General features: G+C 31.0%; 6 protein-coding genes and 1 long non-coding RNA gene across 8 annotated transcripts; 4 read left to right on the top strand and 3 right to left on the bottom strand.

The window, feature by feature from the left end:
• Window positions 1-12,287: 12,287 nt before the first annotated feature.
• On the top strand, window positions 12,288-14,094 carry LOC126680101 (uncharacterized). Its single transcript, XM_050375149.2, has 2 exons — window positions 12,288-12,505; window positions 13,670-14,094. The coding sequence occupies exons 1-2, from the start codon at window positions 12,413-12,415 to the stop codon at window positions 13,982-13,984; spliced, it is 408 nt and encodes a 135-aa protein (XP_050231106.1). The 5' UTR covers window positions 12,288-12,412; the 3' UTR covers window positions 13,985-14,094.
• Window positions 14,095-15,534: 1,440 nt separating this feature from the next.
• LOC126683187 (uncharacterized) lies at window positions 15,535-16,697 on the bottom strand. Its single transcript, XM_050379027.2, has one exon. It carries the CDS (start codon window positions 16,635-16,637, stop codon window positions 15,543-15,545), a length of 1,095 nt encoding a protein of 364 aa, XP_050234984.1. The 5' UTR covers window positions 16,638-16,697; the 3' UTR covers window positions 15,535-15,542.
• Window positions 16,698-21,269: 4,572 nt separating this feature from the next.
• Window positions 21,270-23,395, top strand: LOC126680338 (uncharacterized). The gene is made up of 5 exons (XM_050375460.2): window positions 21,270-21,653; window positions 21,742-21,829; window positions 21,926-22,002; window positions 22,116-22,172; window positions 22,912-23,395. Exons 1-5 carry the CDS (start codon window positions 21,540-21,542, stop codon window positions 23,119-23,121), a joined length of 546 nt encoding a protein of 181 aa, XP_050231417.1. The 5' UTR covers window positions 21,270-21,539; the 3' UTR covers window positions 23,122-23,395.
• Window positions 23,396-30,259: 6,864 nt separating this feature from the next.
• Window positions 30,260-31,217, top strand: LOC126680211 (leucine-rich repeat extensin-like protein 6). Its single transcript, XM_050375270.2, has one exon. It carries the CDS (start codon window positions 30,546-30,548, stop codon window positions 30,978-30,980), a length of 435 nt encoding a protein of 144 aa, XP_050231227.1. The 5' UTR covers window positions 30,260-30,545; the 3' UTR covers window positions 30,981-31,217.
• Window positions 31,218-57,475: 26,258 nt separating this feature from the next.
• LOC126682857 (uncharacterized) lies at window positions 57,476-58,926 on the bottom strand. The gene is made up of 3 exons (XR_007641533.2): window positions 58,652-58,926; window positions 58,209-58,269; window positions 57,476-57,977 (listed from the first exon to the last, which is right to left on the bottom strand). It is a non-coding gene; the product is annotated as an uncharacterized LOC126682857 (long non-coding RNA).
• A 3,376-nt stretch (window positions 58,927-62,302) lies between these two features.
• Window positions 62,303-63,016, top strand: LOC126682272 (extensin). The gene has a single exon (XM_050377881.2). It carries the CDS (start codon window positions 62,545-62,547, stop codon window positions 62,962-62,964), a length of 420 nt encoding a protein of 139 aa, XP_050233838.1. The 5' UTR covers window positions 62,303-62,544; the 3' UTR covers window positions 62,965-63,016.
• A 1,819-nt stretch (window positions 63,017-64,835) lies between these two features.
• On the bottom strand, window positions 64,836-69,683 carry LOC126682338 (protein WVD2-like 7). 2 transcript variants are annotated; one of them, XM_050377984.1, is made up of 10 exons: window positions 69,437-69,683; window positions 69,212-69,356; window positions 67,886-68,635; window positions 67,478-67,699; window positions 67,347-67,390; window positions 67,175-67,264; window positions 66,997-67,093; window positions 66,838-66,909; window positions 66,080-66,190; window positions 64,836-65,635 (listed from the first exon to the last, which is right to left on the bottom strand). In XM_050377984.1, exons 2-10 carry the CDS (start codon window positions 69,251-69,253, stop codon window positions 65,246-65,248), a joined length of 1,818 nt encoding a protein of 605 aa, XP_050233941.1. In that variant the 5' UTR covers window positions 69,254-69,356; window positions 69,437-69,683; the 3' UTR covers window positions 64,836-65,245. The 2 variants fall into 2 exon arrangements, with proteins under 2 accessions (XP_050233941.1, XP_050233940.1); XM_050377983.2 differs by having other exon boundaries at window positions 69,212-69,299.
• Window positions 69,684-72,089: the final 2,406 nt, after the last annotated feature.

The following is a 72,089-nucleotide window of genomic DNA, read 5'->3' as shown; positions in this document are numbered from 1 at the left end:
AAAATTTAGAATTAAACTAATAATTAATCAGTGAAATCAATACCATATAATCAATAATAATTTAAAATATATAAAATATACCAATTAATTTGTTAATTACATTTTTAAAACCTTTAATAATAATCGAATTATAATTCCTACCGATCAAATCAAATTAATATTATTTTTTAACCATATTTTAATCTGATTAATTCGGTTTAACTTAAGACATGATCATCCCTACCTTGGTAGGTAGATCAAATGGTTCAAAACTTCAAAGCTTAAGAAAAAGGCGATTGTACTTTTTCTAGAGCAACGATGGAGGAATAATGGGGTAGCTAAGTGCAAATATTGGGTTGATGGGAGCTGCGGTTGAGATTTCAAGGGGTTGTTAGTCTCACAAGCAATCTCTTCATATCAACTACAAATTCACATTATTCATTAAATTTTTTTACAAATTCACATACAACAACTCCAAGTAGTTAAAAACTCATAAACAAAATCTCGAAATTAATTTCTGCAAATAAAAAAATATATGTTAAAATAATTTTAATTTTCAGTAAGTTCGTCCGATCAACTTGATTTAAAATTAATTAAAACAATATTAATTTATGATAATTCATATACAAAAAATAAAGAATCACATATCTATGAATTTATACCACCTCCTTGAAAGTTTTTGGACCATCAATTAGGTTGTAGCTTTTATTTTTACATTTCTATGTATGTTTACAACTCATCGATATTAAGTCCATCAAATAAATTTTTAAAAAGTATTTATTGGTTATTTATTCTTGAAATATTTATTAGTTGTTTATTTCTAAAATATTTACTAGTTTTATAAAATATTTGTTAGTTAGTAATTTTTATAATAATATATATTATTTATATATCAATGAAGGATTGATAATAAATTTTAATTTTTCAAGAAAACATATAATATATTTCTTTAATATAATGATGTTAAAAAGAGCTGGAATTTCGATTTCATAGAAATAAAATATGATAAATTTGATCAGATATTAATTATTTGTATTGGAGTTTATATTCGATCAATGTACTAAATTATTTTCATAAAAATGTTAGAATCTAATTAACTAAAGTAAGGAAATAATACAATTCTGTAGGAATATAATATTCAAGGACAATATTAGATACTTTTTTTTAGTTTGATTAAGAGTTAAATATGTTTATCGTTATCCAACTATACTATTTTTACGTAGCAGTTACTGAATTCAATTAGTTACATATTTGATAAACTAGCGTTCTTTTCAAATAACGGAAGGTTATCCTCAATTAATGCCCGATTTTATCAATGGGATAATACATTGCTCAAGTAACATATTGACAGTATGTTGGCCATATTAGATAAAATTAGATCTGAATTGATCGAAAGACCTTCCAATTATTTTTTTCAAAATAAAAATTAAATTATTAAAATAAAACAAATTGATATCAATAATCTATCTATATATAAAAGTAGTACGATAAAAATATTTAGCACGTCTGGTTACCTTTCAAGAAAGAATTTTTTTTAATAAAAATATAAGTGCAGAGAATCTATTTTAATAAATAAAAATATAAGAACTTAATATAAGAATATTGCACAAGTAGGATTCACATATGTCTTATTGCCAATAAATAAATGAAAAACGGGTACGGCTTTCAAACTTGTATTTCGGAATCAAATATTTTATTTTTAATTTTTTTAGTCAGATAATTTTAAAATTTGTGTTTCGGAATCAAATAAATCATTTTTTATTTTTATTTTTCAATTAGATTCAAAAATTTGTATCTTAAAATCAAATAAGTCATACATTTAAAATATACAATATCCGACATTTTTTCCATTACCAACTTTTACCCGACATTTTTTCCATTACCAACTTTACTTTTTGGATTGTAATTAACATTTAAAAGTAATGCTATATAACAATCCTATTTAACTCACCTTATTTAACCCACTTGACGTGACATTAAAATATTACTCTAGACTAGATGTCTTAATTTTAATTTTTGAAAAATACAGTTTTGAAGTTAAACGAATGAAATACAATACTCTCCCATAAGGAACTTATAGAAAGTGGGTTAAAATGTTGGGTTATAAAGCATTATCCAACGTTTAATTCGTTCTTCTTCAATTATCGAATTGATCTTCAGCTGCTTGTACAGTATTGATTGTCGGCAGAGGTACTGTCTTAGCTTCTTAAATAGTTTGTAGAGCATCAAATATATCACGGAACTTCTTTGCATATATTCACATCATAAAAATTGTACGGTGTAATCTAAAAGGATATAGTACTAATCAAAACGAGTTTCAGGTTTTCAAAATTATATGTCATTTTCCTGAAACAGAAGTTATATGTTAAGACCAGATTAAGAGATTAAAACTTGACCACAATGGAAACCGAATTCCGACACAACTATAGTGAAGAATCTCAGTTTTCGCCCGAAGTATGAAAATCCAATAATATTAGTGTCCGAATTCATGAGATTCGCCGAATATGAAGATCAAAAGATGAATCAACCGAATCTCCAGAAGAACCGATATCCCTATCCTTGAGTACTCGGAGAAAACGCGAGTACTAAAATACTAGCCCTATTATTATGTGTCATTTTCTTGAAACAGAAGTTATATTTTAAGACCAAATTAAGAGATTAAAACTTGACCACATATACTAAAGTACTAGCCATATGCCAACACTAAGTAATTAATTTGTTGCTTTTTTGACAGTTCTTTTAATTTTGCACACATTGGGTAGGTGTACTTGTGCATTATTTACATATATTCATCAAGTCTAATCCTGTAGATCACATTGAAAGATGGTGGTTAAGGACATAATTGAGCACATGCACGATGCACCAGTTAGTCAAACCATTCTGATCTCCATTAATACTTGCATTGCTCCTAAATTAATCCATGGCCTTTTGTTTTTGAATAATTAGGAAAGAAGAGTACGCATAAGAAGAATTGAATCCACAATTTTAATAATTTACTATTCAACGTTCATACTATTTGAACTACAGCTCCTTGATTAATCCAATGCTTTCTTTAGGACAACCCTCAATTGAAAAAAATGAACAGTTAAATTAGTTATTATAAACCAAATCAATTTTTAAGGGCTTATCTTTTATTTTTTTAGCGATTTAAGCATGTTTTTTAAAGTTTGGCATTTTGTCGTAATTCAACTTTCTATTTTTTGGCATTTCGGTCTAAATGTATTATTTATTCATCAAATGATGTCGGATTTAGCAGTTTTTATAAATGAAATATCATCGGATAATTAATAGCATGGGTTATTTAAATGATAAAAAATAAAATGTTGGATGCATACTGATAAATATTAAAAAAATGTTTTTTAATCCCTGAAATGTTAAAAGTGCTTTATTAATGTGTGCAACTAGCCCATTTTTTATCCAAATTTTTCACTATAAAAGAAAGTGAAATCTTGCCAAAGAAAAACATCAGTATGGCTTGAGCTCAAAAGTTTCCTCTCCTTCAAGGGTACTTTCTCTTCCCCTGATCAGCTTTTTCGTCATTTATTTTTTTCAATGGATACGTTTAGTACAATTAGGCCAATTTCTCTGTAAATTCAATTTTGTATATTATAGTTATATTCATCTTCTTTGATTGATTTCAGGTCAGAATTAAGTTATGAAATGAACCATCGATCGGATACCGAAACTCGCGGCCTTGGTGAGTGAGTTCCATGCTATACTTGTCAAGAGATCAGTCTTTTGTGCTTACTAATCTTTTTCTCGTTGTCTGTTCGACCTTGAATAGTTTGTTTAGGTTTTAGACCTGCTACAAAACCCTAACTATATAATTAAGTACTAATTAATCATTTTTTTTAATCTCTTAAGTTTTGATCTTGATCGTATTACCATATATATATATATATATATATATATATATATATATATATATATATATCACTTAAGTTTTGATCTTGATCGTATTACCATATATATATATATATACTAATTTTTCAATTATATAGTTTGAACAAAGCTCCAACTTAAAGATTCATGATATATTATTGACAAAAGAAGAAGCTATATTCTTTCAGTTTCTTGTTAATATTGTAATTAAGTTTAGATGATTAGGATTTTTTTGTTAGAAATAGTTGTGTTTTTCTTGAGTGCAATAGACCTATTGCTTATAATTATCGTATAATATAAAATGATTAATCAAATGAGATCAGTTCATATATGTGGTTTAGTATATATAGTAAAAAAAGCATTTTCTTTACATTTTCAGTTTTCAGTTTTTCACAAATTCTAGAGGAGATTATCATTGTAATTGTTCCAATGTGAAATTGAAGAAAATATCCAAGACATATATACATATAAATATTAGAAAATGAAGCCGTAAATGGCATTAAGGTCGGACAGGCAGCGAAACTGAGGTATAAGCTAAGAGACTGGTCGTTTGACGAGGTTGTTTGCATGGAATTCGACATCTTTTTCTGCGAAAAACGTTCCGCGGTCGGCCTAAACCTATTACGGACAGAAGGTAACTAACCTCTCACACACTCCCTCACAAAAAATGGCAGAATAAAGAGTGCTCTTGTACAGTTTTATGCACATGTTTACAGAACATAAAGAAAAGGGTTAATTACATATAAAATCACCACCTTTACACGAATTTTTAAAAATAACACAACCTTTAAAACGTGTCAATTCAGGGCATCACCTTTCATTTCTTTTCAAAAATAACATGAGCACGTTTTTAGATAAAATTTTGCTGACTTGGACACCCAATGGGAGTGCCACGTGTCATGCCACGTCAGCAAAAACACCACTAAAAATGTGCCCATGTTGTTTTTGAAAAGAAATGAAAGGTGGTGCCCTGAATTGCCACGTTTTAAAGGTCGTGTTATTTTTGCAATTTCGTTTAAAGGTGGTGATTTTATATGTAATTAACCCTAAAGAAAAATATTTTTAAAATTTTATGTCAATGGTTTGAATTCATTGTTTTGTCTCTAATTTTTTTTTCTTTTATGAAAATAATTTTACTTTTTAAAAACATATATCTTCTCATCTGTGTGTTTTAATCTATTTTCTGGTTAATAAGACTAAAATAAATCTTAACTTTACTTGTGTAATTTGTAAATTTAAGTTTCATATATGCATGTAGTTTAATTGCACTTATCACCGTCTTTTTTTTTTTATCAATGGCAACAACAATTAAATCTCCAGTACAATACTATATTTAACATAAAATTCAAACACCCCTTAGGACAGCTTTTCCATTAAATTTTGCTAAATTTTTCATGAAATTGTTAATAAGATAAAATTTACTTTCTATATTCACATATATGTATCTATAGATCAGGGAACCAATGTCAATGTACATGCACTTTTGTCTTCATTTTTAGCTACCATAGGGACGTGGGATCTTACTTTATCAGTACTGAATGTCTATGAATAATGCTTTCACATAATTGTGAGATTAACTTATAATTTTCTAATAGATAGATGATATTTTTTTTATAACTTTAAATCTATATGCCATAATAGATAGGTGAGTGTAATTTTGTTAATTTTCAAAAATCTGACGAATTGGGACGTGGCCGAGATTAAGCTTTAAATTTTTATAAAATATGACTTCTAAACTAGCGATTGTAAGACCTTGAAAATCCAAAAGTACTTGAATGAACTACATATATATTCCGACAAAAAAAAACTACATATATAGAAAATTTAAACTTAAAAATGAATGGCTATTTCATTGGATTTGAACCAACAATAAATATACGAGAAAAAAGATTGATATTTATATTGTGGTCATTGTTGTTTTTTCTTTACTTCTGATATACATGATTTTTCATTTTTTTTTGAGAATGTCATTTTTATTTTTTCAATAGTTCCAAATAGTTATCTCAAAGAACTCTTTGTTACTTTAATTACTTTTTATTGTATTAATTTAAATTGATTAATGTAATATGAGAAGACTTTCCACAGTAGTTTATTTTTAAATTTATTTACTACTCTATCAAGATTTTACATCCTTTTTCATTGCACATTTTTTTATTTATCAAAATGATCCTTTTTAGTTTTTTTATTTCAAAAAATACCTTTTTTTACTTTTCATGTTTTATGTCTTTTTTTATAATTTTATATTTGTAATTCCACTGGTGTTTTTATAAAAAGTCACATCCCAGAGGGACATCTGTTGGAATATGCCTAGAATTCTAATTACTATTTGTATTAGTACTCTATTAATGAAGTGTTTGGGAGAAGGATAACTTTGTTATCATTGGCTAACTAGGAAGTATAAATCCAATTAGGATTAATATTCCTAATGCCATATAGACTATTTATTCACTATATATACACTACCTTATTCACCTTTTAGAAGACACCAAAACCGAACACACAATGTAGACATTGATGTGAATAAGGGGAAAAGGGGGTGTGTGTGATGTGAGGAATATAAGTTAATTCTTACCCTTTTTGGGTACTTCTTGTAAAAAGAGAAACATTTTGTGGGTTTTTCTTCTAGGGGCATATTTACTAGAGATGTTCTCTATTTGGTGATTCTCCACCAATTTTGTACTCCTTTTGATGATTAGTGGATGGCTCGAATCTTTCGCCCGTGGATGTACGCTTTAATGCAGAACCACGTAAATCTCTTGTGTTATTTATTATTTTGCTATATTATTGTTTGTTGCAAATCCATAATTAAATACCTACCAATGGTTTCGATTCCGCTGCGCATACCAATCCGGTCACGAACCGGTCACGACAATTGGTACCAAAGATTCAACAATCGGTATCAATGTTACAACAATTGGTATCAAAGCCAATTTGGTTTTCAGATTTATTATGGATTATGATTATTATGGCAAAATTATTATTTGGAGGATTTCGCAAGGCGCAATTACTTGACACAAAGAAGATTATTTGGAGATAGAGAAGCCACCAAATTTGGAAGTGCCGAAAGTCGTCAATTGAAGACAGATTTGGGTATTCAAATTCTTAAGGAAATTTTTGTGATGGAGATCAATATGCTACTTTAAACTACAAAGAAAAAAGGTATGACTTTTCTAAACACACAACTATTTGAGGATTTTATAGAGCCTTTGTAAGATGAATGATTGGGGTGATCTCTTTATACACTCATGAAATTCTATTAGTGATTTGAATCTAAAAAATTGCTTTTAAGAGTTTATTAAATGAAGAGTTTGTTTGGGCATAGTCATATTTTGATAAAATCATGACATTGCAAAAGAGATTTTGTTTTGATTAAGTAGCAATCTTAGACACAAGATGGATTACAACGTTTGTAATTTGAAACGGCGTCACTATTGAATCGCTCATAAGCCAATTTGTTTGGAGATAGGCAGAATATTTTTTATCCAAAATTTATGCAGATTCAGGTTGTTCATATCACATATGTGCCAATTTCGATTGGTTTTCCGTCTACAACTGAGTTGATAGTGGAGTGTAGTTATGGGTAACGGTCAATACATGCAGAATTTTGGGATATTGGTTCAGTCAAAGGCAAGATGCATAATGAGACGGTTAGAGCAATAATGAATGTTCAACATGATTTCTATATGCACATGTCTGGTATCTCAATATATAAAACTACGAGTTTTATGGGTTATTTGGCGATGAAGTGAGATTGGATGCTGCACTTGTGATGTATGCTCATTGGGTTGGTCGACTTATGAAGATTAAGGGATATGCTACGACCTCAACATTTGTTTTTTGATTTAATCATTATAGGCTACTAATGACGTTTGTTTTTGGTATCAGTTTTAAGACCAACAAAATTCGAAGCTTCGTGAAATTTTGATTGATACACCCGAAGATAGTAAATCTTCAGTCATTTTGGTTTCAGCAAGTTCAAGACGTTCTTGAAGCTTGTATGGTCCTCCTCAAAGAACCTCTTTTGGAATAAGTTCAGTTTGGACTTAAATGGAGAAGGTGGAGCACAACAGTAATCACAGTTTATTGGAGAATTCAAGTCAAGGTGGAGATTGTTGGAATATGCCTAGAATTCTAATTACTATTTGTATTAGTACTCTATTAATGAAGTGTTTGGGAGAAGGATAACTTTGTTATCATTGGCTAACTAGGAAGTATAAATCCAATTAGGATTAATATTCCTAATGCCATATAGACTATTTATTCACTATATATACACTACCTTATTCACCTTTTAGAAGACACCAAAACCGAACACACAATGTAGACATTGATGTGAATAAGGGGAAAAGGGGGTGTGTGTGATGTGAGGAATATAAGTTAATTCTTACCCTTTTTGGGTACTTCTTGTAGAGAGAGAAACATTTTGTGGGTTTTTCTTCTAGGGGCATATTTACTAGAGATGTTCTCTATTTGGTGATTCTCCACCAATTTTGTACTCCTTTTGATGATTAGTGGATGGCTCGAATCTTTCGCCCGTGGATGTACGCTTTAATGCAGAACCACGTAAATCTCTTGTGTTATTTATTATTTTGCTATATTATTGTTTGTTGATCAAATCCATAATTAAATACCTACCAATGGTTTCGATTCCGCTGCGCATACCAATCCGGTCACGAACCGGTCACGACAATTAGTACCAAAGATTCAACAATCGGTATCAATGTTACAACAACATCCCTCCACAAGGAGGGACATCCCCGAGGGACGTCCCTCCATATGGAGGGACTTGGAGGGACGAGGGACTTCCCATATCTTTCCATGAGGACCTCCGGAACGTTCTCGGAATAATTTTTTTTAAAAAAATAGAACGTTTTTTTTTTTGGAAAAGTCGGAAAAATTTATTTCCGAACGTCGATAATTATTATCCGACGAGTTGTAATCGTTGTCCATCATTTTAATCAACTTTTTATGTATTTGTTCGAATGAGTTGAGAGAATTTTTTGATTTTGATTTTGCTAGAAGGAAAATGTCTTTTGTAGGGGCGGTATTAAATAAAAAGGGGCGGCGAATAGTAAAATTCTTTCATAATTATGCTGAATAATAAGTACAGGTAGAGAGACATGATATTTCTGTATGTAGATTACTATTAGACCTAATTACTTAATAAAATCCCACTTTAAATTTTTTTTCGTTTATATTCTGACTTTATAAAAAAGTCATTTGTATCCAATTTTGGGTTTTTAGATTTCATCTCTACCCAATAAAAAAATATACTAATTGACAATTTAATGAATTAAAGGATGAATAAGTTAAAAACAATTAAATTACATCATACATCTAAGTAGTATATAAACATAAATTAGAGGATTATTTTAAACTTTTTTTCAAGTGAAAAGAGATAAATTTAATATTTTTGGATAGAGATGAAATCTAAAAATTCAAAATAGTGTACAAATGATTTTTTTTACAAAGTTAAAATATAAACGAAAAAAAAGTTTAAGGTGGAAGTTTTTTAAGTAATTAAACTTTACTATTATGGGCATATGTTTCAAGTAACAACAGAAATTATAAAAGTAGACATGCACTTGTTTGTCCTTTACGGGTTCTTATGAAAATTGTTGTAAGAAGTGGAATTGTTTAGTAATTTGAACCCAAAACACCGTTTAATGTACGGTATTTTGGATTCTAGTTTATGCTATTTATATACGTTTTTGGTAAATAAGTTCAACATAGGGGTGTTTGTTTCAAGTAACAAAGGAAACTATAAAAATAGACATATATAATTATTATCTTTAGCTGGTTATTATGAAGATTATTGTAAAAAATGGAGGTTTTTAGTAATTTGAACACAAACGCTATTCAATGTATAATGTTTTGAGCTCTCTTTTAAACTACATATATAGATTTAGACAAATGAGAATAAAAATAAAGTAATTTGATATAGTCCCCAAATTAGTAATTGTTAACAATTTTTTGATTATAAATAAAAATAAAAGTAATTTCTTTAATGTAGGTTTATTCAACTTCTAGAGTGAATTTAGTGAAAATGCATCAAATTAGTAAGAATTTTTTTGAAAATACCTATAAATATTTAAAAAAAAATCTCAAAAATACAATTTGACCAACTTGATTTGATTAATACAGTTTGACTTTTTAAAGTTAAAAAATAAACCTTTCTATTGCAAGATTACGGTAACAGGTAAAAACGAGAAATTGTAGTTTGCTCGTCGAGAAGACATTGTGCTCGGCGAGCATACCCTTTCAAACAACGCCTACTCGCCGTGCAGGTGGGTTGCTCAGCAAGCAGATCCTCAAGACAGTGGTTATTTGACAATTTTAATGCAGCAGTTCGAACCGAAATACGTTGAAGCAAATCGAAAGCTGACCAAACAATACGGATATAGAAAAAGGAAGCTAGAGATAGGTTAAATATATAGCTCGTGTTCGAATTCTTGTTCAAATTTAGGAGATACTTTTTTTTAGTTTACTATCGGTTTACTCAAAAATTAAATTTATTGTTAGTTTACTCTTATTTTAATAAAAGATAAGTTCACTATTAATTTACATTCAGTTTATTAAAATATAAGTTTACTATTAATTTTGATTTGTTTTTTTTAATTTACTAAAAAAAACAAGTCTACTGCTAATTTATTTTCTAAATAAGTAAACTGTTTTTCTTAGCTTACTATTAATATTACAAAACATATACGAAATTATTTTCAATTTATTTACTTTTGCTATTATTTTACTATTAGTTGTTATATTCAAAAATAAAGCATGAGAAATAAAAATGGTTTGCTCATTGAACATGCATTATGCCCGGCGAGTAGTCACTTTGAATACAACATCTCATTAAATAGGTCCTCAAAAATAGAGGTGGCCATAGCCGGGTCAGCCCATAAATCGGCCCAGAACCGGACTAAAATTGGCTCGAAACCGTATAAAGGGCGGTTCTGGATCGGTTCCAAATTTGTTGAACCGTGAACCGACGGTTTCGGGTCGAAACCGACGGTTTAAGGGTTGAACCCGTTGATAAAAAATATATATTATATCTTTATCATATAATATGTTTACTTTTACAATAAAATATATGTTATATTTGTTTTAGTTAAATTTTTGGTTAATATTTTAAATTTTTTTAATTTTTTTTTTATTTTCTTGTAATGCTATCTGCGTGAGTTATTTTATTGTTAAATTAAATTTTTTAGTAATTAAATTTTATTTTTAATTTTAGTTTTTTTTTAAACCGTCCTAAACCGGAACCGGAACCGTCCGGTTCCAAACCGTCATGGAACCGTCTCTTAGGCGGTTCTGGACCGGTTCCACTTTTTCTTGAACCGTGACACGGCGGTTTTGAATCGGAACCGCCGAATTATAAACTGTGGCCACCTCTACTCAAAAAAGAAATGTATCAATAATTTTACAATTGAAAAATATATTTTTACAAAATTAAATTGTACACGAACAAATTTATTTGCAACCAGTTCATCCTGACAGTATTCTTTATAATATTTTATTCTTTTTTAGTGCCGCGTCTAATTTTCTTAGGAATCTTTTTATGGTTATTTTGTTTTTTTAACTAAATCTTACTTTATTAATTTATCACCGTTTAAAGAGTTTTCATCACATTTATTCGATGATCAAATAACATAAAAACAAAACAACTGTAATTTTCTTTTTCCGAGTATTTATTTCACACAACGAATATGCCACATTATTTTTACAACAAGTTAATAAACATTTGCAATAAAAAAAATTTATTTATTACTTTTTTTTATTAAACATTTATATATAACTAACACCCCATAAATTTGTTGCACGAATGACGTGGCACAACCGTTGCGGTGTATAATTATTATTTTTTCCCCTCAATTAGTGATTGCTGACAAAGTTTTAGGCCTCGCTTGGTTCGTTTTATAGCAATTCCCGGGAAGTTAACTTTCCGAGAAGTATAATTTCTGGGAAGTTAACTTCTCAGCAAGTTGATAAATATTACGTGTTTTGATTTTTACTTTTCGGGAAGTACGGAATTAATTTTTAATTAAAAGACAAAAATATCCTATGATAATTTTTATATAAATTTAAAAAGGAAAAAAAGAAGAAAAAGTTAAGGTTAAATTAGGAAAATACAACAAAAGTGTTAGGAAAGTTCTACTTCCTTGAATTTTTCTAGGGAAGTTACTTCCCTAGTGAAAGGAAAGTCAAACATCCAACTTCTCGGGAAGTAGAATGTATAAATTGAACCAAATAAAAAATATTTACTACTTTTCGGGAAGTACAACTTTTCTAACCTATTTACCCCCAACCAAGCCAGCCAGCCAGCCCTTAGTCATGACCATTAGAGAAGGCCTAAGGCCACAAGTTTCCAAAAGGATGAAGAAATTTGCAGGCTGACAAGTAAAGGCCCATATTTTGCCATTAAGATCCATTTTCATTTTTCATTTTTGATTTGGGTGGACACTTCCTTGCCACCGTCCTCTCCCTCTTTCACAGCCATAATTCACGCAATCAACTCCAGTTCCGGTGGCGATCTTGTCGGAGAACGCAACACATGGCACTCCTTAATTCGTTGCTTACTTCGAACCTGTTTCACCATTCAACGGGAGGAGCAGACTTTCCGGTCTTCAAGCGACCGTTGATTCAGGTTTTGTTTTTTCAATTCTCTTCACTTAAAACCTACTTCTGTTAAGTTGCTCTTGCTATGACTGAACTGCTATATTTTGATTTTTAATTTGGGTTTGATTTAGGAAAGAAAATTTATTAGCATTTTTAATTAAACAGATATTTGAGTTCGAGCTCAGAGGATATCTGAGCTATTCGAGTTCGAGACTGGAGTTTAATAATTTAAAATTATTATATTTGATGTTATTTTAATATTTGTTACTGTTTAATATGGAATTTAACCAAGTAAGATGATACATATTTAAAATTTAGAGATATAAAATGTCTATACACTGAAAAAGAAAATTGTCTTTTATGTGTAAGAGGTGAGCTAGTTTCACTAGCCTCTTTAGTTGATACTCAGAGTTCGGTTCGAGCTGGACTCGAAAAATACCGAGTCAATCTCAAGTAACTCGCGAATAGCTCAACTTGCTTATACCAACATAGTCTTTAGTTCGAAGCCTATACCTAAGCAACAGACTTCGCACCTGCCCTGCCCTGCCCGTTGAGTTTAAGGTTGAATACTAATATTTTTATAATAAATTTGGTCTATGAATCCGACTCAGTATGAGATCTATTTTTATATATAAAATTGAAGATTTAGTTTTAGTTAAAAATGCAGGTTCAAAAGTTTAAACCGAATCTGTGTAAATTGGATTTAAATATTCATTTCAAGGCATGGGCTCTTTGGTTCGAGGCTATACCTGTGCAAATAGGTACCCTCCTGGCCTGCCAAGTCCCAACTTGCTTGGTCGGGATCTGGAAACTTAACATTTTACACTATGCCATGGCGGAGTCCAAATATTATTTAGACCAGCTTTTAGTTATTGTATCTTTAGATTTTCATTATTAGGTAAAATTTTATAGAGGACTAAAACAATTTAAACCGAGTTTGCGTTAATTTAACATACGTATCGGTCTTGGATAATGAATATTAAGTCCGAATCGGATATGAACTATGTTTGTATGTAAAAGATTGGAGCTCAGTTAGATCAGGTCGGAATCCGCTCAAATCTGGCTATGATTACATTGATTAGTACTTCTAGCCCAATTTGTCGCCAATGAATTGCAGAAAAAATGTAAATTCCTTGTAGGCTAGAGGCAAGAGTAAAATGAGGAGCTCAATTTGTTTTGCCATTTATGGTAGGTAGTAAGACTGAAAGAGAAGAAACCAAATGCTCCGAAAGCCATTAATGTTTCAAGGAGAGATGCATTGCTATATTTGTCTGCAGGCTCTCTTGCTGGATTCACCATTTTCACGGCAGAACCTGCTGAAGCTCGCATTGGAAGGCAGGAGATGAAGAAAAAGGTTTTGGAGAAGCTCCGGGAGAAGGCGAGGATGTCGAAGACTGAGAATGGGAAGACAGAATCTCCGTCAAGTCAATCGTCTTCTAAGCAGGAATCTGTTCTACCATTGCTACCACCATTACCATTTCCAAATCTACAAGCAGCTACAATTTGAAACCTTATTGAAACAAGTGTTCCCATATAATTCAAATTCTGAAATCGAAATTATTGATAGAATTTGTAAATGAATTTTACAAACTTTAGAGAATAAATTTTCTTGACTAATTGTCCCTTATCTTTTTTATTAATATTTTATGTCTTTCAAATAGAACAAAATAGTATAGTTCAAGGACCAAATAGAATAAAATAGTACTCCCTCCGTCCACAATTGATAGACTGATTTCCTTTTTTAGATGTCCCAAATTATAAGCTGATTTCTTTAATTAGAAGGTGGTAAATCAAGTATTTGTCTAAAATACCCTTATTTAAATTATTACTTAGTCAACTCAAATAAATTCGGCTTAAAATGATGGCAATCTTATAAATTCGTTTATTACTTATTTACACTTTTGAATAGTAATATTACAAGATTGCCATCATTTTAATAACGTGTCATTATGTCATAGGTTTAGTCCACGGATGACGTGGTGGACTGAGTCTACCTAAGAATTTCTCCATCTGGAGAGATTCTTAGGTAGACTCAGTCTACCACGTCATCCGTGGACTAAGCCTATTATATAATGATACGTCATTAAAATGATGACAATCTTATAAATTCGTTTATTACTTATTTACACTTTTGAATAGTAATATTACAAGATTGCCATCATTTTAATGACGTGTCATTATGTCATAGGCTTAGTCCACGGATGACGTGATGGACTGAGTCTACTTCTCTAAACATCTGATAGTTCCAAGACTTGCATAATGTTGTAGGAGAGTGTCAACTGTTAAGAGAAAATCTAAAAGATTTTGCACTAATTTTGAGTATACATTGATTAGGTTTCTATATTTGTGTTCTAAATTTAAACCGTGACTTAATGTATTTTACTAGTATTTCAAGAATAGAGTGTTAATTATAATACAAAAATATAAACTTTAATACATTTATTGAATAAGGGTAATATAGGCAATTAGTGTAATTTTAACTAAAAAAACTATATCTTTAAATACGCGTGTAAATCCAAATCAGCCTATCAATTGTGGACGGGAGGAGTATAATTTAGGGGTTAAATAGAACAATTTATGCATTTTAATTATCCTTCATGCACTTTAAAACATTTGAAAACACGCGCTTTTATTATATTAAACGAAAAGGGTCAGATTGACAAAAAAGTTATAGTTGGTGGGTTAAATAGAATAAAAAAAGCTAAGAGATTTAATAAAATACAAAAATAGTTTAAAGATCTGAGAGAATAAAAGCGTATATTTTAAAGGTCAAATGATGTATTAAACCTTTTTTTTTGGTTTCATACTCTCTTCTTCATCTTTGTTCAAATAGTGATTTAAAATTATTCATAAAATGCATATAAATTTCCTTTTAATTTTACAATTATCAACAATTGATTATTATTATTATCGTTATCATATAATCTAAATTAGACTATGAGATCATTATAAAAATAAAAACCTTTTATTAGAAAAAGAAAAAACTACAAAATCTCTATTTAATTATCTCTAAAAATAAAAATAAGTACAATTTAAACATTAAAATTTAAACCCCCCTCAACAAATTAACCATTCTTTTTATCCAAGTTAGTAACAAGTTGTTTCATTTGAAACCTCCAAAAACAAAAATAAGCAAAACCCAAACCAATCAAAACAAATATCCAAATATTCTCCTCTTTACTCTCCTTAACCGAATTAACTTCCTCAATATCAAACCACTCCCTTTTTCCATTTCCCATCATACCCTCAAAAACACTCCCATATAACACATAAGCCCTGTCCTCTCTCCCTATAGTGACTGAAGTAGGAAATCTCTCGATATCGAGGTCAGTTTGGTCATAAACCACACCCTCACTCCAACTGTCATCACTTTTTATATACCACAGTTTATTTGGGGAAACAACCAAAACGACGCCGTCTTTACGAAGAGATATTCCGTCCGCTAACGGTAGATCCTCCGTTAACAAAACCGGCCTGGCTCGACCGTCATCTTCGTTAACCTTAAACATCTTGCCTGTGTTGGATTGCACTACGAGGAGATAACCTTTGCTGACGTAAGCAATTCCGTTTAGACCACAGTCACTAAATGATGAGTTTTGGTCAACGGCAATAGGATACTCCGTGAATGACGGAGATCTGGAGAAAATTGAGGCTTCTCCGTGACTGTTAACTTTCCAGATTAGGTTTTGACCGGAGTTAGTGACGTAAGCGTTTCCTTTGAAATCAACGGCGACATCGTTAGCGACGGAGAGTTTGTCGGCGACGTCGTTGGATTCAGGGAGGAGAGAGAGGAAGAGGCGGCTGCGGGAGGTGAGGTCGTAGGCGGCGAGAGCATTGAACGGAGAGAGAGGAGGGGCGGAGTGGATGACGGCGAGGAGACGGTTATAGCGAGAATCAACGGCGAGGCCTAAAACGGTGGAGTTTGGAGGAAGGGAGGGATCTGAGATTAGGGTTTCGACGATGCCGGCGTCGGAAACGGAGTGGATAGTGCGGTGGTAAAGAGAGCCGACGATGAAGTGTTGTGCGGCGGGATCGTAGGTGAGGCCTTCTGGATAGAGATTTGGTGAGTGGAAATTAATTATGTGGGGTTTTGCGGTGGTTGAGGATATGAAGGTCGTCGCTAAAAGTAACAGAAGGAAGGAGATTGTAGACGACGACATTGTTTTGCTGTGAAAAGAAATATTGGGACGGCTATTAAAAGCTAAAAAAAAAAAAACTTGGCCAGGGGGTTTTCTTTGTAATATTATATACTCCCTCCGTCCCACTTTATAAGTCCCATTTGACTTTACACACAGATTAAGAAAACATTAATTATTCTTGTCTTTTCATGTTTTTTCATGTTTTGCCCCTATTAATGATAGTGGAATTTTACATAGAACTCTTTTAAGATAACTAAAATAAGGGTAAAATGGAGTATTCAATGGAAAAGTATTCTAAAAATAGTAATGGAACTCTTTTAAGATAGAACTCTTTTACATAGAAATCTTTTATAAAAGTTTCATAAAAGTCCTGATCTTTCAATTTTGTCAATTTTGGCAAAAAACAAATTATTTGGTTTCAGTTGTGGCCAACTCTCAATTTGATTTCAATTTGCCTATGTGGCGTCTATGTGACGCCTATGTGGTATGTCAAATATTGAAAGTTCAGGAATTTTGTGAAACCAAATAATCCATTTTTGGCCAAAATTGATAAAATTGAAAGGTCATGACTTTTGTGAAACCAAATAATCAGTTTTTGACCAAAATCGACAAAATTAAAAGGTCAGAATTTTTGTGAAACTTTTATGAAAGATTTGACCTTTTTATGACATATGGCCTTTATATTTCTGTCAAAAGCTTTTAAAATGTAGTTTAGTTTTGGTTTAAATACGAACCAGTAATTAACTATTAAGCCGTCTCATCAGTCAGTGACGAAGCCAGCCCCAAAATTGAGATGGGGCACAAATTTAACTTTTTTAAAAAATAAAATATCATACCTCAAAAAAATACATCAAATAAATAAGTTTTTTTCTGATTAACTAAACAATATCATGAAAAATCAATTCGACTTTTTATTTTATTTTATTTTACATGTAATGAATTTGTCTTAATGGAAATAAAAAGTAAAAAGACGCATCAAATTTACTATATTTGAAAAATATTAAAAAAAAAGGTATGTTTTTGAATAGAAATACATTGAAAAATTAAAATGAGAGTTTAATTCCAATAGGGCTTATGCAATATGAAAAAAAATTATGTTAATTTATATGATAATTAGGCTTCGATATACACTTCCTAATTTTAATATTTTTTTATATTGATCTAAATTGCATATTAGACTTTATTATATAATATTTTGCTACAAAATCTAATGATTTTTCTATCAAATCCAAGTAATGTATTAAATGGTATGTTGCTTTTTACTATTGTGCACAATGATAAAGTGTAATTAACCCATAAATTTAGATTATTAGGCTATGAAATATTTTTCTTTTAATGTGAGGTAGGGCCCAGGCACAGCCTGGCCCTACCTTACCTCCGTCTCTGTCATCAGTCATCAGTCCTTATTGTCCTAATCCTTTCCTTTTCATATAAAGTTTAAGGATCTCTCGAGTTGATTTCAACTTTAAAGATTATATTCACAATTTATACTGTTTATTGTAAATTAAAGGCCAAACGTCTTAAAAATATCAAACCTTTCATAAAAGTTTCACAAAAGTCCTGACTTTTCAATTTTGTCGATTTTGGCCAAAAATAAAATATTTGGTTTCAATTGTGGCCAACTCTCAGATTGATTTCAATTTACCTATGTGGCTCCTATGTGACGCCTATGTGGCATGCTAAATATTGAAAGGTCAGGACTTTTGTGAAACTAAATAATCCACTTTTGGACAAAATCGACAAAATTGAAAGTCAGGACTTTTGTGAAACTTTTGTGAAAGGTTTGACCTTTTTACAACATTTGGCCTAAATTAAATGATATATATCAATTTAATTAAAATTATACTTTTTTTTAATGTACACCATTCATTTTAAATAAACGGTGTAAATTAGCATAAATCGTATTTTGAACATGACCTCTTAAGTTGAAATGAATTTGAGATATTTTAATCCACCGTTTAAATATATTTATTATAATTTCAATTTTGAAAATTAGTGTAGGAAATTTCAATTGTCACCATGTAGCACAATCTTTCGCTTTTGAATGATTGTCATCCTTGTGGGTTTTATCCCTGTTTTGTCCATCTCTATCTCCCCCATTCTTATTCAAGTTCGGCTGCTTGCTTTTGAATTGAGAAGAGTAGTCAATTAGAGATTTCGCCGTAGCGATAGCATCATCGAGAGACTGAACACCACGTTGGTTTAGCTCAACTCTTGCCTAATCTTTCAACTCGTCTTTGAAGTAGAAGAGGGAGTCCTTGTCAAACAAATCCTTGATTTCAAACATGAGAGTAGTGAATTCTTTAATATATCAGAAACAGTACCTGATTGTCTTAACCGTCACAACTTTCTCCTTGCTTCACTGTCAGCATTATGCAGCATAAAATGCTTGCATAAAATCCACCTCCATTCTTAGTCCGCAGAGCTAGGGGTGAGCAACGGTCGGTTCGGTCATCGAACCGCCCAAAAATTCAAAACCGTTTGGTTTTTTAAAAATTTCGGTCACCGAACCGTATTAACCAAATTATATCAAAACCGTATTAACCAAACCGAAATATTACGGTTCGGTTCTGTTCGGTTCGGTCGAAAACCGTAATATTTTTTGTATGGTTTTTAGAAAGAAAAAAAACAGTTTTTTAAAAAATAAATAAAAAAAATGGAAAAATTTAACCTAGAGAGTACATGTTCTTTAAATTAAATCTATATTTATCGTTTTTTATTATAAAACTATAAAATTAAACAAGTTTAATATATAAATGTGAGTATATGAAAGTTTAAAACAACGTAATTTTTACATACGGTCGGTTCGGTTAGTACGGTTATTTTTTTGTAAAAACCGTAAACCGAACCGAATAGTCAAAATTTTAAAAATTCGGACCGTAACCGAACCATATTTTCAAATTATATTTCGGTTTGATTAATTCGGTTCGGTTCGGTTCGGTTATTCTGTTTTGACCGTTTAATGCTCACCCCTACGCAGAGCTGTCCCTCAACAAATCCCCGAATATTTGTGAGTTCTCTTGCAAAAGATTGTATTTCACCCTTTAGGGTCTTACCAAGTTCATTCATCATGGATTTTGCAGTTATAGTAATTTATGCATTCTCTTCGATCAAGTTTTCAAGGTCATCCGAGATATTGCCAACAACATGTTGAACATCCTCAACATGTTTCTCCAACATAACAATTATAGGCTCAAGGGTCAACCTGATTGCATCACCCGTTTGAACCTTAGATTTGCTACGTTTGGTGTTGGTACGTTGAGTAGGTTGTCCACGAACGTCAGATTGCCCATTAGTTTGCTCTTGTTGCACATCCACACTAACATTAATAGTTTCCTCACTTGCCATGTTTTCATAGTTTGCAAAACAGGAGTACCTAGGATAACGAAGTTAGGAATTTCACACGTTAACCCGTGCGGCACCTAGGCGATCTTACTTGTGGAGATGTTAAGTAAGCCTTGAATTTTAGTATGAAAGTAACTTAGTAGCAAATAGGGACAATAAGAGATTGACTAATACAAATTTGTATTGATAGTAAGTAAAGAGCTTTATAATGATTCGTATATGTTTACAAATGAGGGGGTTTGCGTATTTATAGAGTTTCCATCTCCTCAATGAATGGTTAAGATCTATTTGATCCAATGATTTCTATTCTACAGTCTAGAACTATCAACATTATTTTATATAATGTAAAAAGCTACTATATCTAGTACTCCCTCCGTCCCACTCTAATTGACAAAGTAACTAAATTACAATAACCTATACAAACTAATAAATGACATAGATCGTTATTTCTATACCCTTCTATTGATAATGGAGCTAATTAATACTATTTATATATATATTGTTCAAATTCTCATTAAATATTCACCATTTTCCATAAAAAGTTTAATTTAAATGAGGGTAAAGATGGAAAATTAAATGATACAATTGTAGTTAAGTTAGTTTTGTCAATTAGAATGGGACATCAAAAATCTCATATTTTGTCAATTAGAGTGAGATGGAGAGAGTACCTTCCAAAGAGTTCTAGAGTATTTCGGATTAATTTAGAAGATTTTAGATAATTTCGGAATAGTCTCGTGAAGAAATTTTTAAAATGTTCAGGAAAAGTCTAGAGTATTTTAGATGATTGTAAAATGTTCTAAAAATTCTAGAATTTTTCAGAGAATTCTATAATATAAAGTTTCTAGATTGTTCTGGAGAGTTCCATAACATGAGATCCAAGACTGTTTTGGAGAGGTTTGAGACATAAAATCCATCACGTGCCAAGAATTGTATGACACATAACAATTTGCTGCAAATTGTAAGCGTATTATAAATTTAATATTAAGTACTAGGAAAAAATGAGATTTTCAGAAATTTACTTTAATGTGAGGGTTAAGTTTAACGATGTATATTTTTTTAATAAAAATAAATAATATAAATTAAATTAAATTTATATATATAGTAAAATATATAAATTAAACTAAATTATTTTTATAAGAAATGACGTAGACTCCTTGAATTTATCCGGCAAATTAAATGGATTTGATGGTATCCAACAAATATCTACCTTTTGATTAGCAATTTGGAACCTTGAAAGCCACGTGCCGCAATCTGAAAACCAAAAGAACAGATCCATCAACATTGAGGGTCCCCCACATTCAAACCCATCAAAATATCTAGCTTTCCTCTTCCAGAAACAACAGTTCGGGAAGTTTCTGGATCATAAAACACACACGACACATCGTCTTCTTAAACCTCTCCTTACATATTTCTCCACTCTATAAAAACAACTTCAACTCCTTTCAACAATGTCTATCATTTCCTTGTCTTGCATGTTCTTCCTGTCTTTCTAACGTAAGACTTTGTTTTTCAACGTAAGACTTTGTTTTTCAACGTTTCTTGTAAGTATATAAACGTGAGTTTTGCCATACGGTGGAGATGGAGGATAGTGGGGTTTCGACCGGTTCATGTTCATCTTATTATAGTGTTCTTGGTGTGAGTTCGGACTCTTCCATTGAAGAGATTAAACGTGCTTATCATAGACTTGCTATGGTGAGTTTTTTGAAGTGTTTCTTGATTTGGTTTTTGGTTCTTTGTTCTTGTAATTTGTTTTACTGAGTTGTGAATTTGTATGGTGCAGCAATGGCATCCTGATAAATGGGCGAGGACGCCTTCTTTGTTAGCTGAAGCTAAACGTAAGTTCCAGCAAATTCAAGAGGCGTATTCAGGTAAAATTTCATAATGTCAGTGTTGATTTTAGGTTTCTTGACAGTGAAATTGGATGTACTAATTCTTATTCGTCGTGGTTGTTCTGTTTATGACAGTGTTATCTGACCATAAAAAGAGGGCCTTATATGATATTGGCATGTATGATCCTCAAGATAATGAAGAAGAAGAAGATGTAAGAGATTGTTTTGCCCTTAGTAATATTATCTGCAGTTCAAAAAAATTATGGTGATTTCTTTTGAAGTCTCTGTTTTTTACGGCTTATTAATATGGTGTTGTTCGTTTCAGGGATTCTCTGATTTTGCTCAAGAAATGGTATCTCTAATGGCACAGGAGAAGAGAAAAGTAAGTGATCATTATTGTATTAAGAATTAAGTTGCATTTCAAGTGACATTATGGGATTTGCCAAATGTTTTATGCTTAATATTCGGTTATAATGATGTTCTTTCATATAAATCTACAATTTAAGTTCTGAGGATCTTTAATTAGTTCTTTCAATGAAATTTTTGAATATATAGACAAAGTATAGAAGCTCTGTTTTATGTTATATTTGCACATAAATTTGAAAATGTGAGTTTAAAAGGTGTGAGATGAAATAAACACTAAGCTAAAGTAACATTTGGATAGGGCTTGGAATTAGATATTTATAAATGTTGTATGGTTTAAATGGCAGCATGTGTCAAATGGGTGATTTTCCACTTCATGTGGTGGACCCTCAGTGCCCTGAATACTATGAGTTGTGCAATTTCATAAGATGTTTTAAAATATTTTAAAATATCTAGCTAGATGATACTAAGGACTATCTGCTTTATACAACCAAGCATGGCCAATCTTATTTTCCGGGGGCAAAGTTTGATTTAGAGGCTTTATTTAATAAAAGATAAATATTTTAATTATTTAGTAATAATTTAGAAATAGTTACCACATACATATAAGGAATGCATAATAAATAAGAAATCATTCAGCTGTTAAATTTCATTTAATACTTTCAATTAGTTTATAAGCCTTGTTAAACAACATAACTTAGCTGAATTTTGTTCAATTTGTGCTATTTCTAACCATGCACCTTTGCTAATTACTGCAGAATAAGAATTACAGCATGGAGGAGTTGCAAACAATGTTAATGGATATGGTACAAGGATTCGAATCTTCGTTTTCATACACCGAATTTTCCGGCCATGACAGCTCGAAAAGGGCGCGGTATGATTCCAACGCAACGATGAATGACAGAGGTTCACATTTTGGCATACCAAGCTGGGGCATATACGGAACTACAAGCAGTTTTTGTAACTGAAAATTGCAATTTTGCTCGTTCTGAAGGCCTTTTGATTGTCAAGATTGCAAGACATGTAAACAAAATAAAAAAATGTTTGTCTTTTCAATCTTGTTGACGGACATGAGTTGTGACTTATGATGTGTTGTGACTTGTGATCTGAGTCATTGTACATATGTTTTTAGATAGATGATGATGACAAATTAATGTGTAGGAAGTTTCCTGATGAAATGCTTAAGCATGACACTTTTTTTTTGGAGGAATTAAGCATGACTTCAGTTGCATGTGTTTATGATGATTTTGGTAAAATTTTAGTGGGAAGAAGATACAAGATGCTTCAAGAAAATGGGCCAGTGGCCTCGAATATTTTTTATGAAGCATGAGCTGGCCAGGGCAAGAAAAAAAATCAAGGTCCTATGCTCAGCAGCTCATGCAAGGCAAGGAAACCCCAACGATAATGAAGCCCGTGACGTCCTCTGGCACGACGCTAAAGAAGCCATAACGGTTACCTTTTGGGATGACAAATGCTAATTTGGCAGTTTCTCTTCATGAGATTTCCGATTGTTGACAAAAACTTGTGTTCGCATTATAGTAATTCTACCCCTGAGGAGAGCTTTAATGGCCACCAGGCTGAGCCGGGCTTGGGCTGAGCCTACTTAAATTTCAAGTCCAATGAGAGCCTGGTCTGGTTTTTATTTGAGAAAATTACATAAATGGGCTAAACACGGGCTGTTATTACAAAATTGCTAGGCCTCTAAAATTCTTTCACATGTGCTAACTTTTTGTTTAAATTAGATAGCTATTAGCGGGACTATTTTACATACTTACTTGAATCATCCATACTTTACACGTGTCATTTAGATTTAATTTTTATTTTCATAGATCAACACATGTTGCTTTTCTTCTTTCTTTTTACTCTTTCTATTTTTTTTATTTCTTTCTTTAAAGGCCATGATTATCCTTTTCATGTTGCAGTAACAACTTATTTTGATTCTTCTTGATTCTCCATTTATTTATTTATTTCATTTTTTTGATTCCTCACTCCTTAAATCAAATTCTAATCTTCCTCTTTCAATCTCCGTTTTTTTTCTTTCATTTTGATGAAAATCGAAGAAGAGTTGCAAACTAATGTGAGATTTTCGGTACGTTTCCTTTCTCACGCGCCTCCTCGATTCCTATACTCGATCTTCCATTGATAGAAGATGAGCCAAGCGATTCTTCATCTGATGGGCGCGGCTCTGGTTTTGATTACAGTGAGGTATTTTAAGAATTCAATGGACATGATTTTGCAATTTTTTATGAGGAGATGGTGATAATGGAGCAACCAAACAACCATACTGATTCCTAAGATGATGACAAGACTTCGTAATATTTTTAGTATTTAGTTTTCTTTTGCTTAAAGTGAAATTAAAATATGGAATTTTTTTATTTTATTTTAATAGATATGTATGAACTCATAATTTAAGATATATAAATAATACGTATTTTATGTATGTGTTTTGTATTAAATATGTACCATTTATTTATTGTCATATTAAACTTGGTTTTACTTTTAACTTGTAATATTGGAATTATTGGATAGCAATAATTAAATTTGTCTCTTCAGGATATTTTTGTTTGTTTCATTGTATTTAAGCAATGATTTTCATCTTTTTTATGAATTATTATATCGCTTTTGATCTAAGGTTCTTACTTAATTTTATTCATGTTCTTAGTTTTCGATCAATCCAAGTCATGGAATTAGAGTTTTAAAAATTAAACAAAATATTATTGTACTTACCAATTGAACATGGAACAAGTTAGTAAGAGTGGTGGATTAATGTACCAATGGCTGGATCAAAAGTTTACTTTTCTTTCTTTTTTAAATCAAACTGTTAATTTGTACTATAGATTATAGTATGTTCTATGTGTAATCTGATGTAAAGATTATTTACTATAGATTATAGTATGTTCTATGTGTAATCTGTTAATTTGTAACGAATCTCAATTTTGATTATTAGAATTGTATATAATACATATTATTTATGTATCGAGAATATATCATATTTTAATAGTATTTAAAAGATGTATCATGTCTATATTAGGTGATATATATTTGTATGTTACTATTTGTGTATTTTTTTTCTATGTTTATTCATTTTCTTTGTAGTAGATAAGTGTTTTAGTTATAAGAAGTTTAATGTACCATTTTTAGAATGTATCTGAGATATTTTTTAGATGTGTTTGAGATGTATTATTTATATATTTAAGATGTGAATATATCGTTTTTTATACTTTTATTGTAAATAATTCTAAGATTATGTATCATTTGTGTTGTATAGATGTATCTGAAATATATTTTTTCAATAAGTTTCATTAGTAGTATGTGACTGTTTTCGATATACATCTTTGATACATATCAGATAGATATGTTATATATATTAGATACATGTCAGAAACAGTTTAAATATATTTACTTTTAAATATATATTAATTCATCAAACGTGTTTGATATGTTTCTTAAATGTATTTATTAGATAAATTTTTAATATACAATTTATACATGATAAATATATCCTTAATATGCGTCTTCTCGTCAATGGTGGTACCTCAATACCTTCGGGATACATTTTCAGTACATCTCCTATACATTTTTGATACATCTCGAATACACCATCAATACATATCAAAAACAGTTCAAAGAATATCTAAATATATATTATATAAATATATATGTTTTTTAGATGTATTTTTAGATACATCTTTCATATACATTTAAAACATGATAAATAGATCCTTAATACGTATCATTGATATATAATTTATACAATTTACAAAGCATGTGACATACTTTTTATTTCAATACATGTTATACATACATGTCAACTTATCAGATTATTAGAGCTGGAAAATGAAAAGAGTCGTGAAGTAAATTGTGTCTGTTTGAATAGTTTTTGAGATACATTAATAATATAGTTTTGAGACACACACATATATATATATATATATATATATATATATATATATATATAGTATTTTTATCAATGGCGACAAATTTGGTGAAGGGGATAAATATCGTTACTAGTTCTTTTTTTTATATATCACATGTATATAAAGACGTTTATATTGATAAAAGTTGAGTTGAAAAAATTATAACTTATTATTTTTATGCATCAATTTATAGTGAATAGTAACATATCAAAATATTATTGATATTATTTAATGCTTGAATTTTAATTAAAACACGTAATACATATATCTTTTAATTTAAAATATATAATACATACACTTCAGAGACACATAAATAATATATACTAATAATATATTTATTTATTTATTTATTCTTGTGTTAGAAATATGAAAAAAAATCAGACATATCCTTGATACGTATCTAATACATAACCGATATATAAATGATACATGTTTGAATAGTTTGACAAAATGACGCGTGACTAACGCACGGTAGTTAGAACTTTTTAGCATCACTTTTTTCTTGGCAACTGAGTTAAAAAAATAATGCATACAAAATACACTTAAGTGTTAGGCAATTGAGTTAAAAAATGCAACAAAAAAAACCTAAATTATAAAGATGTTTATATCGAGTAACAAATTAAAATGTTATTGATGCGTGAATTTCAATTAAAGTATATGATAGATGTAACTTAAATTTAAAATATGTTATGCATACACATTAAAGACACATTAATACAAAAAAATTATATGAGTGTGTGTGTGTGTGTATATATATGTATATATATATATATATATAATTAACAAAGAACAAGGCGGGCATCAAACATGTAATAGGAAGAACATTTTTAATGGATACTCTTTTATAACATAATTTATGTATTTTTAAAGTATGTGATACATGTTTCTTTTAATTTAAAATATGCTACACATACCCTTATAGGCACATAAATAATAAATATAAATAGTATGTGTGTTTGTGTGTATATACATATATATTTGTTTTAGAAAAAAGAGAAAATGATAATTAAATATGTTTCTGATACATTGCCGATACATCGCGGATACATAAATGATACATGTGAATAATTTTGACAAACTGACGCGTGACTGACGCGCGTGTCATACTCATGTCAGACGCGTTTCTGACGCGTTTTTGACCAATTCTGACGCGTTTTGACTTTTTTTTATTTGTTTTGAGTGTGCCATGTGTTGCATCCTCATTGGGAAGGTATTTAATGTAAACTTTTAGTTTTTTTAGGTGCTCATGTAATTTTTCAGCAAACGTAACATTTTTGTTATTTTCTTTCTCTTTTTAAATATTTTTGTTATTTTCTCTTTTTATTTTTTGCTATCCAAGTCCGGTCCCAAAACTCTATTTTTACGGGTTCGGATTGAGATTTTCCGAGCCTATTTGAAGAATTCTAAAAAATAAAAGTTCGAGCTCATCATAAAATAGCAAATTTTTCGGGCTAAGGGATGGGGCTTAGCTTTAGGATAAAAATTTGGAAAGTTTAGGAGAATACTTAAAAAACTAAAATATTTGTAAATTTACCTCAAAAACTGAAAGTTTATAAGCGTACCTAAAAAAATATTTATTTTTTTACTCCGCAGTTTCAAACGGTTTCAAATACAATTTCTAATAGAGTTTCAAACGGTTTATAACGGTTTCATAAAAATAGAGTTTTAAACGGTTTTAAATACAGTTTCAAAAAACACAATTTGAAACTGTTTTATAAAAATGTTTCAAATACAGTTTAAAACAGTTTTAAAAAACGGAGTATTTTTACAAATTGTTTCAGAGTAAAAAAAACCGGAGTAAAAAAGTAAATTTTTGAAAAAAAAAGGTAAATAAATAATTTTTCAAAAAACGGAGTATTTTTGCAAATATTTTGAACAACAGCGTATTTTCTGCAATTTCCCTAAAAATTGCTGCCCAAACTGGCCCTAGGTAAACGGGTCTAGAGGGATCAGACAAATATCCAAATCCATAAACAAGTAAAACCATTCGAAGGTTCTCGAAAGCTCAGCTCAGCATAATCATTAAATCTGTTGAAGATTTAGTCGCCTGTGGGGTCATCTTTTTTTCTTTTAAAGATAAAATCCTTTGATAAAGATTAAATCACAAAAAAAAAGATATGATAAAGGTAATATATGATCTTTCAATTTTTAATCAACAAATACTAACAAACAAAAAAAGATGGTATAAATTTCGCATATTTGGACCGAACGAGAAACAAGAGTTCCATTGAAGCGGATACTTGGATTTGTCCCTTTTTCCAATAGACCGGTCATACACACGACCCGCTTGATCCTTTGAAGTTTGATATTTGCGATCATCTTTGGCAATTAGATTCTTAAAAGTTAGATCGACAAATCTCAGATCTACAAAAAATTAACTCTAAAATCGGAACAATTAGAGATTCTTGATCAATCTAAGAAAACCAACTATAAAATAAACATACAATTATAAAAAAAAACTTTTCAAGAAAAGAGAAAATTCATAACAGATAGATAAACTTCATATCGAAGAGATTTTATTAAAAAAAAGATTAAACGATAGATTATATATTATTTATGGACGAAGAGGAGGTGATTTCCGACTAAGATTGGAAAATCACTTTCTCCATAAAGAGTTTTCTAAAGGAAAGGGTGAGCAAGGAAATTATAGAGAGAGGGTTGAAAAATTCTTACTCCTTCTGGTGAGTTCATTTAACATGAATTAACTCATTTTAAAAAAAATCAAATAATAAAATACATGCAATATTTACTTCATTATTTCGTAAAATGTTTGAAATTAATAGGTAAATTTAGAATATTTACCAAAAAGAAAAATGTTTTCTGTTTCGGACTAAAAAACTATTTAAACATTTTTTTAAATTATTTTCTTGATTTTTTCAAAATGTTACATTCCATCATTTATCTTTCATGTGAACTTGAAATGCTGAGGAGAGTGGATAACTTTGTAGCAGTTAGATTGACGTCTGAATTTATCATCCCACTGATGCTGACTTAAAAGATGCTTCTATAAGCAAAAAGGAAACGAGCCCATTAACACATTTGGTTGTTATTTCAGTCCATTTTTAAAGCAAACAATACCTTCATAATCACTTCATCTTCTAAGCTACTAGATTCATTTTCATTTTCATTTTAGATTTTATTATTATTAATCTCTATATTGCTGTCTAAAAAATGAAAAGAAAAACAAACAATAGGTCATTTGGAACCACAAATAAAATTTCGTCTTACACGAATAATTTTTTTGATTTTGCCTTTGATTAGATTTATGTATAAGTTTTAAATTGTGAAAAGCATTAAATTCCAACATTTCATAAGCTGTATAAAGTTGCTTATAATACTCAAAGAAATTGCTTTATTGATTCTTGGTATTTGATTCTCACACACACACAACTTTGTCCGACTGGTAGGTGGAAACTGCTAAAACAATCTGCCTCATACGCTATTTATTTCCTATATTATGAAACAATACATTGCTTCCAAAATTTGGTATCAATGCTGAATTGCGAGGAATGATGTGTATAAGCCTTTTTTTTCTATGGCTTTATTAGTCCTTTAGCACTAAACTTCACAATGATACACAAAAGTTTGTATATTTTTTCAATTTATATTTATATTTTAAACAAGAGATAAGAGTTATATGTGCGCTTAATACGTTTGGTTCAGGATTATCTATGTTTTTATAGTTTAAGAATATGTATATATGTTTCTAACGTTTTTAAATAGTCTCATTCCTCTTACATAACACAATTAGGAATATATATGATTTTTTCAAAAAATATTAGTGACCTAAATAAATTTATTTAAAATCATTAGAAATAATAAGTTAGTTTCAAAAATTCATAATAATTAAGAATAAAAAATTCAATAGAAATTTTTGTTATTATGTGTTATTTAATTATCAGAACGACTTCAATAGAACTATTATTTATTTTTTAGTTTCTATCCACAAAATTTTTATATACACACAATTCCAAATTATAAAGATATAAATGATTCTGAGCCAAACGTTAGACTTAGACATACCTTTAAACAATGACTAATTACCCATTAAATATGCAAATTCATATGCCGAAATCTAATTGAGGAGTTTTTGAATTAAATGCTAAACTTAAATAAAATGGTGGGACCCAAATTTGGACTGTCCACATGCAATGGTACTCTTTAAGGTATAACACCCTAGCATAGCATACCAAGAAAAAGATGCCACATAAACAAGTCTAATACTACAACTTTCCATTCCCACAAAAGAAATAAAACCATACCCTAAAATTCATTTAAACCCATCAAAGCTTAATTACATGCACCCAATTTAATCACATACCAAAAAAAATAAAAATCATTCATCATCACTACCCTTCACTTACAATCATATACCCTAATACCCATATAGTCAAATCACCAAACTTGTTCATCAATATATTAAATCTCATCCTCAAGTTAAATTTCTTAACCCAAACTATAGTTTATATTTCAAAATGTTATTAAAGTCCAATTCTTTAGACTTTATGGTGCTACCAAAAATATTTCTTGTTATTTTGATGATAATTTCTTTTGCTGCTACACCAATTCTTGGCTTGGAATCAAGAAAACTTGATGATACTACACTGCCTTCTACACCAACTGATGTGAAGTGTGCTCCTTGTGATCCATCACCTCCACCGCCACCACCGCCGTCACCGTGTCCTCCTCCACCTGCCTTGCCACCACCAGTGCTTCCACCGCCATCTCCAAAGAAACCACCGTCAAGTTACTGCCCTCCACCACCACCGGCATCTTTTATTTACATAACTGGTCCACCAGGTAATTTGTATCCTATTGATAGTGATTTCGGTGGTGCTGGCAGATCAACTGGGGTGTCTAATTTGATTGGATGTGGTTTGTTAGGAATTTTGCTAATAATTGGACTTTGAGAAAGTGCATAAATCAAGATTCTAAAGGTTTAAAAAAGGAGATTTATTTTTTGTGTCTAGAAATATTTTAGTACTTTTTCTTGCTTTATCTCCTAATTGTTAAATAATTAATCCAAAGTTACAGTCCTTTTATTATTGTTCTTGATCCAAATAACAATCTTCATTTTCATGTAGATGTTCATAATCTGATTTTATGTTCTATTAACATATATATAAATTACTCTGTCTTTTATTTTATTTTTCCATTTCTTGTCTCTAACTTTGTTCCTCTACAGTCTATTTTATTTCTTTCAGTTATGTAATCTGATCATTATGGAGGAAGTTACGTGATCACACTGCAAGAAAAAATGAAATTTAGTAAAGTCAAATGTTTGTTCTAAAAATTTAAAACTGATCAGTTTCTTTTGATTCTTAATTTTGGGTATCGATAATCATGGAACTAAGTTATGTGATTAATCTACACAAAAAAATATATTTAATAACGTCACATGTTATGAAAATTCAAACTTGATCAATTTTTTCGATTCCAATTTCCGGGTATATGTATATGAAAATTAAATGTATGCTAATGCCACAATTCATAAAACAAAACCAGTAATAAAAAAAGAAGGTGCAAAAATTCAATTATGTAAATATGTTTCATATTGGATTCTTCTAGGGTAGGCACAAACGACCGACCAAGGCCACCGGCATTCACCAAAAATGCCACAGCCATTTTCATTAATATCGTAACCTTCAATTAGGACCACCATTAATTAGTTAGTGGTGTCCTTTGCATTGGCTTTACATGAAATGTACTTTTATAATAAAGATTAAAAAAATTGAAGAATGAATTAATTTGTATGTGTCAATAGCTTGATTAATCAGTTTTTTTTCTAGAGTTTTATATAAAAATTCATCTTTTAATTTGTATTAGAAGATAATATTTGTGGCATTATTAAATCATAGTTGGTGTTTCTATTACGTTTTGATTTACTTAAAAAAGTAGTAGATGCTTCCATTGGATAAAAGGTCACCAGATGGGGACAGTACCGTTGGCAAAACCAACCAGTGGAAGCCAAAATTAATACAAAATATAGAAATGGAAATTGACTCATGAGTCATAATCATGTAAAGAACAATTATTAGGGTTGAGCATAAAAATAAAAGAGTTAAATCTATATTAAATTATTTACATATTATAATGATAAAAAAATGGTAGATAAAATTTTATAATGGTAAACATAGAAAGTTTGTAATTAATTGGTAAAAAGTAAAAACGAATCTCATAGATTTTATAAAAATACATATCAGTTTTTTTTATTTTTTTAGGTACAAGTAAGCCCTTTATATTTTTAAATAGAACAAATAATCTCTTCCGTCCAATACTATTAGAAACACTCGATAATAGCTGACATATTTCTCATAATCATATATAAAAGAAGGTTTAAAAATAATTTTAGTGTTTAAAATATTTAGCGAAAAATGAGAGAGTAAATGTCTAAAAATAAATTAAAAGGATTTATTTGTTCGATTTTAAAATAACAAGGATCTAATTGTCCAATTCTAAAAGCATGAGGGTTTAATTGTATCTAAAAAAAATAACTGACCGAGTACTTTTGAAAAAAATTGATGGTTTTTTTGTATTTTTTGCCGAATTAATTCATATTAAATTTAATAGATAAAAATTTACGAGTAATGGGTTTGTGACACGTGTCCAAAATGGAGCATTTGAGTCGTTGAAGCAAGTAAGAATGGAGGACCCATGAATCCTGAAGTAGAAGTGAAACAAAAGAGGATGAGAAGTAGAAAAATGCCATCTTTCTGATTTGGTGTCGGTCAGATTCAGATACATCAAAAAACTTTGTCAGAAAATAGTACTCCAATTTACTTTTGCAATCAACTTCGATTTCACCAAATTATAGGACCCACGTAACCAAATGCTGACACGTTCGAGATTGGCGGGCCATGCATGACGAAGATGATCATAAGCGTCTTTAATTTGATTATTACTCGGCTAATTAATTACTGTGTTTTAATTTGATTAGCTTAATAAGCAAGTTACTTTTTTTGACTATATTGCGTAGAGTTGGTGTGTAATAGATGAGTTTTGTTGCGTGAATGACCACAAAAATATAGGGTAAGTGCATTACCTAAACAATGACTTAAAAGAAGGGCCATTTCATGCACATTTCTGCATCACGCCCATGTGATTTTGTCAAATTTTGTTGCGTTTTCAATGAAATTATTGATACAGGGTAATGAGGTATTATAGATGTGTTTCAGTTATAAAATGACATTTTTAAAATTTTTATATTCAAATTAATTTTTATTCGAGTCGTAATAGGAACTAGAGAGAATTTAATTTAATCAAAGAGAAAAAATTAAATTTTTTTATTAATGACAATTGAGTTCTACCTCAATATTTATATAAAAAGCTAAAAAATAACTACTTTTTCTTAACTATCTAGCTCAGTTAGTCTGACTAACACACTGAAAATATGAGTATATCAGCGCATCCAACTAACATACTTTTCACGCAGTTTGATAACTTGGCAAGTTATCACCTGGATTGATCATTTGGATTGATAACTTGGTGTTGACTAGGGCTGTAAACGAACCGAGCTATTCGTGAGTAGCTTGGTGTTCGGCTATATAAGAGTTCGGTTCGTGTTCGTTCGTATTCTAAACGAACCGAGCTCGAACTTGATTTCATGTTCGTTAATATAAATAAGCTGAAAATGAACTTAGTGGTGTTCGGCTCGTTTACGTTCACGAACAGCTCGATTAGTAGTTTGTGAACGAGCTCGAATAAGAGTTCGTGAACAAGCTTGTATATAGTTCGCGAATAAGCTCATTTAGATACTCGATTAGGTGTCCGCGAACTAACTCATATTTAAATTACTTTATATAATTATCCTAAATAATCCTAAAATTATATAGAGTAAACAAAACTACGTAGTTTTGATATATTTTAGTATATGTTTGGAGAAATCATTTTTAGATATTGTTTTTTATAATTTTTTCAGGTTGTAATCGTGTTTATTCGTTTAACGATTACTCAAGCTGAGCTCATGTTCGTTTGTTTAGCCGCTAAACAAACAGTCTCGCAAACGAGCTCACAAATGAGCTCGTTTAGTACTTATCGAGCTTGTTCGCGAGCTTGTTCGTGAACTACTTGTTTAAGACTTATTGAACTCGTTCGCGAGCTTATTCGTGAGTTCGTTCGTGAGTTGGTTCGTTTAGCGGCTAAACGAGCTGAACACGAACTGAACATGAACACTATTAAATCAAACAAACCGAACATGGACACTTTGTTCAAAACTCGACGGAACATGAACCGAACATGAACACCTTTTTCGCTAAACGAGTCAAACATGAACACTCCAAATCTCAGCTCGGCTCGTTTACACCCCTAGTATTGATAAGAGTTTTATTAGAAAAAAATATATATTCAGGTATCCTTGACATATTTGGAAAATAATATGTAATTATTTATTTTCCTATTATAGACTAATTAGCTTATATTTAGGCCATAAAGTAGGATTTTGTTGAATCGCAACTAGTACTTATATGTATTGTAATTGTTTGAATAGAATATACTAGAAATTTATTCTCTATTCTCTTTTCTACATGGTATCATAGCATTATACTTAAACGTGGAAAACTAAATTTCTAAAATCATCCTAAATGATATGAATTAGCCATTATGGTCTTAGCTTATGGAGATGCGTATTGGAGGACAAAACAAATTTGAATTTCTTATAAGAACAATACTGAAATCATCTACAAATGACAAGCAATTGAAAACTTGGCTTATAGACAACAACCGTGTTAAGAGTAGGCTTATTGACTCTATTAGTCCGTTGTTAATACAACGATTTATCCATCTTCAAACAGCCAAAGAAATATGAAAAGTTGTTGAAAAGACGTTTTATGACAGCTCCAATGAAACACAACTTTTTAAACTGAATCAAAGATTATTCACCACTCACCAAAATGGTAGACCTTTACCTTTATATTAGGCCAAATGTCGTAAAAAAGCCAAACCTTTTATAAAAGTTTCACAAAAGTCCTGACCTTTCAATTTTTTCGATTTTGGCCAAAAACATATTACTCCCTCCGTTCTTTTTTAGTTGTCCATTTAGCCAAAATTGCACATAATAAGATAGTGGGATTTTTATCTTAAATAATAGGAGTAAATACTAATATAACCCTATTATATAATAAATGCTTTGTAAATTGAGTTATAGAGTCATTTATTAGGGAAGGTTAAATTTGGAAGATAATAGCTAATGTTATCTTAAAATTCTAAATGGACAACTAAATGTAGACAAATTCATTTGGCTAAATGGACAACTAAAAAAGAACGGAGGGAGTATTTGGTTTCAATTATGGCCAACTCTCAATTTGATTTCAATTTGCTTATGTGGCGCCTACGTGGCATGAATATATATTGAAAGGTCATGACTTTTGTGAAACCAAATAATCCATTTTTGGCCAAAATCGACAAAATTGAAAGGTCAAAACTTTTGTGAAACCAAATAATCAGTTTTTGGTCAAAATCGACAAAATTGAAAGGTCAAAACTCACTAAACTGATTTGAGCGTCAGAGCAAGCAGCCTGTGAAACTCATCAACATTATATCTGACCTCTGTTTCTGTTCAGTTGCTAGGTTACTCGGAGCTCATGTGCTTCAGTCATTTATCACATAATACATTAGCGCCAGGTTAAAAAAAAAGAGTTGTAATAATATTTTATTTTATCCTTGTGATTTGTCAAAAATTCAGATGAATTTTGAGTTCAAATTTGTCACCGGCGTCAAATATTTGATCACCGGTAATACTTATTATAAGCCTATCACCGGTAATACTTATTATAAGCCTATTTGGATTTCAATTGATTTAATATTTTATATTAATCAAGTCAAGAAAGTAAACCAAAGTGTTATTTTATTAATTTACAAGGTTCTATAAAGTTCATTAGATGTTATAATCAGCATCTTCACCAAATCATTTTCGTTTTTCTATAAATGGTTCATGAACCACATCAGATAGAGATAAATTCTTCTTTTTATTAAATTTAAGATAGAGATGAAATTATTTGTTAATGGGATTGGAATAATTTGTTTAGTGAGTTGATGTTGGGATTTAGCATAGAGTCAAAATCACTCAAATATTATCACTTTCCAGCATCCGGTCTATAAATTTAATTTTGTCAAGAATCATTTTTTTATTCTTTATTTTTTTGTTAGCGGAATATTGAAATGTCATCAAAATAATGAGTCACCAAACTTGAACTCTATCTTTTTCCACATGTCTCTTCCAATAATTGAATTCCTACACTATGCAATATGATCACCTTTTTTTTGTTAATGCAAAATTAATGTCACCTTTTTCTGCATATAACTTCATTACCAATTAATTAAACTTTTCATTCAACTAAACTCTTTGCATTGATCAAGATGATAGAAATTAAGTTCTTTTGAGTTTCAATTTGTTACGAAAGAGATTGATTTAAGGGGGAAAAAGCAATTCATAGAAAATAAAAGGGGAGAAAAAGCATAGGGAATAATTGATGCTAAATTGGAAAACTTATGAAAAATATTTTTTTTATTACTCGGAGGAGGTGGTTTTAATTTTTATTGCCGGAAAATCACTACCGCCTCCACTTTTTACATATACATTAATAATTACTCCCTCCGCCCCAATAGAGTTGTCCACTTTGCCTTTATCACACAGTTTAAGAAAAGCAATTATTGTTTGTGGGTTTTGTGAATTTTTACTTACTTTTCTTGTCATACCCCTATTTAATATAGGACTCACTTGCAATTTACTTTCAATTTACTCATTAGTGGATTTTAAATAGGGGTAATATAGAAAAATTAAGTGTAAAAGTTAGTTACTTTTTGAAAGTGGACAAGTATTTTGGGACAAAAAAATTTCTCAAAGTGGACAACTCTATTGGGACGGAGGGAGTATTTATTTAAATATTTTTATTAATAAATTTTGTAATTTTTATTTGTTTTTCTTGATATATTTTTAGGGATATTTTTTTCATTTTTGTCTTTTTAAATTTTTTAATATTTTTAATTTTGTTTTTGATACATCTTTGAAAATGAAAATTGTAGAAAATTTGAGTCTTTTTCTCGAGAAGAAATTTGTCGTATAGATTTGAAAGATGGGATTTAGGGCAACCATGATGAAACACTCATAAAAAGGTGGGAATTTTGTTGAGTTCATAACAATTCTGTCTGTTATTGAATATTCAAAAGCAGAGTTTAGCAAGATCCAAGATAGCTACACAAGTTTCAACAAGAATTATTTGTTTTCTCATTTTTATTTCCAATTTGAAAAGATTTTATATACTCCAATAAAAAAGTATTCATATTAGCTATTGATTCAGTTTTTTTTTAAAACTGGTAGTTATTAACTGTAGTTTAACTGATAATACACATCTTTGAAAAAAAATTGATTAATTATCGCAGTTTATATGTAAAATAAAATTAAAAAATATAATTTTTATTTTTATTTTTTAAATTATAAATAAATTGTATTATATTATATTTAATAAAAATAATAATTTTATAAATAAAATTAGTTTAAATTATTTAGATATTTTTTTTATAAATATATCATTTATTTAAAAAAATATTAAATTATAACTACTCTAATATATATATATATAATAGTTTTATATAATTTATAAATGATTCGAGTGTTTAAAAATAATTTTATATATTATGAATATAATACATTTTAGTTGTGGTAATTTTGTCTAAATAATTAAAAATAGGGCTTTTTACACAAACAACCTACTTTGCCAATTTCTTATCTTTTATACGGGTCCAAATTTGCCTTTTCTAAACTATCATGTGCGGCCTATTTTATTACTTTTATACGGACTCTATATATTAAACCCTAACAGCATACAAATCATAATTTCATTTATTTTCTCTCTCCTCATTATTCAATTCTCTCTTCCTCTCAGTTCATCTTCCTCTCTTTTTTACCGTTCGCCGTCTTCTGCTGAGCCGTCCTCTGTTCCTCCGCTCCTCCGTCATCGTTCTCATCATCGCCTCCGTTGTCATCTTTGTTAACGCCATCATCTCCTCTGCTCATCGTCGTCATCTATTTGATTTCAGATCTATAATTTATTCATTGTTCTTCTTCTTCTTCTTTTTTATTTTCAGATCTATAATTTTTTACTGTTATTTCACCATTAAACATGTATAGAGATTATATTTTAAGAATATAATGCTAATTTCATGTTATGTAATATAAATTTATGGTTATATGGAATAAATTTTTGTTATTTCTGCATTTTTTGTGTTTGGTTGTATTTCTGTGTTTTTTTATTCTGCAGTTCGATTTATTGATGATGGTTGATTGCTGAAATATTATAATATTACAGTGTTGTTGATTTTATGTTGATTTTGTGTTGATAATCAATTGGTATTTCCTCAATTCTAACATTGAAAAAATTTATTCTAAAAAAAACATTAGCAAATTAGATAATTTTGTGCGTGAAATAAACTAAAAAAACAAAATTTAAATGATATTAGATAAGGATATGTTAGCATTATCATGTTGACATGTTGTTGATTTCTTGTTGATATTTTATATATTGTCACTATTTTTCAAAAAATTATGTTTTATTTTATTCCTTATGTTGATTCGTTGTTGATTTATTGTTGACATTATGTTGATATGTATTTCAACTTTTTTTGATTTTCAATTTTGTGTTGACATGTTGTTGATATACTGTTGATAACATGTTGATTTTTCAATCATTGAAAGAAAAATAAAGTTAGTCTTAAATTGATGTATTAATGAACTATTGATATGTTTTTAATAATATGTTGATTGTTTTTGACTTAAATCAATCAATATTCTCATTTTACAAAAATCTTGACTAAATTAGCATTAATTGTTGATTCGTTGTTGATTAATTGTTGACATTATGTTGATAAGTATTTTTATTTTTTTTGATTTTCAATTTTATGTTAACATGTTGTTGATATACTGTTGATAACATGTTGATTTTTCAATCATTAAAAGAAAAGTAAAGTTAGTGTTAAATTGCTGTATTGATGACCTGTTGACATGTTTTTGATAATATGTTGATTGTTTTTTACTTAAATCAATCGATATATTAAATCTTCACGAAAGTTGTAGATTAAATGTCAAATTATATGTATATGCAATAATATTTGGAAAAAGACTGATTTAAATGCTTGGTTCATTGGCTTCAATAACAGCCATGACGGCAGTTTCGCAGTCATTTAAAATTAGCTCAAAGAGCCAACTTTGAGGTCAATTTCCGATACCTTCGAGAAAGAATCTTAACTCGAAGTCTAAACGGAAGTTGTAGAACATATTGCCGACTATAGGAATATTAAATTTATTTGGTAAACGGACGCTTCAGAATAAACGATCATGATAGCCAAAGTAGGCTCGAAAAGAGGAAACATAAGGGAATAACTCGAGGTTAATGGATACCTAGATTTCTGATAACAGAAGTCAAGGTTATAGGTTAGGAACCTATAAGTGAAAGTACAGTGAGATGAGATGTAAAGCGATTGGGAGATATGAGCAGCAGTTAGAGAAGAACTGCAAGGTTTAGATACCCACTATTCGTATACTAGTAGATAAAGTATACGGTCCATAAGGACAAGTAAAGTAGAGATAGACACGTTGATAGACGAAAGGTAGTAAGTTGACAATAATGCACAGCTGTGCAACTATGCCATAGACGGCAGTAATTTTTATGATGTGCAATTGTGCCATAAATGACAGCAGTTATGACACATAAGACAGCAGTTGTTTCACATGCAATGTTTATGCTGTGAAGCATAGAACATGAAATAGAAAGAGTATTCTTGGGTTGTATAAGTAAAAGAAGAAAATGTATGTAAATTCGAGGACGAATTTATATAAGGGGGAGAGAATGTAATATCCCGTATTTTATAAACCACGTGTAAAAATTTTATTAGCCGGGAATACGTAAATTAAATTTAATCGTAAATTTCATTTATAAGTATCCCTAAAAGTATATCGTAATAATAGAAATTTAAAATTTAAATCGAGGATTTAAATTTTAATAAAGGGATATGAACGGGATTAATAGAATAGAAGATACGACTGGAGTCGTAAGATAAAAATATATTGATAATTAATATATCAATATACCACTCTAATTGTAGAGTTTAATATTTCGGATAAAACCCCGAAATTAAAATGTCGAAATTCGGAAGTTTTGACGTGTAATTAACGAATATAAATTAAGATATATATAAATATATTTTATATATATATTAAAGAAAAGAAAAAAAAAGATGATAAGAAGAAGGTGAGGCGGTTATGAGTGAGGGGAAAGTAAGGAGAAATGCTTCCTTTAATCCCTAAACTTTTACTTCAATTAGTTTTCAATTATTAACTAATTAAGTATTATTCGTTAGTCTAAATTAAAATAAAATAATTTATATGTCCCGAGCGAATAATTTTGGTGTCATTATTCGCGAAATAATTTGACGAAGCTATCGTCAAAGTTTCATGAAATTTGGACGTATTAATTTTAGTCAAGTGGGACTGATTTGGACCTAATAAATCTTCCGAGATTTATTTAGAATAAAATATAAGTCGGATAAGAATAAAAAAATTATATTTTTATTCTTTTTATATTTTATAGGATTTTTGGGTAAATTTTTACGAAATTTGAAAGTCGTTTCCGTTTGGGCTACGGACGACTAGTTTAGAAGTTGGTTTAAAGTGCATGATTGAGCTAGTACTGAAACGCACTTTAACCATTATTATATATATGTGATTTGGGTTCAGATTATAACCCACGAATTCATTTGCTTCATTTAAGCAAATGATATTGAGCTGCTTAGCTCCAGTGGCGACGGCAAACATTAGGGCTTCGATCCGTTTCGTCCGTTTCTCGATTCTAACTCCATTTCTTCGACGATTACTCGAGTAATCGAGGTATTAATTCCGTATTAAACGTTTATTTTAATATATTTTGATATATATCGAATATATATACGTTTATAAACGGTTACCGTATCGAATCGAACGTATACCTATTATTTTTACGTTTCGAATGTGAATTTGGATAGATTGGATTTTGTATACGTGTTAGGAGCGGAAAACGAGGTTAAAAGCACGTCGGAATGGCCCGGGGATCGATTTCCCCGGGGCTGGCCTGCTGTGCGCCCGCACAGCAGAGGCTGTGCGAACGCACAGCAGTGGCTGTGCGCCCGCACAGCAGTGGCTGTGCGAACGCACAGCCAGTCACTTGCGGACGCACAGTGACTTAGCGGGACGTGTGCGTAGGGACTTTTCCGGACTTTTTCGGCGGACTTTCGAGGGGCGATTCTGAAATGTTTTCGCCTAGTAACTCGATGTGTTGTCTGACCGAAACTAAAATATTTTAAATAAATATTTTTAAACCTAAGTCAAAGACTTTTAAAATGAGATTTTAAAAGTAAAGTTAAACGTTTAAAAAGGACTTTAAAAGAGTTAAAGTCGACGTTTAACCAGTTTAAAAGATTTAGCAAACGATGTTGCTAAATAATTAGTATACGACTATGAATTGTTTTGGCAATCAAATCTATACTATTAAATGATTTTAATTAGGTATAACTATACCTAAAAGGACTTCTAGAGCGAAGTCTAAACGTTTTATCGAGGTGAAAACGATTTATATGATTTTAAAAATTAAAAGACCATAAGTGTTATATGTTATATGTTTGTGTGATTTGTCTGGGCCTAGGTTTCAGGACCTAGTTGTTTATACCAGAAATAAGTATTGATGTTTGTATTGTGTGTTTTGTATGTTTGATCCGACTAGCTGTCCAGCAGTCAGACCAGGACTCAGGGGAGTCTGTCACACATACGACGGTGCTAAGTAGCAACTTAGCAGTACTGTGAGTTTACTTGTTTACTTTTGAATATCAGTATTCAATTATTTTAAATCCATAAATCGCAGTAGTATAAACTAGCCAAGAGAGGTCCATTGGAACGAGCTACCTATTGGGCATCAATAGGGTTGCGTGATCACCAACACCGATTTTTAGATGTACTTCTGTCGAGGTATAGAGGTATGCATGTCGTGTAAGTCATTGGGAAAGTAGATGCCCTGACTTCACGGGTAAACCCTGAGACGGCAGTAATACAGTTACGGTCGCGGAATAAACCGCGAAGGCAGTTTCTGATTACGGTCCAGGTACCAGAGATACAGAATTGGACGGCAGTGATTCAGTTCACGGTCTTTATTCTGTTGTCCATAAGCTCATAAGATGAGTGTGTCTGTTAGGACATTTGTGAACTAGGGTTTCATATGGATCGACGTAATTGGTCATATTTTATATATAACTGTTTTATATATATAATGCGATTTTGGTATTTATCTGTAAATTGTTTACTCACTCAGAAATATTTATATTTCTGACCCCGTTGTTGTTATCCCATTTTTCAGGAAACGAGATTTGAGGTCAGTCGAGCTTCCACATCCCTTCTTCAGGAAAGCTCTTCTTTGGTAATGTACATAGGATTTTGTACTCTTAGTATGCTGCAATAGTATAAGTGTGATGTGCCAGCAGCCGTGCCACTAGTCCTTTGTTTAGATACTCTGATAGGATCTAGTGCATGTGTGTACCTATTGGGTGGCTGCTTAGTGGCATATCGTGTCTAGTTACCGAGTCGGCCTCGTGTGTTTTTGTGAGGGTCAAAAACAGTATGTTTTATGTTCGCCGGATATGTGTAACCGGTCCGCTGTGTATTTTAATATGTTTAATACCACCGTTGCGAGACGCAGAGGTGTCCGCTTTATTTTATTAAACATATTGACGGTGGCGTGTGGTCTGGAACAGGGATGCCTATGTGTTAAGGCAAGCGAAAGATAAGTCCCTGGTTTCCAGTAATCACCACGCCAGGTTTTCAGAAGGAAGCGAGGGTTGAGATAACGAGGTTATCCAACCAGTACTTCTGAAAATCAGATTTCGCCTATATGTGTGTTTTCAGAAATGTGTTTTGTTAAAAGAGAAAAGTTTTAACGGTATTTTCTGAAAACGGATCGTACGCGAGGTGCGATCTTTTAATAATATTTGCGAAAAATTTCTAGAGGTTCTAGGCTTGCTACGGGTTTCGGAACAACCATTCCCATTCCCTAGCGCCGGTCGTGACTTGGATTAGGGTGGAATCCGGGTCGTGACAAAGGTGGTATCAGAGCAACATTTTAAGTACTTGACCATCCGAAGTACTGTTGTTGATACTGTTAAGTAAGTTGTGTTAGAAATTATGGGGATTCCTAGTAGACTATTGCAGCAACATAGGATTCGAGTCATGTCTTGATCAGTTTTCAGTTGTTGAAAACATTCAGCTATAAGTAGCAACTCGTATACGTCTGTAGAGTATATGTGATGTTTGATCAGGAACATATGAGATGTTCTTGTGTTTGAAACACGATACTAACAAGGGAACATGTGAGATGTTCCTGTGTTCGAGACGCTCTATTAGAGTAGTACACAATGGTCAGATCAATTGACCAGTATTCAAGGAAGTTGATTCTGTTTGAATACAGAACGAGGCGAAGAATCCAGAAGAATCATTTGTTCGAGAAAATAGTTAGATTTTCTCTGAACTATATGTGTGATTGGTATGTGTTTTATTTTATATGTGTTTATAAGGTGTTATCTGTTATATGAAAATGTGTTTTTCTATAACTGTTATATCGGCTACTTGCGTTATGGCCACATGTGTTTCAGCATGTCTGGGCCTAGTCGAGCTCAGCAGTAAGTCGTGCCTGATAATCCATTAGAGGCTGAAGATTTTACTTCAGTTTATAAGATGGATACAGACGATGATGCTATTGAATTAGAGGATCTGGAAAGATTAATGGGAAACATAAATTTTATTGACGATAGTATTGATTCAGTGTCTGAATCTACTGTTATATCAGCCTATATATAAGGTTTAGGCTGGGGGAGGATTTAGAAAAGATAAACAATCTAAGGATAGTTTAATAAAGGATGAGTCATTCCCCAGGTCAAAGGAGGGGGAATGTGTATGCTAATGAGGAGAAAGAGGAACAAAGTTTGAATAGAGTGAGACGCTATGTGAGAATGTTCACGAGGAAGGTAAAGGAACGCTTATACGCCGATACGGACGAGGAAAAAGGTCCGATGATTCGAGAGGCACTACTGCCTCAACAATCATCCTCAGGTAACATTTAGATATGTGTCTTATGTTTAAGTTAAGTACATTTATGTGTTTTAGTACTAGAAAACATAAAGTACAGATAGAGAATATCCTTAAACAAGAACACACATACTAATGAACAATAACTGTTAATAAACAACCTGACAATGAATAATAACATAAAAGGTAAATGTTAAATAAAGAATGATAAATCCTAATGTGAGGATTAGGAAACCTTGAAATGGCACAGAGAAGTAGTTTGAAAGAAACTTATTAAAGTTTTATTTTACAGTTGAACGTATAATTGTGCTCAGATGCATTAAAGGTGCATGTTGCGAAAATCACTATAGAATAAGCATATACCTGAATTTTATATATAGTACATATATACATAAAATGATTTGATTAGGGCATGCATCATATATATTGATATATCAGAATATCAATGAAAAGTGAATTGAAATAGCAACTCCTTGGGGATGAGAGATGTCATCACCCTGAAGCACAATTGTATTAAAAATGTTTTGTACCGTGAATTTGAGAATTCACAATTTGTTTGAAAAGTGAGATTTAAAAGGCTTGCGCAAGCAGGACGAATAATAATTGTCTCAGACGAGATCAATTGTATTTGTCTGACAAATTGATTTATATTTGTTAAGCGTCAGTGTACGCAGGACAAAACTGTATTTTCTCAAACGAAAACTCTGTGATAGTGACAAGGTAGATGGGAAAAAGGGATAAAGAATAATGGTTGTATTATAAGAATAAATAATAAATACCTAAATTCTAGTGTTTCATACCGAGACATTAGAGATTAATGAAAGTACGGGAAGAGTAGAGAGAGTGAGAATCTATATTCTTACTCAGGAATAGACTGATACAAGTCCAGTGATGAACTTTTATGGTAAATAAAAGTTCGAGGGTAGACAATAGAAGATTGTCACGATTAAGATAAGAGAGTAGGATCTAATTAAACACAACTCGGTTAGTTTGACTTCAAGTAACTATATGTGAACAAAGTCATACACATGTGTTTAATTAAACGGATTGGAGATTAGTCTTACAGACAGAGCAGATGTCAGTAATGGACATATCTCTTAAATCCATACGAGTGGTTAGATAAAACCAAAATACATAAGTCTGAGAGGAGTAAACCTCAGCACTTAAATGATAAATAACAATGAAACATCTAAGAGAAAGATTATGAAAGGAAGTATGAGTATTCTCAGAACCGAGTAGGTACACTACTAGTTCTGATATGAATAAAGAGGATCAATGAATATGTTAACGACTAACGGAGTTGTTAAGTCGTGTTAACAGATATTCATTAATGAAAATGATTATTAAATCATAAAACGAATAAATAATATACTTAAAAAGTATATCAAACCTTGAACCAACATAAGGTAAAGATGTTATCAAGGTGTAACGGGGATGAAGATAGTGAATTGGACAAGTGAGTTTCAGATGTTATCTGGAAACTAGCAGGGTATAGTAAAACCCTAATAACTTGTGATCGAACCGTTAGATCGGTTTGATATTGGGATATGACAATCCCAAGATGGTTATCAAAGTTTTAACCGTTGCGATCGTCGAACGGAGAGGTAGACGATGCACGATGATGAAGATATTGTCGTGGAACTTGCGTGAAATTTTGGCAGTAAGCCAAAAGTGCAAGTGACAATTATAAGAAGTATAAACTTTAATTAACTTTGAATTATCAACATAAGCTCCATATATGTATATAAATGAATTTGAAAACTGTGATGAGACAGTAGTTTCAAAAGATGAAAATTCCGAGAACCGAGCCTTATGACTGTGAGGTCTTGGCTGGCTGGTAACGGAATATACATGTAGTGTACATGTATTTTGAATGTAGGGCCAGAAATATGTATAGTATGGCCGACTAAAAGTAGAAAATTATTAATAAACATTTTGTTTTCAAAGTGAAATGTTTGAAAACGGAGCTAAAGTTGATAGTTAGTTAATTAAATGCGATAGTAACAGCTATAGTGCAGTTATAATAACTGTTAGCTGTGAACAAGGAGAATATGTATGTGGAAAGAGGCTAAGAAGTCTAATTAACCTTGGAAATACCGAAAACTAGTGGCGAAAGTATAGTTTTGCGGTAACTGTGATCGAGATAGGAAGGTGTTTCATGGGAGATGATTAGGTTATAACCTACACTTACACCCATACAACCACATCATTAGTGTGAGAGGAACCAAGTAATTCAATCTGTAACAGGAAGTTACTATAGATTGATAAAGATTTAGAAGACATTCTATACAAGATATAGAATCATGAAAGAAGTATATAATCAGTAGTCTGTTATGGAACAAAGAGTTCAAACAGATACAAAGGGTAAGGTTAGAGATTAAAAATACTTAACCAACATTACCCTAAAGTGATTAAAAGATAGGAACAATTTATAATAAGATTAAAAATCTTAGTTATAAAAGGTACAATAAAATGTACAATCAATAATAAAAATGAACTAGAGAGTTCAAGGAGTAAAAATAAAGTGAATTCAAAGGTGATATCATAAGACTTAATAATAAGTTGATATCCCAGAAGTGAGTTCAAAGTTTGTACTGTCTGTAAAGAAGTACAACGAAAAGGAAAAGTAATAAGATGTATTAAAAATACAAGTTTGGCTAGTAGCCAACTTCAAGGATGATTTCGGAAACCGAAAAGAGGTCGGATTAAGTTCGACTCTTCACGAAAGTTGTAGATTAAATGTCAAATTATATGTATATGCAATAATATTTGGAAAAAGACTGATTTAAATGCTTGGTTCATTGGCTTCAATAACAGCCATGACGGCAGTTTCGCAGTCATTTAAAATTAGCTCAAAGAGCCAACTTTGAGGTCAATTTCCGATACCTTCGAGAAAGAATCTTAACTCGAAGTCTAAACGGAAGTTGTAGAACATATTGCCGACTATAGGAATATTAAATTTATTTGGTAAACGGACGCTTCAGAATAAACGATCATGATAGCCAAAGTAGGCTCGAAAAGAGGAAACATAAGGGAATAACTCGAGGTTAATGGATACCTAGATTTCTGATAACAGAAGTCAAGGTTATAGGTTAGGAACCTATAAGTGAAAGTACAGTGAGATGAGATGTAAAGCGATTGGGAGATATGAGCAGCAGTTAGAGAAGAACTGCAAGGTTTAGATACCCACTATTCGTATACTAGTAGATAAAGTATACGGTCCATAAGGACAAGTAAAGTAGAGATAGACACGTTGATAGACGAAAGGTAGTAAGTTGACAATAATGCACAGCTGTGCAACTATGCCATAGACGGCAGTAATTTTTATGATGTGCAATTGTGCCATAAATGACAGCAGTTATGACACATAAGACAGCAGTTGTTTCACATGCAATGTTTATGCTGTGAAGCATAGAACATGAAATAGAAAGAGTATTCTTGGGTTGTATAAGTAAAAGAAGAAAATGTATGTAAATTCGAGGACGAATTTATATAAGGGGGAGAGAATGTAATACCCTCTATTTTATAAACCACGTGTAAAAATTTTATTAGCCGGGAATACGTAAATTAAATTTAATCGTAAATTTCATTTATAAGTATCCCTAAAAGTATATCGTAATAATAGAAATTTAAAATTTAAATCGAGGATTTAAATTTTAATAAAGGGATATGAACGGGATTAATAGAATAGAAGATACGACTGGAGTCGTAAGATAAAAATATATTGATAATTAATATATCAATATACCACTCTAATTGTAGAGTTTAATATTTCGGATAAAACCCCGAAATTAAAATGTCGAAATTCGGAAGTTTTGACGTGTAATTAACGAATATAAATTAAGATATATATAAATATATTTTATATATATATTAAAGAAAAGAAAAAAAAAGATGATAAGAAGAAGGTGAGGCGGTTATGAGTGAGGGGAAAGTAAGGAGAAATGCTTCCTTTAATCCCTAAACTTTTACTTCAATTAGTTTTCAATTATTAACTAATTAAGTATTATTCGTTAGTCCAAATTAAAATAAAATAATTTATATGTCCCGAGCGAATAATTTTGGTGTCATTATTCGCGAAATAATTTGACGAAGCTATCGTCAAAGTTTCATGAAATTTGGACGTATTAATTTTAGTCAAGTGGGACTGATTTGGACCTAATAAATCTTCCGAGATTTATTTAGAATAAAATATAAGTCGGATAAGAATAAAAAAATTATATTTTTATTCTTTTTACATTTTATAGGATTTTTGGGTAAATTTTTACGAAATTTGAAAGTCGTTTCCGTTTGGGCTACGGACGACTAGTTTAGAAGTTGGTTTAAAGTGCATGATTGAGCTAGTACTGAAACGCACTTTAACCATTATTATATATATGTGATTTGGGTTCAGATTATAACCCACGAATTCATTTGCTTCATTTAAGCAAATGATATTGAGCTGCTTAGCTCCAGTGGCGACGGCAAACATTAGGGCTTCGATCCGTTTCGTCCGTTTCTCGATTCTAACTCCATTTCTTCGACGATTACTCGAGTAATCGAGGTATTAATTCCGTATTAAACGTTTATTTTAATATATTTTGATATATATCGAATATATATACGTTTATAAACGGTTACCGTATCGAATCGAACGTATACCTATTATTTTTACGTTTCGAATGTGAATTTGGATAGATTGGATTTTGTATACGTGTTAGGAGCGGAAAACGAGGTTAAAAGCACGTCGGAATGGCCCGGGGATCGATTTCCCCGGGGCTGGCCTGCTGTGCGCCCGCACAGCAGAGGCTGTGCGAACGCACAGCAGTGGCTGTGCGAACGCACAGCCAGTCACTTGCGGACGCACAGTGACTTAGCGGGACGTGTGCGTAGGGACTTTTCCGGACTTTTTCGGCGGACTTTCGAGGGGCGATTCTGAAATGTTTTCGCCTAGTAACTCGATGTGTTGTCTGACCGAAACTAAAATATTTTAAATAAATATTTTTAAACCTAAGTCAAAGACTTTTAAAATGAGATTTTAAAAGTAAAGTTAAACGTTTAAAAAGGACTTTAAAAGAGTTAAAGTCGACGTTTAACCAGTTTAAAAGATTTAGCAAACGATGTTGCTAAATAATTAGTATACGACTATGAATTGTTTTGGCAATCAAGTCTATACTATTAAATGATTTTAATTAGGTATAACTATACCTAAAAGGACTTCTAGAGCGAAGTCTAAACGTTTTATCGAGGTGAAAACGATTTATATGATTTTAAAAATTAAAAGACCATAAGTGTTATATGTTATATGTTTGTGTGATTTGTCTGGGCCTAGGTTTCAGGACCTAGTTGTTTATACCAGAAATAAGTATTGATGTTTGTATTGTGTGTTTTGTATGTTTGATCCGACTAGCTGTCCAGCAGTCAGACCAGGACTCAGGGGAGTCTGTCACACATACGACGGTGCTAAGTAGCAACTTAGCAGTACTGTGAGTTTACTTGTTTACTTTTGAATATCAGTATTCAATTATTTTAAATCCATAAATCGCAGTAGTATAAACTAGCCAAGAGAGGTCCATTGGAACGAGCTACCTATTGGGCATCAATAGGGTTGCGTGATCACCAACACCGATTTTTAGATGTACTTCTGTCGAGGTATAGAGGTATGCATGTCGTGTAAGTCATTGGGAAAGTAGATGCCCTGACTTCACGGGTAAACCCTGAGACGGCAGTAATACAGTTACGGTCGCGGAATAAACCGCGAAGGCAGTTTCTGATTACGGTCCAGGTACCAGAGATACAGAATTGGACGGCAGTGATTCAGTTCACGGTCTTTATTCTGTTGTCCATAAGCTCATAAGATGAGTGTGTCTGTTAGGACATTTGTGAACTAGGGTTTCATATGGATCGACGTAATTGGTCATATTTTATATATAACTGTTTTATATATATAATGCGATTTTGGTATTTATCTGTAAATTGTTTACTCACTCAGAAATATTTATATTTCTGACCCCGTTGTTGTTATCCCATTTTTCAGGAAACGAGATTTGAGGTCAGTCGAGCTTCCACATCCCTTCTTCAGGAAAGCTCTTCTTTGGTAATGTACATAGGATTTTGTACTCTTAGTATGCTGCAATAGTATAAGTGTGATGTGCCAGCAGCCGTGCCACTAGTCCTTTGTTTAGATACTCTGATAGGATCTAGTGCATGTGTGTACCTATTGGGTGGCTGCTTAGTGGCATATCGTGTCTAGTTACCGAGTCGGCCTCGTGTGTTTTTGTGAGGGTCAAAAACAGTATGTTTTATGTTCGCCGGATATGTGTAACCGGTCCGCTGTGTATTTTAATATGTTTAATACCACCGTTGCGAGACGCAGAGGTGTCCGCTTTATTTTATTAAACATATTGACGGTGGCGTGTGGTCTGGAACAGGGATGCCTATGTGTTAAGGCAAGCGAAAGATAAGTCCCTGGTTTCCAGTAATCACCACGCCAGGTTTTCAGAAGGAAGCGAGGGTTGAGATAACGAGGTTATCCAACCAGTACTTCTGAAAATCAGATTTCGCCTATATGTGTGTTTTCAGAAATGTGTTTTGTTAAAAGAGAAAAGTTTTAACGGTATTTTCTGAAAACGGATCGTACGCGAGGTGCGATCTTTTAATAATATTTGCGAAAAATTTCTAGAGGTTCTAGGCTTGCTACGGGTTTCGGAACAACCATTCCCATTCCCTAGCGCCGGTCGTGACTTGGATTAGGGTGGAATTCGGGTCGTGACAGATATTAACATAGTAAGTAATCAAAATAATATGAAAAAACAACAACAATAATTCAAATGAAAAAATAAAATTATTCTTACATATAAAAATAAAAATATATTAAATATACACCAACACAACAGTTCACAAATTAAAAAAATTTATTTCAAAATATTTTTTTTCCTCAATTCTCTTTGCAGCTGTACAGTTTCTTCAAAATCACTTGTATAACTATTTTGCGTTCCACCTCTCATACCTAACTAAATTTCGACAAAGACGGTTATGATACAGTTTCATTTCATCTAACGAAAGTTTATTTCACAGATAATATTATCTTATTTGTCAATGTTAAAATAAAAAGAATCAGTAGATATCAACATAAAGTCAACATAAAATCAACAACACTGTAACATTACAATAATTCAGCAATCAATCATCATCAACAAATCATTCTGCAGAATAAAAAAAACGCAGAAATACAACAAAACACAAAAAAATGCAGAAATAACAGAATTTTATTATATAAAATCACAAAATTATTCTATATAACATAAAATAAGTATTAGATTATTTAAAGATACTCTTTATACATGTTTAATGGTGAATCAACAGTAAAAGATAAACAAATTACAGATCTGAAAATAAAAAAAAGAACAAAAAATTTCAGATCTAAAATTAAAAAGATAAAAGAAAGATGACGCGGCGAGACAAAGGCGGAACGATGGAGGCGAAACAGTGGAGGCGGAACGGCGAAGGCAGAACGGCGAATGCAGAACGGCGGAACGGAGGAGGCGGAACGGCGAAGGCAGAACAGCGGAACGGAGGAGGCGGAACGGCGGAAGCGAAGGAGCAGAAATCGTGAAAATTTCTTTCACAGCTCAAAAGAAATCGTGGAGAAAAAGAATGATTGAGAGAAATAAGAAAAATCGTATAAAAGAAAGAAATTTGAAGTACAAGTTATCAAAGTAAGAAAATGAGGTAGATAAAGTAAAGATTTAACTTGTCCTGTATAAAAGTAAATGGGCTGCCAAAATCAGTATTTTATATAAAAAGCCCTTAAAAATAGGCAAGAGACTCACTTTAACTCCTGAGGTCGAACCAAAAGAATAAATAAGCCCCTAAGATTGAGGTTGGCTCACTTCACACCCTGTAATTGTCCAAAACGGCTCACATTAGACCGGCATTAGTTTTTTCAGTCAAATGATGACATGGCATGTAAAAAAAAGTTTCTAAAATATCCTTATTAAAATACTTACCAGTTTTATATTTATAAATTTTTTTAACCACTTTCACCCTCTTTTTCATTTAAATGTCAATAATTAAAAAATACTTAAAGTTAAAATATTTATTAAAATAATTAAAACACAATTAAATATTTCGAACCTTAATTAAACGCTTTAAAATCCAATTAAATAAATAGAAAATTTAATTAAACCAATTAAGATTAAATTTAAACCTAATTAAATTAAAAATTTAAATCCAATTAAACCAAAAAAATTAAAATAATAAAAAAAATTCACTGGAGAAGACGGGACGAACCTGTTCGTCTTTTCCAGTGATTTCTTTTTATTTTTTAGTTGGAATATTTTTTTTACGGGAGATTGTAGATATGGTTTCCGGCGGGTGTTTGGGGATGGGTGGATGAATCTATTTAATTAGTTGGATTTCGAAGCGTTTAATTAGATTTCGAAGCGTTTAATTTTGTTTTGAAATGTTTAATTGTGTTTCAATTGTTTTAATAAATATTTTAATTTTAAACATACTTTAATTATTGATACTTAAATGAAAAAGAGGGTGAAATAGTTAAAACAAATTGTAAGTATAAAATTGGTAAGTATTTAAAACATTGAGGATTTTTTTGAACATTTTTTCAATGTGCCACGTCATCATTTAAAAGAAGAAACTAACTAGGTCAAATTTTCGGTGTGATGTGAGCCGTTTTGGACAGTTACAGGGTGTGAAGTGAGCCAACCTCGATTTTAGGGATTTATTTATTCATTGGTTTGACCTTAGGGGCTAAAGTGAGTCTTTTGCCTTAAAATATTGAAACAACTATCAGCTGTTGATAAAAAAACTCTAAAATGGAGTTTTTCCAACAACAATTTTTTGAGGTTTAAAAAACTCCAAAAAAGATTTTTTTTAAATCATTAAACACTTAATTGGAGTTTTTTGAAAAGTAAAAGATAAAAGTACCACCGAAAAGTTGAACCAAACTCTTAAAAAATATCAAATCTTTACAACTTTTGTCAGTTATTTATGACCAAATCTTTCAAAATCGATATATAACAGGTTTTTTTCATATTACTTTTCTTTTATAGCCGTTTTTGAACCGGTTTAACTTTTTGCCAACATGTCGTCCATGTTAGATTTAACTCGGCAAAACGATGTCGAATCGAATGAAAAGGTTTTGCTATAATTAACACAACACGTAAAGATTCAGATATAATTGACACAACATGCAATGCTATGTGGATTCACAATTTCCGGAAAAGTTGGACCAAGAATCCAAATTTTGGAGACTTTAAAAATCTGCCAGAATATTTAAATGTGCGAATTAGACGATTGCTAGATCTAATTCGAATGAAAATAGGCCGATAAACAAGACTCGTCAACTTTGCTAATGACCTCAAGCATTTTGGGGCGAATTCCAACTTTTGGGCCTCTAAAATGGAATTTTTGCAATTACAGCGAATTAAACTTTTGTTATTTTATTTTTTACTATGCACAGTTTAGGGTTTTTATTTTGCTTTAATATTTAAACAACCTTATAAGTTGTTAGACGATAGTTTATGTTGTTTTGAGACAGATTTAATTATTTCTCAAATTTCGGTATTCAATTGAATCAACGAACTTCTGATGCCTAATTTTTAGAATTGTTGTTACTGAATCAATAGGTTTTAGAAGTTTATTTACCACTATTACGTATAATCAACAATATTTAAACTATCTTGTTCTTAGTGTGACTTCCGCAACATCAGTTGGTATCAAAGTTGTGTTTGTTCCTGAACAAGCGAGATTGAGACAAGAAAATAAAAAAAAAACTATAGAGAATGTTTTTGCTCTTTATGATTAATTTTTTTTACTGTTTGTCAATTTAGATTTGCCAGTAATCTGTGATGATGAAAAAAGTGCAAAGGTGAATGATATTTATGACGATCCGTTTTTATCTTTATTTTTTAGAGTTTTTGATTCTTACATTATAAAAGATTTATTAAATGAAAATTTCATAAAACTTCGTTGGGCCGAATGGATGTCTACATCCATAAAAATAAGTAAGTATTCCGTGCTTAGAGAATTTTTTCAGGCGAAAACAAATATAATTACAATTCAGATTCGAGAACAAATTTTCTCTAACCTAAAGGGAATGATGTGGATTCAGAATTTATAAAAAAGTCGGACTCAGAATTCGAATTATGGAGTTTTCAAAAATCTATAAAAAATACTAAAAGTGAGTGAATCAGGCGATTTTTAAGTCTAATTTGAGTCTATGCTGATGAGTCTAGGTATTTTTGGGCCGATTTGCATTAGTTCGGCCTCTAAAATGACGTTATTGTTTGTTATTTTTTTATGAGTTTTTTAGACAAATACCCTCAAAACACCTAAATATTCTCAAGAGCACCTATTGACTAAAATTAATTGAAGTTTACGTTTGACTAAAGTTTTGTTGCAAAAATAAACTTTTATAGTTTGAGAAATACGATTGGTACAAAAGGCAACAGATCTCTTCCAAAATCACAAAACTAATATCAGAGAATCAATCAACGGATTTTAATTCACCCCCTTCAATTACAAGATCCTGAAAATTACATAAATTGGTTTGTATAGAGAGGGTTATTTGAAGGGATTTGAAATGGGAAATGGGATTCGATGATGCGGCGAGGTAATTATCATCGTCTAGATTATTTCTTCTTTTTGGTTCTTCAAATGGCGGGATTGATTGAAATTGGTTTGTATAAAGTGGGTTCTCTGAATCATTATTTTTTAATTCAGTTATGCACTCTTAGATTCTCTGAATTTAAAGGGAAATTGATTCATTATCATGTATTGCAAACAGATTTTGATTTTGATGTCTAATCTGCAAAATACTTTGATCAATAAGTTTGTTGTTTGAGGGAACTTGATTATGCTCGCAATGTGTTTGATAAAAGTCCTGTGTTAGATTTGGTTTTTTTAGAACTCTATCTTTGCTGGGTATATTTGAATGGGTGACATGGAGGAGGCTAAGTATGTATTCTTTGATTTTTCTTAAACATGTTGTGCCTTGCAAGATTAGTTGAAAAATATATAATTCCGATGATGGGATGGTGTTTGATATTTTCATGAAGAGATTTTGGATTAGTGTGAGTAGATTTAGAAGATTATAATGCTTAATGAGGTTTCTAATAGTTTCCCTGATATGTATCAAAATATTTGGATTGTTGTTCATGGCCTTAGATGAATATAAACTGAATTGACTAAAGTAGGAGTGTAATCCCAATTTGTTTGTTGGCTTTTAGTTTAATTAAAATTTGTAATTTAAATTTATTAACAATTTACTATCAATTAATTTTATTATAAATCAAATCATCTATGTGTTTTAACAGAAAAATCCAAATCATCTTTGTGTTTTAACTCAACTTCATCTTCTGCTCATCTGTCATTTCACTTTGTATATATCAATTATCAAATTAATGTCCAAATTTATAATTTCATTTTATTGTACATTTTATTATGTTTTCTTTTCAAACTAATTATGCATTGCACGTTCCAATTTCATGTCAGATGTGGCTCATCATAGGTACGTCAAGTTATCAAAATTAGTTCGAAAATTTTATAATTTAAATTTATTAACGGGTTACTATCAATTTACTAAAGATTAATTTTATTATAAATTTATCAATGTCTTACTATTGATTTACTTAAAACACCAACTTACTATTATTTATATTTTAAATTATAAAATGTTAAAATATTAATTAGTGGATTAACGGCCTACTAAATAATCAGTTAATGTACTGACGGTTTACTATTAATTTACTAACAAAATAAGTTAGTTTATTACATAAAAAATTAAGAGTATCATCAAAAAATAATTATGGATTTACCAAAGGTTAACTCAAGATTTACTAACAGTATTACTAAAATTAAATTTATTGGTATACTATTAGTAAACCATTGATAACCAACAACAAAATCATTACAATCATAAATTAAAAACAAAATCACAAAACATAGCAGGTTTGATTTTTCTCTTTCAGACTCTATTTTTCTTCCAATTCGGATCTCTCTGTTGTAGCACAACTGGAAGGAAGAGCTTCATTGAGCTTCATAGTACATAAATATCAAGAATTAATGCCCACGAAACCTCATTTTGCATCTTAGAAAAAACAATACAAATTAGTATCTGAGACTCGGTGACTAAAAGATAAGTTAGTTTGCTAACGGTTTACTAACAACTATGTTACCTTTAGGAGCAATTATTTTACCTTGCCATACAATGTTGAAAAAAAATACTAGTATACTATTATATTACCAATTTTCAATCATCTTCATTTTCCCATATTGATACAAAAGAAATGCAATACACTCCCGCAGTTGATCAGCAAAGATATATAAAATTAGTAACCCTTTAGTGAACTGTTAGAAACTATTTAGTACAAAATAATAGATATAATTAAAATAAAAAGATGCTTTTCCATGACTGCAATTAATTGAAATGATTCAAAAAATCAAGTTACACCTATAAGTAAGATTTTGAAAAAAAATAAGCACAAAGTACAATTAAAATGACAGACATATGAGGAAAAAAAATATAAAATTTGGAAAACATAAAAACACCTTTAGAAAACATATAGCTTAAAAAATAATTTATTGCTAAATATAAATTTACCAATGATTTACTATCAGTTTACTTAAAAAAACAATTTACTATTGCTAATTTTTTTAAAATTATAAAATATTAAACTTATGGTTTATATCGGTTTACTAAATATAAATTTACCAAGAGTTTACTATCCGTTTATTTAAAAACAATTTACTATTGTTTATTTTTTAAAATTATAAAATATTAAACTTATGGTTTCTATCGGTTTACTAAATATAAATTTACCAACGGTTTACTATCGGTTTACTAAACAAAGATAAACGGTTTACTCACGGTTCACTAACGGTATTCTAAAGACAAAATTATAAAAACTATAAAAAGGCTAATAGAATTTTTTACACAAAATACTACAACTTATAACCATATATTCAAAATAAAAATTATTACACATTTATCAACAGTTAACCCAACGTTTACTAACAGTGTACTAAAAATAAGGTTATTTGTGTACTATTGGTACACCATTGGTTAACTAACAACAAAAAATTAAGTTCAATAACAGTTTACTAACGATTTTATTAATTATATATTCAAAATAAAATTTATTATAAGTTAACCAACAGTTTACCCAATGTTAACCATTGGTTACCCAACACCCATTCATTTTCAATTACTAAAAAAATTGCTAATTGTTTACTAAAAGATAAGTTAATTTACTAATTGTTTACTAACAATTGACTATCGTTTTACTAAGAAGACAAGAGTTTTAGAATTATAGAAACAAGCATAAATCATAGGATTTAAAATTTACAAAAAAAAAATACAAAAAGCAATAATGCTCGAGAAGAATACAAAAAGCAACAAGTGCTCTCTATGCTACCCCTCGGAACAATTTTCGTTAATGGTTCTCTTTTATTTGGAGGTTTGGGTGGTGGTACCCCAAAAACTAGTATTGTAATTGAAAACGTTTTTGAAGATGCATTAAAGGGAGCTATCCATGAAGAAGATGGTCCGAGTACAACAAGTTTCATATAGCTAGTTGCTCAGGCAGTTTATAGTTCTAAAGTACTGGATAGGCTTCTTGAATTCCAAAAGCTTGATGGTTTTGATATTGAAGGAGCAATTCACGCTTATTATAACATCATTTCTCAGCCTTGCATGGTGTGTAGAGAATTGGCTGAAGCAGGACTGTCACATAAGTATGCCTCCTTGCATTCTATTTCCGTGAACGAAAGCTTGAAGATTGTAAAGGACTATTTGATAGCAGCAACTGCAAAAAGACTATAGTTTAATGATTAGTTTCAGACCAAGAGAGGACAATGATTTTGGTTCTCCATATAACAATTTATTACTGCAATCAACAAACCAAAACTTTAATTACAAGGTATCTTCTTAACTCATTTTATTTGTGGTTAAATATTAGTTAGTTCATTCTTTTACCTTTTACTTAAAAACAAACTATGATGCCCACATTGAACCAAATTGCTATTAATCAAAAAAGTAGAAACATACCAATAGCAATACAAATGGGACCTTCATATCTACATGGAGTGGTGCAAAGAGAATGCCGCAACTGCCAAATTGAAAAATCCCACCAAAAAAAGATGATAAACAATGGAGTTTTTTTACTGTTCTTGAAGCCTAATAGAAACCTAAGCTGAAACAAATTCACTTCAAACACCCGGTTAGCAATTTTCAATTTGTACAACTTTACTCTCTATAAAATATGCTGCAGCCATAACATTAGCAAACCCACCAATTATTACACTACAGGATCAAAAATCTCTTTGTGGCATTTTATCAAACAATAGATATGCATAAGTTAAATAACTGATATTAGTTTGAAAATAACAGAACAGCTTCAAAATTGGACTCAACACATTCGTCCTTAATTTATATTGAAATTACATATCAAATTAACAATATACAGTTCAATTAAAAAGATAGACATATACCTAATTTAGCGATGACATTGATTGACGATGGCGGCGAAGGACAAAGTGGCGATGAGGACGGTGAAGATGGCGGCAAAGGCGACAGTGGCAACGACGACGACGACTGTTGTACAGGATAAACATCTGAAACCAATTTAATTGTGTAGAATAAACCCATATAATGTGTTTATTACTGTCGTATTTTTCAAAAGAAAAAGAAGATTGATGTATTTTTGTAGCCAGAAACGCGTGTCAGTGATAGTGAGAATATTTTGGTGTTTGAGAGTGTTCTGTGTAATTTCCTCTTTTTTTATATTAAGCCATTATATAGTTATAATTCTAATTACATATATATTTCATAATAAAATATGCTTACAGTAACGACGGTTTTATCTAGAAAATATTTGGCAACATTATGAATATGCAATTCTTCACTTCTAATATATGTTTCATGGATAAGCGGTTGAATTCTCACAATTATGAACTCTTATTTTGGTATGGTAATTGGCAATTACAATAGGGTTATCCTCTTAAAAACCCCTCACCTTTTACCCCCAATTTGTTTGCACCCTCACATTACAAAACCACTAAATATATCCAAATTACGACCTTTCACTTTCAATTGCACCCTCAAGCATTAAATTGATCTCTTTTCACTTGAAAAAATAAGTTTATTTTTGTTTTAAATAAAATATTAAGTCCTATTTTAAAATATATGTTAAAATTTAAAATATTGATTTAAATATTTTTTAAGTGAAAATATGTCAATTTAATGTTTGAGGGTGCAATTGAAAGTGAAAGGTCGTAATTTGGATATATTTGTTGGTTTTACAACGCGAGGGTGCAAATGAATTGGGGGTAAAAGGTGGGGGTATTTTAAGGGGATAAGCCATTACAATATGTATTCTTATACATGTGGATTACTATATTCTAATTCATTTATAATCAAATAATCCTATTAATTAATTAATAATATTTACAATATAATTTGCCGGTAAATCCATTAAAATTTGGAGTAAAATGAAATATTAATTAGCTACAATAATATATCACGCAAGGTGAATCGGTAAAATATTTTTAAACGATTATACTAATCAATTATAGTGATACAGCTCATGTATTATGCAACCTTTAAAAATTTAGAGCTTAAGTTTTATCTCCCGCGAGAAACCTATCAGGCTCAAATAGTAATTAGTTTGGATGTAGAAGGTTAAAAGATTCCTCATTGTGACTTAGTATCCAAAATGCACGCTTATATGTTAAGAGTTAATTGTAAATTAATACATGAACTTTATTTTAATTTGTAATATGAATTTTGAAACATAGCAATTAGCACACCAACTTTTATTTTTTTTAGAAAATTGGCACACCGACCAATCATGCGTGGCTGTATATTATAATGTCCGCGTTAGTATTTTTCTAGTTCGGTGTACAAATTTTCTAAAAAATAAAATTTGGTATGGTAATTGGCAAATTTTTAATTTCATATTGTAATTGTAAATTAGGATAAAATTTATGTATTAATTTACGATTAACTCTTATTTTAATGAATGTTTTGAGTTTGGATATAAATATAACCCATTAATTAATGATGCAAATTCAAAGGATTAATCAAATTAAGAAGACGCAACTAGCTACAAGTTGAATTCTTGTTGTAAGCAACCCACAAACATAAACATTTTAGTTGATAACAATATAATAATCAAGTGAAATAATTTTGAACTGGAATTATACTTCATAAATCAAGCAGAAATTATGCATAAAGCTAATTAATCTAATCAAAGCTTATTTCAGCAAGTTTTTTTTTAAAAAAGAATCAAAAACAAAATATGAAATGATTTTTTATCTATAATTTTGATCATTTTGACAAATATATTTTTCAAAATAAATTTAATTAGTATGATCCGTCAATTTTGCAAATTGAAACAATAACATCCAAACTCCAAATAAATTAAAGGTATAGAATATGTTTTTCTCTAGTTGAATCAATCAAATATAATCATACGAGGAATTCACGTTAAATAGATACATTTTGGGTATAATTATTTCAATTTTTAAACTAATGAATTAAATTGTTTAAAATTATTTTTAAAATTTAATATATCAAAAGTAAAAATTATGGAAGTATAAAATTATTTTTACTAAACAAAATAATCAGAAATTCAATAGAAAGGCATCCAAAGTGAAGTTGGTTGGAGGGTCATAATTTTGTTTTCAAAAGTATTTTAGTTTTCCTTTCAAGGTCACAACCTATGTAGGCTAGCATCGTTTACATAATGCATAAAAAGCAAAAACAAAAAGTGATCAATTTTTTCCCCCTAATAAGTGATCAATTAAATTAAGTGAATTGCGATCATCTCATAAATCATAACGCGGTCAATTTATTTTAAAGATATGGTTTAAAAAGACATAATGATAGAGAACTAAATCTAAAATTCTCAAATTAAAATATAATATCACTGTTATTTAAAGAGAGGTGAAAATTAAAACATCCATCAAGTTTTTTCTTTCAACATTATATTTATTTTTAAAAGAAAAAAGAATCATTTATGTCCTTAAAGTTTAGCTTTAAAATCAATTAAGCTCTCAACGTCCGGAAAGATTCAAATATGCCCACAACATCCTAAAAAATGAACAATCATGCCCCCCCAATTTCGATAATCAGGCCCCAACGTCTCATTTATAAGTCAAAATAGAGGTCAGGTTGTCCATTTTTTTAAGACGTTAAGTGTATATGTGAATTTTTTTAAACGTTGAGGATTTATTTGACTCTGAAGACAAATTTTAGAGGCATATATGATCCTTTTCCTCTTTTAAAAAGACAATGAATAAGAGAATGTGTCACTACCGCTTAACATATATGTTGGGACCTGAATGAATGTAGCCTTGGCCGCCGTTTTGGAACCCACGATTCCCGTTTGGAATCAGCGGTTTATGATTCTTACCTAATTAAAACCGGCCAATTTCAATTCCGGTTAGGTTTATTGAAAATAAAAAAGATCAAAAAAAAATTTCAAAAAAGATTATTTTCAAATTAATTTAAATGGATTATTAGGATTTTTGGTTTAGGTGTTTTGAGTTTATAACTTAATATTTTAGTTTAGGGTTTAAGATTTATGATTTAAGATTTGTGATTTAGAGGATAGAGTTTAAAGCGAGTGGGGTTGGATAGCCTAGATTTTTTGTTTTTTTTTTAAATTTTAAAAAATTGGTTTACGAACTATATCAACTACAAGAAATCAGCAAATTATCAACGAAATTTACGACCAGAATAATAACTCACTAATTTACAACGAATTTTGCGACAAGCTATGAACAAAAATGACAATATTTGGTCGTGGTTCTAAAAAATTATAGAACTGATATGAAACCGATTGGCCTGCGGTTTTAACCGGTTCTTGCGTGATTTTAAACGGGCCAATTTTAGTTTGGAATCGGGCCGTAGAACGGGGTAATGGCCAGGGCTAAATAAATGAATTTGTCTAGTACAATTTGCTCTAATATGACCCTTTTCTAATTTATAGAATAACACAATAATCCCCTTCTAATCCTTAAAAAAATAAAAATCCCCTTCTATCATTGTCTCAAAAGCAAGCTCATCATGTCTACAAAATCAACAATAATTCAAGAAATTATTCTTGGTGGCTTGGTGTATGTGTCCAATCTATCTCATAGATATATCAACAAACAATAATCCATCTACCATACAAACTTTAAAAAATAGCTTAAACTTTCATTTCAATGTTTTTTTCTTCTTCTTTAAGCTCCTATTTCATTACCCCATTTTGTAGGACCATCAAAAGACAATATATTCTTTTAGGTATCAACCTCCATTAACATCACTACTCACCTCACTCACTTCTCATTCATTTCTCTCTTTTTTTCCCTCTCATTTTCTTTTTCCATCACAAAAAATGGCTACAAACTTAACCCTAATTTTTCCCACTCTATTTCTCATGTCCATTTTTCTTCTCAATCTTCCCACAACCAACTCAGATGACACATGCCCTTATCCATGTTACCCTCCACCCACCGGTACCGGCGGCTCCCCCACCGGCACTACACCGACAGTTTCGTACCCGCCTCCGGCCGGAAACTCATACCCTTCTCCAACAGGCAATAATTTTCCATATTACCCTCCACCCACAGGGAATAATAATAATTTTGGTTATGTTCCTCCTCCTCCTGAACCTATATTGCCTTATTTTCCATTTTACTATAAAAAACCTCCTCATCAAACTGATGATGAGTCATCATCTGTATTATTTAGATTTCAAAGATCAACTATGTTGATCACTACTGCAGTTATTGTTCTTGGTTTTAATTTTCTTTAATTGTATGTGTATTATTTTTTTGGCTACTTAATAATGAATTTCTATTTCATCATAGGTTAATTAGTTTAATTAGTAGTTGAGTATTCATGAGCATATGTATATTTCTTATTCTTGTTTTTTTTAACAAACTATTATAATTCAAGCTAATTCTGTAAATTAAATAATTAAGTTGTTATTTTTTATTTGTTTAAGCCAATGATAATTAATAAAATTTATGATATGATATAAAAATAGATTATGAAGAAATTGGGGATTAAACATTTTGTGTTTGGAGAAAGAGAAAAATACAATACTAAAGTTGCAAAGGTGTTTCAATAGCTATCCTTCATTTAATTATGATTGTTGTTATCTTTTAATTTACATTTGTTGTTATTCTAGGGTCTTATATTTTTGGTTTAATTTTTTTTTTCAATTAGAAATTTGTGGGTCCAAAATGGTGATTAATTATGAGATATTTAGAATCTTGTAACCACTTGAGTACATCACTTCTTTTGGAAGAGAGTGTGGAAAGTAGTATGAAGAAAGTGGGATGTTACCTAAATAATGGACCTTTTCAACCTTTGGTGGTGCCAATTTTATTATTTTTATAATAAGAATTGGATTTTTCAATCTATATGTAAGAATTTCTCTTTAATGTAAATAAACTCATAATGTGCATATCAGTCAGATGGTTTAATTAAGTATTGTTTCCCTAAGGTGTTAGCTATCAATTTCACTCTATAGTTTCTGTAAAATCAACTGAGTTATTGATGATTGTTGAAATTTTCTCCAATTGGAAAGGGTAGATTATCTGACATGATTTACAGGAAAAGTCGTGAAACTTTAAATCTAAGTTACATTTTTTTTTTCTACTAGAGGTTTTTGAACATGGTGGTTAAAATTGTCTATATTTCTCTCATTACAAAAATTCACTCACTGAAATTGGCATAAAATATCCAAAAAATAATTTATACAAAAAGCGTTTAAAAAACTTAAATCTTTGTCAAATCTATCTTTAGTTTAATAATTTTATTGTTGAAATTGGATATAATTAACACAAACTCTCAAAACGGGTTAAATGAGGCAAATTTGAAAACTTTAGTTATAATTGAAATCACAGCCAAATATTTAATATTTTCATACATTAAGCCTTTTTATATAAATACATTAATGGAATTGAAGTATGAACTATTATTACTTAAAACTTTTATTTTTTTGTTCCCTCTATCGAATCCAAAACTCAATTTATAGTTGAAATAATCTTTAATAGTACAGATAGACTGTCGAGTTGCACAATCAAAAAATTGTATGTATTGCGGTTTAAAAGAATAAAAATAATTACTATTATTTGTTTGATAATTTATTGTTGTACTTTTAGAATATATTAAAAAATAACATTTTTTATTTATTTTAACACAATTGTGTATGAAATGTTTTGAATGAGATCAATTATTAAGTCAGAACCTTCAAACTTTTCAAAAACTTTTCACATCTATACTAACTGGATAGATGAGTATGATCTAAACTCACGGTCTCATTTAAATTAAGAGAGTATGTTACGTTTCAAAAATATATTTTAATTTAATTTTTGATCAAAATATAATTTTATTTCTCCATTAATAGAATATTCATTTTTATCGAAAAGGAAAAAGAGAAATTGTTGGGAAAATGGATAACTATAGTTTTGTTGTTCCATTAGAAAGACACGGGTAAAAAACCAGAGCACAATTTTATGGAATATGAAATTTCAAAACATTCGGCAGATTTGCTAATTTCTGGAGACTGGAGTCAGAGACAACAATCCCCATTCCGCGCAATAAAATAAGCTCCTTGCCGGCAGTTTTTTAGTGTAATGATTATTATCATCAACTGAAATACTATAATCAACCGACTTCAAATAAAGCTAGTTTATTTCAATAACTCATACAATATGGTTACATAAATTTTACATTGCAGGTATTACTAGTACAACATGCAATACACTGTTATTTTAGGATGACAATTTGACAAATAGTTCACTATGCTCAAGTCCTGTTAGGTATTCGATCTATATAGATTCAAATTCATGAATTGATTTCTATCATTATTATGACCTATTCTAACTACGCCGTACAGCTGCTTTTGCGTGCATCATTGTCGAGCAATTACATTAGGTGCTTGTGCTGCTACCAAAGCATATGTTGTATGCTGCCCAACCTCATCGATCGTTAATGTTCCCTTTACGCTTCTGTTCTTATATACCAGTGGGAAACATGCAAGCAATCATAGTTCCATCTTTTACCAATTGAGTACGTAACTCGATTTAGGAGGCTACGCCAACAGCTACACGTCCCATTCCGGAGTTGCTGCCAATTCCAACACCTTTAATACTTTTCCTCATTATCTCACTACTATTTCTGTGGTTTCCCATTTTTGGATTCCCCTCAGCCCTCTGGCCTTTCAACAATTTACCACTCTCTGACGGTTGACGTTTTTGTAAATTAGAACCCTTCCCCTTCTCGGCCTCCTTTCTAATGATACCTTTATTCACGCCAGCTTCTGGGTGGTTACTGTGGTTTGTTGGTAGAGGTTCGCCAGCGTCAGATTGGTTATTTCCCGACTTGGAAAGCAGTGGAGATTTTGTAATAGCTCCTTTACCTGTACTTGTTGATTTTTGCTGTATTTTGGCTGCTTTAGGTTTAGATAACATAGCCTGAGACAAATTCAGAGATGATTGGCTTCGATTCTACCAAATATGTGCAAAAATAGAATACATACGACATCAAAGGGGGCTTTAGGATATAAAAAGAAAAAATAGCTTTAAGACTTGGGGCATCACAACAGAGACATCACATATAAAAGTCTGTAGAGGCTCACAAATGCAATCTTGAAATCTTTAAAGGCTAAAATATGACAACAGGCAGAGGCAGTCTATTGTCGAAAATATCTTTTCTGCATTAAGATGATTTTATCAACATTCAAAAGGATAGGCAATGCTTCAAGTTTCAGAAAAAGACCCAATATTCTATAAGGGCTACATGGTCGAACTAGCACTCTAATTCCCTAATCCAAGAAACATGAGGTCTCTTGACAATCTTAAATCTATAAATTCAGTAAAGGCTGTAGCTACCCAAACAATGAAAACATGCTAGCATACCTTGTTTTTGGTGGAACCTGGAGATGCAGCAGTATGATAGAAAGAAGGCATAGGCGCTGCTTTGAAATTGAGGCTTTTCCGGAATTTTTTCATCTCGGCCTCCGTCTTTTCCTGTAACAACAACAAACCGTGACATTTATAGAAACTGTTAAGATTTCATCTTAAAACCAATTGGTATCAAGTGGAGAGATCCAACTGATATATAAACACATGTCTATTCACACTTATAACAAATGTGGGATTATACCACTTTAACACTCCCCCTCACGCGTCGCGTGGGCTGGGCCAGATACAGATTTCGGATTTCGGATTGTATGAACGGCAATTGTGTGTTTGGACAAGACTCTGTTATATTCCATCTTAAAACCAATTGGTATCAAGTGGAGAGTCCCAACTGATATATATGCACATGTCCATAATCCATTCACACTTATAATGGATGTGGAATTATCCCACTTTAACAGAAACTAAACTATGGTTTATATAAGATTTAAAAAAGGCTTAGTGTATTGAGTCAATGCAATGTGATGAGTAACAGTATTCCTATTCTAGTCCTTCAAAATAATAATGTCCTGTGTCACACAAAGGTTTGATAAATAGTTTTCTGCATTACTTTTAAAAGTATCAATATTTGTAGAAATCATCTTTTAAAAATTAAATAGTTAACAGAAGCTATTCAAAAACAAAAAAAAATTACTGAAGAAGGTCAACGCCGTCTTAATGATAGCTAAAGATAGTAATCAGATTATTCGACGTACTAGTGTTTTTGCTTGAATCTGATTCATTTCCGTCTCCTTAGCGTGCATTTTCTCTTCTAACTTCAAGTAGAACTAAATCAGGAGATTAAGAAGAAGAAAGAATTTAGATGCTATATCCAAAAGAAAAAAATGTTATCTAACAATAGCAAGCTCGCTTGCCTCTTTTCTCCTTTCTGCCCGTTCATCACTCTTGAAACTAAAAGAAGCAGTACTACTCCTCGTGTCTTCCTTAGCTGAGGTAACAATCTGCTTATATCTGCATACAATCACTCCGCAATAAGTTTCAGAAGGTCAAAGCACCAGGATAATCAATTAGAAGAATGATGCATCCACATACCTGTTTGGGCTCTGGCGTACTCTAGGCTCAACTTTCTTTGATCCAGAAGGTTTAGAATCAACTGCTTTCTTTGAATTTTGATCTTTTTCACTAGAAACGGAAACAAACAGAGTTATTTGAATGCACGCAACCACGTAAATGCAGATTTCAATTTGCAAGAGCTTGTATCTACCTTTTATTAGTAAGGCTTGATCTTGAATGACAACTTTCAGAATCCTGAGCATTAAGACCATAAAAATACTTAGTTAAGAATATGAATTTTACTTCAAAATGAATACTTGATAATTACAGCGAATAGCTCACCTCTCCTTTAGAAGATCTTGACAGCAAACGTCTACTTGGAATTGTAGCTTGAGGTGACTGCATTTCTGATTTCATCATCTGTGGGCTCTCTTTTTCCTTTCTATTCTGTTTCTTTGTAGCTGTTTTCGGTGCATCATCACAATTGCCTTTTTGGACCTGACTGCCACAAATTTGGGACTTTAGTCCGACATCGGCACTTTTACTTTCAGCAGCAGCTCCCAACTAGAATAAGAAGAACATTAAGTACAGGTAATAGTTAAATGCATAATGGGCAAACTTTTAAAATCAACTTTCGTAAACAAGATTGAACTGACATATAAGACAATAACAATTATTTTTTCATAGTTACTATCTCATAATTGTTTTCTTTAAAGTTGAATAAACTGTAAATAGCATATAAGTCCAAACCTTTGGAGAAAGAGTTTGCTCAGTTACTGCAGCAGTTTCATCAGTCCCGGTTGCTTCACTTTTTGGTGATGGGTCAATGGGTATAGATGATTCATCCACATTAGCAACACTGTCATTATGGTTCTCTTTTATTCCTGCCCGCGGCGTGTGAATGTGTTCAAATCCCATTTCAGCCTCCTCTTCTAGAATGTTTTCAAGCATACCTTCTGATAAAACATCAGCACTGCTCAAAGCAGCTTCCATCTGAGACTGAGATGATGCAACACCAGGATCTTCTCTTTCACATTCTATCATTTCACACTCCCCATGATATTCCGAAATTTCAGGGCTCTCATCATCAAAGTGACCATACTGGCTGCTGCTATAGTTCGAGTTATCAAACTGACCTCCTTCATAACTGTCATCAAACTCGATGTAATCCTCATTCTCGATCATACCCTCATCAAATTGGTCATAAATACTACTTCCATAAATATCATCTTCATCTTTGCGCCCCACATCTTCGGAAACATTGTTACCATTGTGGTATTCTACTCCAGTGTGGCCCTCATAAGAACCAGGTAGCCTCATACCCTTCTTCTTGAAATGGGCTTCAAAATAAGCTTTCTTCTCAGTAACTAATCCTGGTTTCGAGTGTTTTTCCGCCTCTTCAAGATACTTATTATGTGAGAAAGATGATCGCCTCTCCCAACACAGCTCCTCACTTTCAAATCTTCCAAATGATATAGAGCCAGAGCGCAAAAGATCTGTCTGCCCAATCCAAATAAGTAGATGCAAAGAGGTTAACACACAAATCAACTTTTTTTTAAAGTGAAGAAACAAATTGCGATTTCGAAGCAAGCAAATTTTAATGAAGCCAGAAAATAGTAGAAAATTTAAAAGAAGCATACAGCATCTGGCATGTTTGAAGTATACAAAACAATATACATTTGTAGGTACGAATCCAATAATCTATCAAATTTAAAGAACAAAATACCTTTTATTTGAAATATATATGAAAAAAAAACAGGCAGATCACAAATTTTTCTTGAATCCGGTTTAGCAAACATAATTATCATATACAGTAGCAATAGTTAAAGAAAAAACAAACAAACACTTTTGTAAAACAATTAAATACGGCACAGACAGAAAAATTGAATCATTATACTAACAGGAAATCACAGATTTGATTTACACAATAATTTTGAATTAATAATTGTTAGTAACAGTAAAGCATCATTATCAGCTTGAACATTAATCAACTAAAGAACTGATCAAATGATAATTTCCAGTAAGATCCTTGAACATAAAGCTATTAATAATGATCATAAATTAAATTAAAAATACCTGAAAGCTAATGCTACAAGCTTCTTCAAACTCTCCCGCCATAATTCCTCAAAACGATCCGCCGTTCAACGCTCCGTACTCAATCCACCTGCTTCCAACACAAAATCACCGTTCAACTCAGAACACAATAAGATTTCATCAATTCCTACAGCCAAACAGTAAAAATGAACATAAAATGAGAAACAAAAAGGAATCGCGTGTTTAAGAGTAAATGCCAAACAGTACCTTTAGCAGCTACAGATCTCACTTTGTCTCAAGAAAACGGATCCTTTTCGTGATTCTTTCGACTGGTTCCGTGCTCAGTACTGTGTTCAAAGCTGAGTGAAATGTAATGCAAACACTACAAAAAGTTGTTGATTAGTCGTGTCATGTGCTGTGCTGTGCTGTGCGGTGCGCCATTTTTATTTTTCTTATGTTTTTTGTCTTGTTTTGATCCGGCAGTGTAACTGCTACTTTTTCTGCTGCTTATTCTTCTTTTTAAATTCTTCTAATCTAGTCGTCTTCTGTATGGTACTCCGTCCGTTACTGCCGTTTAAATTGGTGTTCATATTTTTTGGAATTTTAACGGCGGTTTGTGGATAGATGGCCATTTGGATTCATTATACGTTTAGAGCAGCAGGGCTTCGCCACGTGGTTGATGGTAAATTTGTTTGACTTATCTTGTAGTAAAGTAAAAATTGCTGTGACGTGGACTCACATTTAACCGTGGAGTATGCAATAGCCTTTTTTTTTTCTTTATTAAATCACTTTAGACGGAAATTTTTTAATACTTGGCGAGAATTTAATTCGATGACCTTACCAATAAACTGTAGTTTAAATGATATAAGCGCTGAGCAGCAAACTGTTAGGTTGTGGATTCTAATTCTCTCACAAACATTCCATCCTATCCCAATTATCAAAAAAAAACCGATGACCTTAAAAAAGACTATAGTTTGCATTGTCGTGAGAAATTTCCAAAAAATAAGGTTAAATTCGGATTACTGAGAGAACGCAGACTAGATATATATTCAGATTGAAAGAAAATTCTAATTCTGCCACTGATTATAAACTGGTCGAACTAACTGAATTTATAAAAATACAGGATTTGCATTAAATATGAAATTTTAGGTGTTACTTGAGCCGACCAAGAACATGAATGGCGGTCAATGAAGGCCACCAAATAGAAGAAAAATGATAATCCAATTAATGTGAAAACGAGAGATAGCATCACTTCATAACAACAAGCATATCACTTCCGTTTTGATTGAAAGAAGAAAAATCCATTGGAGCAAAAGAGAAAACACTATGATCACAAAAATATTTTATATGTTTAGTCATTTAGGTAATGTTAAAAATGTACATCAACTTTAAGTATGGTTTCTACTAAATCGGTTATTTTAAAGCGAATTTTACTTTTTTTTTAATAAATAAAAAAGAGAATGCTTGTAAAAAAAAAATTAAACTCACGAGTTTAATAAAAAAAATTGTACGTCATTTATACTATTTGAACATTTATAGTGTATTTAGACTTCACGTCTGCTTTTATATTAAAACAAATGTCACACATATAAAATAGTCAATATTATTTGTATTTTTTGCAATAATATACTCTACTTAAGCATTTAGTTTCATACAAAAGTACAAAAAAATAAAATTTAAACTAAATAAGTCAATTAATTATTGAGGCTTTTTGTTTAATTGTGAAGATAATCATAATAATTGAGTATATGGAATCACAACTTTAAACCACTTAATTTTTTGGCTTCAAAAGGGTAGTGAACCCCACAAATTAAAAATGTGATGATTGATTAGATTTGATCTGATCTTAATTTTACAACTATGGGACCATAAAACTTTAGAAGTGCATGATGAGATGATAAAATTATTTGTTGATTGATATAATGATTACAGCCGTTAGATCAGTAGAGGGTCCATGATATTCTATTATGATTTATATATAGGAACAAAGTTGAATCCTATGTAAATTGCACGTGCATGGGCCGTGCATGCCTCGTTGTTTGCCGGCACATGTTCGGTGCGGCCGGGCCTATCATGGCCTTGTAAAGCGGAGTTCAGATCCCTCTTCTATTTCTTTCCAAGTCTAACCAACGTTGAAATTCCATCCTCACCGTCTACAATCAGGATTGAAGGACCACTTGATCGTTGTTTATTATTTATGGAAATTTTAAATAAATGAATTGCTGCTCAATTATTATTATTTTAAAATAATATATTAATTTATACAGAATTTATTTATATGGAATTAAGGATGAGAGCTAACGAGCCAGATGGAACAAACATAAATCTGAAAATGAGATTTTAGGCCTCACTTGGTTCGTAAATATATATTTCTCGGAAAATATATTTTCCGGGAAGTTAATTGCTTAGGAAGTTAGTAGAAATAAAATTAATAATCGTTTTACTTGGTTTACTTACTAACTTTCCGAGAATTCGTATTTTAATTTTAATTAATGACGACATTATCTTTAATAACTAACTAGACTAATTAAATATAGGGATATAATTGTATTTTCTATAGAGTTAATTAGGGAAGTTCTATTTATCTAGGTTTGGCTAGGGAAGCTACTCCCCTATTTAAAGGAAAGTCAAATTGCTAATTTATCGGGAAGTAACATGTATAAATTGAATCAAGTAAGAAAAATTTGCTATTTTTCGGAAAGTTACTCCCAACCAAACGAGGCTTAATGATATAGATAATTGACTAGAATATAAATGTTAAAAACTATCAAGCACCATTTACGTTTTTATAATAATTTTTATTGATATACTATCAAAACACACTTTATATGATGGACCATTATATTAAAAACACACATAAAATTTATAAATATACGGTAGAAAAAACTATGAATTTTCACCAAAGGCCAAAAAATCATTA

This window comes from Mercurialis annua, linkage group LG5, assembly GCF_937616625.2.
Source record: "Mercurialis annua linkage group LG5, ddMerAnnu1.2, whole genome shotgun sequence".
NCBI classification, from domain to species: Eukaryota; Viridiplantae; Streptophyta; class Magnoliopsida; order Malpighiales; family Euphorbiaceae; genus Mercurialis; species Mercurialis annua.
Note: the sequence above shows the minus strand (reverse complement) of the source record. Positions and strands in the feature narration are given on the sequence as shown.

Excerpts from the sequence above, each read along its gene's own strand:
- LOC126680101 (XM_050375149.2), top strand. The coding sequence starts at position 12,413 with ATGGCACTCCTTAATTCGTTGCTTACTTCGAACCTGTTTCACCATTCA. Across the intron at positions 12,506-13,669 it reads TCAAGCGACCGTTGATTCAG|GTAGTAAGACTGAAAGAGAA; the intron begins GTTTTGTTTTTT and ends CATTTATGGTAG.
- LOC126683187 (XM_050379027.2), bottom strand. The coding sequence starts at position 16,637 with ATGTCGTCGTCTACAATCTCCTTCCTTCTGTTACTTTTAGCGACGACC.
- LOC126680338 (XM_050375460.2), top strand. The coding sequence starts at position 21,540 with ATGGAGGATAGTGGGGTTTCGACCGGTTCATGTTCATCTTATTATAGT. Across the intron at positions 21,830-21,925 it reads AATTCAAGAGGCGTATTCAG|TGTTATCTGACCATAAAAAG; the intron begins GTAAAATTTCAT and ends TGTTTATGACAG. Across the intron at positions 22,003-22,115 it reads ATAATGAAGAAGAAGAAGAT|GGATTCTCTGATTTTGCTCA; the intron begins GTAAGAGATTGT and ends TGTTCGTTTCAG.
- LOC126680211 (XM_050375270.2), top strand. The coding sequence starts at position 30,546 with ATGTTATTAAAGTCCAATTCTTTAGACTTTATGGTGCTACCAAAAATA.
- LOC126682272 (XM_050377881.2), top strand. The coding sequence starts at position 62,545 with ATGGCTACAAACTTAACCCTAATTTTTCCCACTCTATTTCTCATGTCC.
- LOC126682338 (XM_050377984.1), bottom strand. The coding sequence starts at position 69,253 with ATGGCGGGAGAGTTTGAAGAAGCTTGTAGCATTAGCTTTCAG. Across the intron at positions 67,094-67,174 it reads GTACGCCAGAGCCCAAACAG|ATATAAGCAGATTGTTACCT; the intron begins GTATGTGGATGC and ends GATTGTATGCAG. Across the intron at positions 66,191-66,837 it reads AGATTCAAGCAAAAACACTA|GAAAAGACGGAGGCCGAGAT; the intron begins GTACGTCGAATA and ends TTGTTGTTACAG.